Source organism: Oryx dammah, unplaced genomic scaffold (genome assembly GCF_014754425.2).
Source record: "Oryx dammah isolate SB20612 unplaced genomic scaffold, SCBI_Odam_1.1 HiC_scaffold_28, whole genome shotgun sequence".
Lineage (NCBI taxonomy): Eukaryota > Metazoa > Chordata > Mammalia > Artiodactyla > Bovidae > Oryx > Oryx dammah.
The window spans coordinates 58,368,440-58,440,528 of record NW_024070212.1 but is presented as its reverse complement, the minus strand read 5'-3'; positions in this window follow the sequence as shown (position 1 = coordinate 58,440,528).

Genomic DNA, 72,089 nt, shown 5'->3' with positions numbered 1-72,089 from the left:
GGCTGGATTTAGGTCCTCAGATATTTCCCCAGTGCTCCTTCTCTCTTTCCCTCTTATCCGTCCATCCATCCCTAGTTGCTACTTTCTTTTCACACCACTAGTTTTTTCATACCTAATGATGAAAATAGTCCCCAGCAAATCAACCCAAAGCTTCTGTTGACCTACAGTTAATTACAAAGAGAAGTTAGGGATTCTTTCCTAACAAATTCAGCAGAATTCCTGAGGATGACTCTGATTGGCTAAATCTGGGTCATCTGGCCATCTAGGAAATATCACAGGAGAAGAAGGAGGTTACTTGAGTGGCCAGTTGAGTCACACGGTCACCAACATGGCAGGGGAGGCAACTACAGCAACCAACATTTCACCAAGCTATAAGGAATGACTGCTGAAATGAAAAAGAGTTGGGCAGGGATTTTCCCGGTGGTCCAGCAGTTAAAACTCCTTGCTGCTTAATGCAGGTGACCAAGGTTCAATCCCTGGCCTGGTAACTGGATCTCTAATGCCACAATATGTGTTCGCATGCCACAACTAAAGATCCTGCAAGCCACAACTATTAATAAGACCCAGCACAGCCAAATAAATAAATAAAAATAAATACATAAAAAAAGAGTTTGGGCAGACAACATAATAATTCATCAAAACGTGAAGCGTTTGTGCACTAGACCAGGAGACTGAGTATGTGAGGCCTTACTGGTGGTCCAGCTTGAAAAAGGGTTGCCTCTACTCTGAGTAAAAACCACCCTTAGAACCTGCAGGCACTTCGACTCTTATTCCAAGTCAAAAGAAATGAATGTTTCAAAGGTAAAGCTAAACCATGGACTCAAGCTAAAGTCAAGGATTTTATCTATAGAAAAATGACTGGAAATCCAAAGAAATCTCCCCTGGGAAGAAATCTCTATTAAACATATCTGGGCATCCAGTGGCACTGAGAAGCAAATGGAGGGAAATTCTTTAGCTGGTCACTTAAACATCCAGTAGTAAAACTCCAAGCTTTGATGGGAATTCTTCATTTTGAGGAGATCAGAGGAAATTAAGACAGCTCCAAGTTGGACAATAGAGATTTACATAATCTAAATGAAAGGTCTTACTTCACAGAATATAAGTGAAAAGTTAGAAAAATATGGATTACTTAGTGGATTGAGAAGAAGAAATTGATTTTTTTGATTCCCCAAGTCCAAAATTTAAAAAAAAAATCACTTTTTTTTTTTTTTTTTTTTATTTTGGAAAATCCCATGGGCAGAGGAGCCTGGCGGGCTACAGTCCACAGGGTCACAAAGAGTTGGACATGACTTAGCGACTAAACAGACACAGGTAGCTCAGTGGTAAAGAACCCACATGTCAATGCAGGAGACATAACATACATGGGTTCCAACCCTGGGTCAGGAAGATCCCCTGGAGGAGGGCATGGCAGCCCACTCCAGTATTCTTGCCTGGAGAATTCCATGGACAGAGGAGCCTGTGGGCTACAGTCCAGGGGGTCACAAAGAATTAGACATGACTGAAGTGACTTAGCGTGCATTCACATAAGTCCTATAAAACAGATGGACTGCACAAAAATGCTTCAAGCAACCACCGAAAAGCATTAAGCTGCTCTGTGTTATAAACTGTGCTAAGGGCTAAGGACAAAACAATAAATGAGGCTTGGTCTTCTGGTAAAGTCAGTTTCATGGTTAAGAAAGGCTCTTCAGCAGAGTATTAAAGTATAATATTCTACAGCAGAGGTTTGTAAAAGGTGTGGATTTAAAGAGGTCACACTTGCAACTCTGAGGCAATAATTATGTTCCTCTATATTGCCTGAAATTTCACCTTTAGAGCTCAATTCATCTGGGTTAGAAGATATCTCTTTTAAATTTTAAATAGCCCTGGAAAGCATATCACCTTAATCAGGATTGTCAGTTGTTCAAACTTGGTGTGAATTAATTAATCAAATCATTTCCCACTAACAAGCTTCTTAAATCAGTAAACTTAGTAAGTGTGTTTTTCTGGATGAGGGAGGGGCTTGAGGAGCAAGGGTAACGCAAGAAGGGAATATTGGTTTTGCAGGATTAGAGAGCCTCCAAAGTCAGGCTACCTCTAAGAGACCAATTAAGACTCAGCCTGGCCCAGGACAGTTGTATTTATTCCTTCGATGCACTGTATAAAGACATTTAAGAATACTCAGTAGTATAGAATGGACAATTAAGTAATTGACTGCATCTTATTTGGTGGACTCTAGGCTCATCATGAAGAACTGAAATCAACTCCCCACTGCACATCTGCAATCTCCCCAGCCAGAGTCAGTTGATATTTGGGTCCTCAAGGCTCTGGGAGAACTTGTCAGATGGAGATGAATCCAGGCAGACAACCACTATCAGGCATGTTCATTGAGATAATTAAACTGAATTTGTCTGACAAAGGTAACCCGTTATACCAGAAGGGGCTTGGTTCTCTAGGACCTGAGCGTAGGATGAGACTTGCAGGTTCTGAGAGGGTGTGTGGACATAAAACAATATCCGAGAAGACCTTACAGGCCTGGCAAGAAGCGCAACAGTGAAGACTGGGGACCAGAGCCTCCTTGTGTCTTCTGAATCTGTGTAAATAGCATGAATTCCATCCATCAGCAAGAGGGAAGGAAAGCACTCTATGAACAGTGCCTGATGGAAGACATCTCATTTGTCCTCAAGGATAGGGATCAGAATTAACATGACATTTTGATAAAGAAGTAAAGCAGTATTTATGCCCAGGATGGCATGCAATAACTCAATACCCATTACAGAATTATTTATCATTAAGTAATTCTTATCATACAAATTATCATTTCAATGAGGGAGATGCAAAATTCAAACGGAAGATATTTAAAGGAAAGTGAGACAGGCATAAAAGTTGACTTTCCAAAGTCCATTTTGAGTTTTTATCAGTAAGTGGTTCAGGAATGAGAATTCAACCTAACATAGACAATAAAACATGAGGGAGATCTGCTAGGAATTTCTGGGAAAGGTGTCCTCATTCCTAAGGAAGAGACATTAGGAAAAAAAGATGGTCCTTCTTCCTCTGGACACAGTGTGTCTAGATGAAAAAAAGTGAAAGTATTAGTCGCTCAGTCCTGTCTGACTCTTTGTGATCCCATAGACTGTAGCCCACCAGGCTCCTCTGCCCGTGGAATTCTCCAGGCCAGAATACTGGAGTGGGTAGCCATTCCCTTCTCCAGGGGATCTTCCCAAGCCAGGGATTGAACCCAGGTCTCCTGCATTGCAGGTAGATTTTTTACCATCTGAGCCATTGCAGTCATGTTGCCTCCAGCTCAAGAACAAAGACAACATATGGGAGAAGCATCACTAAGAGAACAGCTTGAGAAATGGAGCTTGACCCTGACAGACCACACACAGAGCCATGGCTTTATGAACTTCTTGTTAGATGAGATGATACCTTTCAGTTTTCTGCCACTTGCTACCAGGAGCATTTGACAGACAAGGCATGATAATTCCGATGCAATCCCTTCTGCATGGAGCATGGGTGGTTTATTATGCTTCAACCAGGACCACAGATGACTATATGGTGCAATGGCCTCTCTCGTCCCCACTCCTACCTATTCTCTACCCTATACCCAAATGCCACCACCCCAAGATCGTATCAGACTGTGTCTCTGCTTAAACACCTCTACAGGCTTTATATTTCCTATAGGGACAACTCTCTAGCATGGCAGACAAGGTCCTTGGGAATCTGGGCTTCACTTGCCAGCCTGTCCAACTCCCACCGTTCATTCCATGCACAGGCTCACCATTCTGCTCTTGCCTCTGTTCCACAGCACCTCTCTCTATGTCTTTTGAGCCATTCATGTCAAAGTCTGCAGCCTAAATGCCCGTATCCATCTGTTCTGTCTGGAAATCTACTTTTCCATCCGTGCTCACCTCTGTGAAGCCTTTTTCTGACTTTCATTTGCTCCATATTTCATAGCACCTGTGTCATGTCAACCAGGACATTTTCAGATATCTGGCTATATACGTCAATGTTCTCTAAAAGCCCATGGGCTCCTTGAGGCCATCTCTGTATCCACAGCACCAAGTTATGTTCTAGACCATAATAGGCATTCAATTACTGGAATAAATAAGTGAGTGAATGAACAAAGTTCAACCCCCCAGGATTTAGAAAAGTTAGAAACAAATTCAATATTATCAAGAGTCCTTCTTCTGAGTAAGAAACTACTTCTCACATCTCTTGAGGGTATCACAGCTAACCAGCTCTCTTATGCTCCCACCCCATGTGATGACTTATTCTATCACCTTAAGCTATATTTCTCATTACTGCTTATCCTTAGGACTGGGTCACTCTGGTGGACATGACATTTTTATACTGTATTTTAAGTGTGAATGGGAAAAACTGACTTTCAGCAACAACTAGGCTTTTCTGGATGGTTAACAGAAAGTCATTGTGTTAACTTTAAATAGAAGAATGTTAGGTAGTGACAAAAAGATCAAAACTAATATCTTGTATATTTGAAGAAACTAGTCCCTAAGTGTCGGGGAAGGCAATGGCACCCCACTCCAGTACTCTTGCCTGGAAAATCCCACGGACAGAGGAGCCTGGTAGGCTGCAGTCAGTGGGGTCTCTACTAGTCGGACACGACTGAGCGACTTCACTTTCACTTTTCACTTTCCACTTTCATGCATTGGAGAAGGAAATGGCAACCCACTCCAGTGTTCTTGCCTGGAGAATCCCAGGGACAGGGGAGCCTGGTGGGCTGCCGTCTATGGAGTCGCACAGAGTCGGACACGACTGAAGTGACTTAGCAGCAGCAGCAGCAGTCCCTAAGTGTATTTGTTTATTGATCAGACACAATGTGCATATATGTATTTTGACCCGAAAAGTATTTTCAAAAAATAGAAATGTTGGTAATAATTAAAATTTGGTCATATTTTAATATCAAACGATGTAATTAGTAACATCTATGCAACCATTAGTAAGTGTGGATATTTGTTGAGAGAATAAATGTTTTGGAGAAGGGAATGGCTACCTACTCCAGTATTCTTGTGAAATTTGTTGAGAGAATAAATATATATGGAGAGATTAAAACAGGCAAGAATGCAGCATAACATATCTAGGCATTCTACTGATGGAATTTTTCACCAGGGCTCTGCTTCAGCTACTTGCCACTAGGACACAGACCATGGCATTTGGGGAGCTGACAAAGCCTCACTTGTCTCTGGCAGTTTGCAAAGTTGGCTGCAAATGGAGGTTTTCTAAGTGGCTGCTCACAAAACCATGCTAGTGGCGTTAGTGCCTGGGAAATACCAAGAGCTAAATGCTTCCTCTCCTTCATTTTCTGAATTTCATAGCCTGATGGCAGTCAGGCTGCAGGCATTGTATTCTGAAAGGATTATTGCACTTTCTGAGAAGTTGAAGTCGCTCAGCTTTTGCCCCCATGGCTTGGGACACCAACCGAGACATACTGCAGTCACACAGCAGCAATAGATGGTCTCTCGTGGCTTACTGCTTAATGATGTTGCCAACAGCAGACCTCCCTTCTATTGTGTCGACTCTCTGCCACCAACTCCCTTTTGCGTCTTTGAAGACTTTTTCTGTCTTTGTATTTACCTTATATATCTTACCTTCATACTTCCCTGACCTGATTACCCTTAGACATAATCAACTCCTGTTTTCCTTTATGTATCAGTGGCTGCTGCTTGATGTTATGGTGTTATTTTAATACCATAATAGAAAATGATAAAGGCCAATCAATTACTTTGTATTATCCATTGTGCTCCATTGGGATTGATTTTCCTGTATGTAATCATGTTTACAGCCATAAAAACAAAGATTAAAAAGGGGTTTCTTTCTATTTTTCATATTCAAAGGAGTCATATTAGTAACCCTGCCTCATAACGTAGCTGCTAAAAGCTAAATCTCATCTAGAGAAATGGTGTCCCTAGGAGGTGGTGAAAGCCATGAACAGGACTCAATGCCTCTCCTTGGACTTTGGTCTATGTCTTGAGTATTTATTCTCTGTATTACTGTTTGGCAAAATCTGGCATCACATTTATTATCTAATGAATGGCAGTCTTGTATGGGCTGCGTTTTTTTTGTATATCCTAAGAGGTTTCCATATTGTCATTCTGCCTTCTCCTCACCGCATCAATTGCTAATCAACACCAAATCTCCCATGTCAAACAGCCTAGAAAAGTACTGATAATGAATCTTCCCCAGGACTGAAGAGCCCTTCACTTACTGAAACTTCAGTTGCCTGCTGAGGCTCCCAATCTTTGAGAATAAATATACATTAGATGCAAGCAGAGCACAGAACAAACTCCAGGAGATAGTACAAAGCGAGCAGACAGCTTGCAGGAGAGACTCACAGACCACAGAAGACTCCTAGCCCCTCCAGCAGGGAGATTCTCTAAGCCAGGCGCTGGTTCAAAGAGATGAGCTACAGAGACAGAGTCTTCTAATCACTAGCTTTACATGCTCTGAGATTGACGCCCTGGTGGACAGCCTCAAATAGCAGACCCAGATGTGATTGAGAACATAACTCCTCCAGAGGCCAGCTTGGCCTCAGAGCTGTCCTCTGCCAATTCCTGTGGCCACAGGTCGACTAGCCTTTTGCCTTTTGTTTGGTATAAAAAACCAATCTGGAAAACCCTGCCTGTAGGCAAGCCTTGCAGTGCTACTGTGTTGTCTGACCTCATTTTCATTACCAGAATGCTCCAGACTCTCTTTGCCCTCCTCTAGCTCTTCAGCTGACCCTTTTCTCTGAAGTAAGCAGACAGCATACATAAAAAATATTTTGATTAGGAGGAGAATGTGGAGATGAGGATCAGTGTTTCTGATGCCAGTGTTCCCCTACAGCATCCAGACATCTGGATGCTGGTGGAATCTCAGAGAAGATGCAGCCGTTGCGGGAGCTCCTGGGGTCTGACCGGGCTGGGTCCCTCTAGTCCTGCTCACCCCCTTCTCTCCTCGACAGATCGCTGAGATTCCGCTCCCCTGGGTCCTGGGCTCTGAAAATCACTGCTTCACTCAGTTGCCATAGTTCAGACTTCGTCCTGTAGGCTGTGGTGTAGGCTCAATTGCTCCCATTTTTGTGAAAATGTGCATAATACAAAAAAGACAAGGAAGTATTCTGGACTGTGCTTTGAAAGGTGGGCTCCAAGCTGTGCTCTGTACTTTCTGAGGCCTCCCGGTTCCCAACCCTTGAGAATCCTCCCAGAACCGCCTCTGTACCTGCCTCATCCACCTCGGCCCTGGGGGCAGCCCTGTCGCCTCGAAAGCAAATGAAGCCTGAGGAAGTGAGGAAGGCCCGCCTCTCAACAAAGCCCCAGGCTCTTGTTTGTTCATTTGGTTAAAACAAAGTCTCCAACTGCCGCCCGCAGCACCCTCCCTTTGAGAGTTCAAGCTCAGAGCCACTGAGTAATTTTTATTGTAGAGCTAACAGTTGCTTAAATAGGTTGTCTCCGACTGGTCATTATCTCCTCCTCCACCTCCACCTGCCACAAATTCCCTGGGTGTTGCCTCCCAGCTGCTGTCAGACCCGCCCACCGCTGCCAGCCCCTGTGTAGAAGCAGAAGCACTAACACAGCAGTGGGAGTGGTCGAATGATCTGGAACTTTTAAGAAAGCATTCCAAATGCATCGTGACACTCAGCACTTTTAGAGTAGGGAGGGATGGGGTCAGCTTTCTTCCTCGGGGAAATTACCCAAATAGGTTTTAAATTTATAGTTTGTGTTGTGATCTTACATAAAAATAAAAGATACCCTCCAAACTGAGAGTTTCTTTGGCTGAAGAGGTCCTCTGGGGTTGGCTGTCTCTACTGCTAAGCTGTTTTCACAGAGAACCGGAGAGCGATTTTCCAGGAAGCTGCTCCGGGACCCGGCCTCTGAGCTCCCCTCCCAAGCCTACCTGCCTGCCATCCACCGACTTCCTCCTTGTCTGCCGATCATCTTGATCAAGCTTCCTTCTCTGCAGATCATTGCGGACCCTCCCTACCCCCTCCCACCCCACATCTGACTCCGTTGTAGCTCCTTCCTCTTTACTTCTCTTCAGCTCAAGCAGAGAAGCCCTTCCGAATCAAAAGCAGCTTCGGCAAGCCGTTAACAGCAGATTGATTCCTAATAAAAAGCTTTGCTCGGTGCCCTTTATCCTATTGCCCAGGTTGGGCCCAGCCCTAAGCCCACTGCACTCCACTCCAGCTCACACCCCAGCTTTCTGGGTTGTGGCATATCCCAGAAAGGTGATTCCATATAATTAGGTTTAAACACTTGAAATCTAGGGTTCCAAAAGTTGTCTGGGGCCAGATTTTGGCAATGTGCTGCTGCTGCTGCTGCTGCTAAGTCCCTTCACTGTCTGACTCTGTGCGACCAGTGGGTGTTATTTCCCTATTTTCTGAAAATGATTTTGATGCATTGAAGAAGAGACATTGTTACTTCCTAACACATCTAGTGAATTATGTCCGAATATAAGGAAAGCAGGCTAGTTGTGAAATCTCAACATCTGCCCTAATTTACTGGCTTCTACATTAATGATGTTAATTGCACTCAATATAACCTATTGTTGTTGAATTCCCTCTGGATCTTGGAAAAACTAGCAAAAACAATGGATGGATTTAGTGTGTGAAATCCAATAGACATTTTTCTTTTTTTTTTCTTTGCCTTTTTATTAAGTTAGAATTTATAATTCTCAATAGCCCATATGGAAAACATTTCAAGTGATATAAATGAAATTATCTCCTGAAATTAATTTCTCACATAAAACTGAACTGAGTGAACACTTCTCATGAGCAGCTAACAGGTAAAAATATCCAGTGTGTTAACTTCAGTTTTGGAATATTCTTTATATTAAATAGATTACTGGAGCAAATAGCCCAACTAACTCATTTTTAAAAGGCATTTTAAAGGTGTATATCTCTGAAATCTTTTGCACCTATCTTAAATTTCAAAAGTATTCTTGGGTACCTGCTACCATTTAGTGTTGTAGTAAGAGCAAAACAGTAAAAACTTCTCTGTAGATTTCAAAACCAAAAGCTGGTTACTTGCTCAAAATATATTTATCACTGGGGAAAAGGGACTTAACAATTATTTCCCCTAATAAGAGTTAAGAAAAGTTATGACCAACCTAGATAGCATGTTGAAAAGCAGAGACATTACTTTGCCAACAAAGGTCCATCTAGTCAAGGCTATGGTTTTTCCAGTGGTCATCTATAGATGTGAGAGTTGGACTGTGAAGAAAGCTGAGGGCCGAAGAATTGATGCTTTTGAACTGTGGTGTTGGAGAAGACTCTTGAGAGTCCTTGGACTGCAAGGAGATCCAACCAGTCCATTCTGAAGATCAGTCCTGGGATTTCTTTGGAAGGAATGATGCTAAAGCTGAAACTCCAGTACTTTGGCCACCTCATGCAAAGAGTTGACTCATTGGAAAAGACTCTGATGCTGGGAGGGATTGGGGGCAGGAGGAGAAGGGGACGACAGAGGATGAGATGGCTGGATGGCATCACTGACTCGATGGACGTGAGTTTGAGTGAACTCCGGGAGATGGTGTTGGACAGGGAGGCCTGGCGTGCTGCGGTACATGGGGTCCCAAAGAGTCAGACACGACTGAGTGACTGAACTGAACTGAACTAAACTGAATAAGAGTTATCAGTATTTTAATGCTTAAAATGTCCTGGGTACTGCATTGAGCACTTTATAGGCATTGACTGACCCTCACAGCAACTTTTTAAGGGAGTCTTATCATTTTCTTTTTACAAATAAGGAAACAGAAGAGGTGAAGGCTCACGCTCAAGGGTATGTGGTAGAATCCAAATGGAACCCCATCTTTTTTCACATCACAGAAGTGTTATGAAAGCAAAAACAAAAACCACCAAAACGATGTTTCCGGGGGGGGGGTTATTTTAGCTATTTTTTATTTTTATTTTTTATTGAAGTATAGTTGATTTACAAGGTCTTATTAGTTTCAAGTATACAGCAAAGTCAGTTACACACACACACATATACATATATTCTTTTTTGAATTCTTTTCCCTCATTCAGTTCAGTCATTCAGTCGTGTCCGACTCTTTGTGATCCCATGGACTGCAGAACACCAGGCCTCCCTGTCCATCACCAACTCCCAGAGTTTACTCAAACTCATGTCCATTGAATCAGTGATGCCATCCAACCATCTCATCCTCTGTTGTCCCCTTCTCCTCCCACCTTCAGTCTTTCCCAGCATCAGGGTCTTTTCAAATGAGTCACTTCTTCGCATCAGGTGGCTAAAGTATTGGAGTTTCAGCTTCAGCATCAGTCCTTCCAATGAATATTCAGGACTGATTTCCTTTAGGATGAACTGGTTGGGTCTTCTTACAGTCCAAGGGACTCTCAAGAGTCTTCTCCAACACCACAGTTCAAAAGCATCAATTCTTTGGTGCTCAGCTTTCTTTATAATCCAACTCTCACATCTATACCTGACTACTGGAAAAACCATAGCTTTGACTAGACAGACCTATGTTAGCAAAGTAATGTCTCTGCTTTTTAATAGATTACTATAAAATATTGCGTAAATTTCCCTGTGCTATACAGTTAGTCCTTGTTGGTTATCTATTTAAATATAGTAGTGTGTATACGTTAATCCCAATCTCCCAGTTTATCCTCCCCACCCCCTACGTCTTTTCCCTTTATGAACCATAAGCTTGCATTCTAATTCTGTGAGTCTCTTTCTGTTTTGTACATGAGTTCATTTGTATCAAGGGTTTTGTTGTTGATGACTATTTTTAATGTGGGCAGAATTTAGTGACTGTAGAAGAGCTAATGTTTGAATATTGTTAGAGAAGATCCCAGAGGAAAGAGCTGGGCCTGCAAGGAAAGTAAACTTTTATTACTGTGTTGTTTCAGAAGGCTTGGCAGCACGAGTTACTCTCACAACTTGCCTGTGTTGCTCTGTTACTTAATCAGTATTACACAGAGCCACTTAATCCTTTTTATGGCTTAGCTTGTCTTGTAATGTGGTTGTACTGCTAATAAACCCATTCATAGAAGTAATGTACCTTTAAAAAATTGACACCACACTCTGTTTTTAAGTCAAGACACTTTGTGCAAGTTTCTGTGATATCACAGCATTCGTTACAACACAGACACTAACAACAGGGTGACCTGATAAAATGAAGAAAAATGAAACCATTTTAGAACAAGTATTCATTGCACTGTCTTCTGAGATTCTGATTCTAGGCTATGAGTCCTTTTGAATCATGGGTTAAAAGCTTCTAGACTGACTTTTTCTCATGATAGACATCAAGTACTTCTATAAATTAAAACTATAATTTTAATAATGAAAATTAAAAAAAACTCAATCTTTAAAATGTGCATAGATTTCCTTTTTTTTTCTTTTGCTAGTAAAGGCAATATTGATTATAACCTCTTCTGTAAAAGCTTTTCATAGCTGATATCCAGAAAATCCAGCAGTTTTAATTCCTCTAAAATAAGCACGCTTATCTCGAAGAATTTTAAATATGACATAATAGTGACAGTATCTGTCGGCTTCCTTTGAGAATCAATTAGCAGCTAAACAACTATACAGACTCTGTAATGATATGTGTCTGTGGTATTTCTCCAAATTACCTGGAGCAAGGTAAATGGCATGAGAGCTGCGGTCACCAGGGAAAGCATGAAAGAATATACCACACCAGCACAAAGTTATTCAGGAAAAATCTGTAAAGGAAAAATAAGTGTCTGAGACTGCAAGGCAGCTGTTTCAAATAATAAAATATCATTTGCATCTCTGCTGAGGGTTTTGGTTCTGTCGACTGTTTGTGTCCCATGCATTTTTCCTGAACTTGCTGCTCATTTTTTTGAGCTTAGCCAGTTACGATTTAACCATCAAGTAGGTACACTTGTTTGTTTCAGATATATGAGAGACAGTAAAGCTTCATTTCAAATAGAGATGCCCAAGAGGAAAAGGTTAGAAAGTGTTGTGCAAAGCTGTGAAATACTGACTAGCAATTTAAATGGGAATCAGACAATTCAGCGTGAATAGGGGAAAAAAAAAAACCTCACATCCACAGCGTGTGCAATAGAGGGGGTGAGGGACGGCAAAGAGGTTTTATTTTTAGAATTCTTTTCTAAGTCCTTTATAAGCATCTCAATCTTTGTTAAAAAGAAACAGCAGATATGCACATTTTCCTTAGGGGAGCATTTTTTTTTCATATAAAATTTTAGTAGTTGGCTGCCTAGAGTGTGGTTTTTTTGTAACAGAATATACAAATTGTATTTTTTATGGTTCCTTATTTATAGTGAAACTACCATTTAAATAAAATGATTCACTTAGATTATTTTATGGCTTTTCATTACAGATCTTCATATTTTTTCACTTGTTCTTTTCTTTCTCCCAGTTAAAATTAAAATGTTCGACTCTGCAATTAATCCCCAAAGGATGTGATTTTGAAATGCTTTGCTCTTTCAAAAACTTGCTAAAATATCTTTCTACAAATAATAAAGATCAAAATCTATACAAATCATTTGGCTGCTCATATAAGTTATCCTTGGGCTGAATTAAACATCAGTCAAAGCAAATAGTTATCATTTATTTAGGGACGAGGAATTAAGTAAACTTAGTACACAAAAAAGAACAAACTGCTTTTACCCTTTCCAAATTAGAGGAATGATACACTGGTACCTATTATCATTTTATAATATGCAGTATCACATATATAGTATAACACATTGTTTCACAATTGTAAGCTGCTTTGTTTTGTTGGAGGGATAGAGGTGCTTTTGTTTTGAATATGAAATATTATAACCTAAAGACTATTCTAGGAAAGACTTTTTCATATGATATGTGCCATCATTTGTCTTAAATCATGAAGGAGATACACTGGATTCAATGTGACGAATGTTAATGAAAATTCTTAGCATTTTGCATCTGGCCTCTAGTAAATCCAGTTTAAAGCAACAGGGTTTACATTTGTGGAGATGAGGATGCTGAAATGTATCACATTATATGAATATCTTTTGCATGCCTGCTAGCAACCTAAGAGCAAGGTGACAGTCAACAAAATTTTTATGGTTCTAAAAAAAGTACCAGTATTAATTATTTCTTACTTTATTTCAAAGGTATGGTCAAAATGTTCAACAGAACTGATGTTATTCATGTAAAATTAATCTGCTAAAATAAGTTTTAAATTAGAGATCTTAGTTAACACTGGAAAATTCAAAATCACATTCTCTTTCTTTTGAATGTGTGTTATTGCTGAACCATTCCATATATTGCTTTGACAATATTCCGTGCACCTAAAATATGTAAATCAAATGAGATTTCAGTTAGAAAATGTGTGTAAAGAAAAAAAATGCTGCTTTTATTATTAATATGTATTTTCACAAACTGTGTTGTGGTTTAAAATGTAAAAATATACACATGCAAACACACACACACACATAGTCTCTACCTAATTTGTTGAGTTAATGTTCCTTCTCAAAAAATATATACTTTGAATAAGATGAATTAAATATGGTTGGTTGGATTTTAGAATGCAATGAAATGATTACATTAAAAATGACCATATTTAAGGGGAAAATAGCTAAGTTGGGCTAATTTTTCATTACTACTCATTGCATTTAAAGAAACTTGGACCAGAGATCAAAGTGCATTTTGATTTGTTTGAAAATTGTAAATGACCCAGTCCCAGATTTCCAACCCCATAAAGTTAGAAAGCAGTGTGTGAGTACTCTCTGCTCTAATCAAGAAGGAAGGGGCTTCAGCTTCAAATGTCAATGTTGTAAACATGTTAAATCTGGAAAATATTTTCTAAGCAAGCAACCATGTGTAAAATTTACTGAACTTGTCATGAAAGGGCTGCAGCTGCAAACCTACAAACTTCTCACTTCCATGAAGACTCCAGATGCCGGGACAGGGAAGCAAGATTTTCATTGTGGCTCCCCAGCTGTTGTACCTTAGAGCGTTGCCTGCCGCCATCTTTTAAACAATTTTTTACCAGGTAAAGAAGCTATGATCATTTAATACCAGGAAAGAAAATCCTGGCTTCCTTCAGAAGGTGCTCCATATAATTTACTATAGCATTGCCAACCCAAACATTCAACCATAGATTGAGATTTGCAATCCTTCCAGCTGCCCAGCTAAACCAACTTAGTTTAGCAAAAGCTTCCAAAATGCAGAAGGAAAATAATCAGCTAATTATAGAATTAAGCAATTGTCATGTGCTGTTGCCAAAAAAGATTCCCATTAAATTATACTTATGCATTATTTTATGAAACTTTCTGAAAAATATGTTTGCTGCTTATAACTAAAAACATCTTGGGATAAATTTAAAACTTTGCTTTACTACAGAAACATAAAATCTGCCAGATATCATCATAAACCAAGACAATTTGACGAATTTTAAAAAATTGCTAACACTCCTTTTAACACTACTAGCATTATATGTGATATTTACAATATGCAATCTTCTTTTATAATGTAAAGTGTTTTTAAAATGAAATCTGCACTTAAATGCCAATATCCTCTCCTTCTGGCTTCTCACTTTATGACACTAACATAGGATCTCATTCACCAAGCCAATTGAAATTTTAATAAAAGAAAGCAGGAGTTTCTAATAAACTCCTGCAGTGAGCTGATAATACTAAACATCTTTAGCAGCATGGTGTTTTTTATTATTATTTTAGCTGTATATTAATATGCTAGTATTTGTAAACTCCCCAGTGCCACTAGATTTATTTCAGAAACCTTCACTACATTCCTCCATTGTGAAAAGTTTATCTGACAAAGAAAAATTCTTTTTCGATGATTTTCCACCCAATGACTACTCGACAGGAAAAGATATGGCTGACAAATGTGTTGCATCTATGCGTTCAGTCCTGGAAGAAAGAGTAACTGATTTTACTTATTCTGGTGCCAGTTCTGGGCTAATCAAGAAAGCTGGTATAATCCATAACAGCTAGAGAGGCATTATTTGGGCTTTTGTTAGAAATGTAGCAAGATATACTGAGCTACATCTTTAACCACCATGCCTCCTTGCTAGGTTTATCTTATAGTCCATCCCTCTATACCTTCAGCCCCAAATCCCCACCCCACCCCCCAACTAGACCACCATTACTCTTCTATTGGAGCAATAGGAGCTGCGGCTGCATAGCTTCCACTTAAAACATAATATATAAGGATCCCTGTTTACAATGTAGTTTGGATATGGAGTTCAAATAAAACCACGGGGCACAGTTTTTATAACACTGGATACAACGTGGAACTGTTACCATCAATAGGCGGTAAACTGTTACATATACTTCATGCAATGAGAGTCAACAGTTAGCGTTTACTGTGTGTCAGATACTGTTCTAGCCACTTGACATGTATGAACCTATTCAATCCTTTCCACAGCTCTGTGTGGCAGATATTATTACTGCCCTCACTTCATAGATAATAAAACCAAGAAAGGAACTTGCCAATGTCATGCAGCTTGAGAGTCTGCTCAAGATTCAAGCAAGAAGTCTACAGAGTCCAACTCTTCATCCCTCTGCCTCTGTAAACAATGTTGTATGACAACTGAAACAATCTTAGTTGGTTTTCACTGGTACCACTTCTCTGAAAAACACCTATTCCAATACTTCTTTGCCGCTTATGCCCTAAGTAAGCCAGATATCTCTGGTCTTCTTAATTTTAAATTCAGGAAGGAAAGTGAGTCTTCTCACCCTCAATCACTATCACCCCTTCCAAACTGATTATGTAAAAAGTGTCAAAAAATGTTCATTGTTGGTATTCTTAACATCATGTTGAAATAAAACAGGAACAAACCAAGACATACTGGTTTTATGGCCTTTGTGAGGCTTAGGACAAAGCTCATAAGATGCATAAGCTGACAAGAAAGGGATCCTGACACAAAATTTTAAAAAGCAAACTTTCTTTCAAGACATCAGAGCCAGGGTATAAGGCTTGATGGAAAGACCACCGTTTGAAATGAGCATTCTGTATAGATATCCATGGTGGCCCTGGGACCAGCTTTAACTGGGATGGCCCAATGAGCAAGAAAACATGTAGGGCCTCATGGTCTGGCATGGAGAACCCTGATGACAAGAGCACACATTTTATTAATAGGGAAGGAGAACTTTGTTTCTTCCAAAACCAGGATACTGAATCAACTCAGTAAGAGAATAGCAGCCCTGGGGGCTAAGGTTGGGGGACAGTTCAAACAGATATACAAAATGCATCAAAGTTGACCCCCCCAAAAAAAATCGCGTATACTTTTTTCCCAAAATTTCTTGTCATCATCTTAAGGCCTGGTATTGGTTTTGAGCAGACTGCCATAGAGGGGAGCACCTTGACATTTCTCAGATTGCAACTCTAATGTGCTCACATTACATTACTGCCCAGTATGGCTCACAATATTCCATCATATTGTCCATTAGATGTTCTGGAACTAGTTTCCACAAGCAGGCTACTAGAAGTTATAGGCACATTTGAAAAAAATAAGGTAACATTTGGTGATAGAAATACCATATATCTTTGTTTAGAAGTAGTGGCTTGTATTAAATTTAATTACTTCCCCTGTGGCTTTAAATCAAGGGCAGCTTCTGTTAAATTTAATTGCTTTCCCCTGCGGTTTACATGGCAAAGGTGTCATTGCTACTTGCCGAGTGCTTCTGGCCAAAGTGAAAGCTTGGGTTTGATTTGCTCCATAATACCAATGCTTTCTCTCATAATTTTACTTTCTGCCTCTATCCAAGAGCACATTTTTGTGGACATTTTATTCATGAAATCTGTCTTTAGTATCTTGGAAATTATTCAATTAGTAGCATGTGACTGACAGCTGAAGTCTGAAGAAAAAAAATTTTTTTGATAAATTTCAACACAAGAGAGGCTGGATTTATTTTTGCCACTTTATTGTACAAATGACTTTATTTGTGACTTTATTTACATCACATACTCACTTAAAGGCATGTTTTCTTAAATTTTCTGAATGGGGCAGTTATTATTCCTTTGATTTCATTAGCTGTACACTCAAGCTAACAATTTTTACTACTAACTAAGTCAATACCCATTTCAATGGCTTAGGCCCCCCCAACTGTAGCTACCTAACAATATTGCCCTTCACTGAATTGCCATTGCAATGGTTTCACAGAAGTGAATTCCTAAAAGTTTGCTTCTCTCATGATGAAGTGGATCTTCATTAACATTCTGAAAATGAAATGCAGCTTCATAAAAAAATAAGGCAGCTTTCAGACCATTTTAGAATTTCAGAGAAATTTTGCATTATCTTTCCCATGATTCTATGCTGATGTCAGGCTGTATTTCAAATGAAATGACAATGAAATCATTTCAATTCCATGCAATGTGCAAAAAAACAGTCAATTTTTCACTTGGCAAGCTGAAGTCTAAAGTAATTAAGCACTGCTGTGTGGGAGGCAGCTTCCTGCTCTGAAGTCAGCCTGAGATAATTACCATATTAAAGTCAAAACATCATGTGCCGCACTGATAGATAGATGGATGGAGAGATTGGGCATCTATTAAATGATCCATTTTGTTATGCTTCCTGGGAAATGTGCCATTGATGCCAATTAAGAAATATATATTCCAAGTGAGTATTTCTAAGTGACAAAACTTCTATCCGGTAAATTGAATTTATTATTTACTGATCATGAAGTACTTAAAGTCATAAAATCTCGATAGAGAGCAACCTATGAGGAGAATTACATGCTCTGACTCGGTTTACAAACCCCTCATTACCCAATTGCCACGTTAGCATAAAGTTCTTCACGATAAGATTTGTACCCAAGGTACTAAATTATTTCTGTTGTGAAAACTCTAACTGGAATAATATGATATTGCACATAAAATATAAGCATTCAGAAATTTCAAAGACCCAAACATGTTAAATTTAAATTTTATTTTTCATATGTCTAAAAGAAAGGTAAATGAAATATACTTCAAAGGATAATCTTTCTTAAGTATCTTTAAATCTCTGCCCACGATACTGAAAAATGAAATAACCCCCAAATAGCAAAGATGGATAGTAATTTTAAAGCATATTTCAACTGAATGCACTGTAGCAAGATTAAATTACCTTAAAATTCTTAGCAACCCTGTTCCTTAAAAGTTCATAATTCATTAATATTCCTTCTCCAGTGACCAAGTATATTGTATTATTTGTGCTTTTAATGTGATAACTGGTTACGAATCTACTAAGCAAGCATTTGATTTGTAATTGAAACCTGCCTCCTATATATCAAAGCTCACAATCAATTGCAGCAAACAATAAAAGTTGATTTTCATGTAAATATTAGTGGAAGAATAAAAGAACGTGTCAGGCTCCCTAACAGATGAGGGCATCTCCAAGTCAGAATCTTTTTTTCAAGTAAAGAAGAATAGACACCTCTACTTCTGCAGTGAAGGTTATGTTTGATCTTCTTTAACTACTTTCTATGGGATTTATTTGCCACCTTTTCCGGTAGCTTATTGATACCATAAAGGATGGAGCACTAAAGTGATATCCCTTTAAAATCAGAGGCAAGAACTTTGAGGATCAAAACTAATATTTCTCTTGTTGACAAAAAAGAGTAGATTTTCAAATACAAAAATCCACCCATATAAAGATTAAACAATAATTAGTTTCCCAAGGAGGTAATCTAAAGAATCAATAGGCTGCCTTCATATCAGATTCTATCCATGCCCTCTGGCAGATCACTTGATCTGGGGTCCCAGGGAGTCAGGCAGTCATTTTTGAGTGAGGCTGGCATTGCTAAATGCCAGGCCGTTCTGATAGACAGTTTCAGACCTTCGGTTCTATGTGTTTCAGTAGAAATCCTAAAATGAATGCAATTTTAAATAATGTTGTGTAGGGGAGAAGGAAAAATATAGCTTTTGTTAAGACTTGTTTTTGTGTTCTGGGATTCAACAGCAAAGTTCACTAACTGATTTACCATCATCTCTCCCATGTTGCTAACAACAAACGTCATTCTCTTAACAAGGAATGGATAGAAAAATAGAGCAGAAGGAATAATAATAGAAAGGAGAAAAGAGTAACATTTCCTTTGATTCGGTGTATATATCCGTATGTTTAGATACAGACGTAAACACACATACCCAGGGACATGCAAACATACATTAAAAGTTTTCTACTTTAAACCAATGAGGACAACCATCTGAATTAGTTCAAAATGAAGATAATATTTATTTCATTCGTCACAGGAGTTAACATTTCCTAGTAAACTATGAAATTTTGTCCTAAAAGATCCACAGAGTTAAAAAATTAGATGTCACTTTTTAAAGTTTTTGTGTTTTTCTTTTTTTAATTTAGAGAGAAATATTTAGTCAATTTATAATTCATTCTAAAACAAAATGAGGCAGACAGGCTTCAGAGCAGGGCAAAACTGCTTTGCAGTGAATGGCCCTGATTAGAAAACAGAAAGAAGCATAAGTCCCTGGTGTGCTTCGGGTGGGGGAAGCCAGCCCAGACCACTTGAAGAGCACTAATAACCCCAATGCTGGGGCTTATCTGAGGATGAAAATAAACAAACCGGTTTAGAATGGACCGGAGAGTGGGAATTTGGTTTCGCGAATAGAGCTCTGGTCTAAGAGTAAGGAGATCTAGTTTTCTATTTCTGACCCTGCCACTGAATCACTTTATAAATTGGGACAGTTTAGCACCCCATTCTTTCCTTTTTCCCATTTGTAAAATGGAAGTGATAATATGCCCAGCTTACTCTTAGCAAAGCAGAATTAGCAAACAGTCGGAGACAGTGAGTGTGTAGATTCAGAGCAAGATTAGCTCTGGGAGAATTTTCAGTTCTTCATTGTGGATTCTAGCATCATTTTCGGCTGCCAAAATCCAGGTGCTATTTAGAGAATTCAACCTCAAACAGTGCATTTATTTTCTGCCCTTTAAATGTCCATGGTTTTGAGGGTTTTTTCACCATATTAACGGCAACAGTGAAATTAGATTGTTCAGCTTCAGTTTATAGTCCATTTCATTCTTTAATTTCTGTGTTCAGAGATGATGAGTTTGGTTTGCATTCACAGTGTTCCAGGAAAATAGCAGATAAAATGGGTTTTCATCTGAAGCATTTAGGCTTCATGAAAAAGATCTGGCTTTACCTATTGCAGTGGAATATGGTAAATATAAATTGAATAATACATTTGAGAGCAGCCTAAGCTTTCCTAAGGGGAGTGTCCCCAAGTGTCGTCTCCACCAGCCCCCAATGCACAGTTTTCTACAACTTAAGCTAACTTCCAAAGTCTATTTTGATATATTTTGATTATGTATTGGAAGGTACATTTTAAAAACAATTTTCCTAACATGCTAAAAAAAATGAAATAGATTGATTCTATCTCAAACCCCTAAATCAAATAAACAAGACATCAATGCATGTAACCTTTCATTCACACTTCATCCACCACCTCATTCTTTACTCTCTTACACTTCACCCATGGTAATCTTCCTTCTCTCAACAAATGTCATATCCAGTAACTCAATCATACATCTTAATCAAAAGCAATAAGTGTAGCACCCGACATGAAAGAGTACCTATATAAACATAGTCTTTGGTGCCTTCAAGTCTCTCTCATACTGACACTGTTAACACAAGACAGCACTTCTCATCACTAAAAACACACCCTTGAATTCATTAAGTGTTCAACACTTTCTCTAACATCATGGAACGACAGCCAGCAGCACTGTCATCAGATTTTAAAGCCGACTGGCACTAACGAAGTTTAGATTTCAGAATTAAGAAGAGATAAGAGAGTGTTTCTTTTATTACCAAGATAATTCCCTCAAGTCACTAGAATAATTACCTGACCCTTAAATATTATTTTTACATGTAATTTGTCCAGTCGCTCCTGGCAACTACAGCGATAAAATGGGTGCTCTTCTGTCTTCACATTTCAAACCAACGCAAAGAAACAGGATTTTTTGGTGGGAGGTGTTAACAGATTTTTCTCAGATAGAGAACCCTGCAGTTTCATCAATGGCGTCACCTTGGAAAGTATGACCCTTTCACAGTGTGGCTGGATTGGTTAAAAAATTTAGGCATTTTCTTCCCTCATATTTTTACAGCTTGATTTGCTTCCTAATCGTAGTAATAGGATCCTGATTGGATTTTAATATTCAAGTGGATACAGATAGAAGGAAGGAGACTAACATTTCTGGAGCCCCTCATACAAAGTAGAGGTCTTGCTAGATGCCCTCACATGTCTTGTCAATTCTCACAACATCTTTTGTTAGGCCAGTATCATTTCTCCCCATTTGTACAATAAGGACAGTGTGACTCAGCGTTAAGCAAGTAGGTCACAAGCTAGAAAATGGGAGTGCCAGGCTGGATTACATATGGTGGGCTTTCAGTAAATATTTGTTAGTAAACTTATGAATTCACATCTAAATATGCTTTACCACATGCTAGGCAAAGATTCTCTAAATATAAAGTTTTAAAATTCAGATATTTAACTTTAAACTGCTCAGGATTTTGCCGTTTAGTTTCAGAGTAGAGTGTCCTATTGGATTACCTTCTGTAAACTACAAATTAGATATTATCTACCCACATTCTAAGGATGAGGCAGCAAAGAATCTGCCTGCTAATGCAGGAGACACAAGAGATATGGGTTCAATCCCTGAGTTGGGAGGATTCCCTGGAGTAGGAAATAGCAACCCACTCCAGTATTCTTGCCTGAAAAATTCCATGGACAGAGGAGCCTGGTAGGCTGCAGTCCACAGGATCGCAAAGGGTCAGACATGACTGAGCACAAACCACCATAGCGCAAGGATGAGGAAAGTGAGATTCAGAGAAGCAGTGTTCATACAGCTAATAAATATCAGTACCAGGGTCACACTTAGATTATCTCATATTTGAAAATTTATGGGGATCAATAGACAGGGTATCACAAACCAATAAATTTACCATTGGAGAGAAAGATGATGTTTATAGTAAACTATATATTTTTTTCCAATCTGTGTCTCCTATGGTAATGACTACTGAGTTGAGTATTCTGAAAGCAAAGTCAGAATATTGGGTTCCAGGCCTAGCTAAGCCTCTTATTACAGAGACTCTGTTTTCTTATGGAAGAAATGGGAAGAAAATTATCCATTTCTAGTTTGGCTTTTCACTGAATCCCTGGCTTCAGTGCCTAGAACAAAGCAATCTCTCAACAAATTTTGTTGAGTAAATAAATGAAATGATTATGTCATATATAAACAGTACTTGTTCTAAGTAGATTTAAGAAATGCTAATCCTAATCCTCTAGACTTTGGATTTTTGTTCTTTTTTTTTCCTCCATTGAAAATACAAGTTCCTAAATATTTAGTCATGGGAAGAAGCTGCCTTTTTAGTTGCTCAATACTGTACTTTTATAATTTATCTGTTAATAGTTCATTTGGGTTTGTTTTTACACTAGTCTTAATCTAATAGTTGTCTTCTTCCTAAAGTCATTGCAAAGATTTGGGTCAAGGATCGGCAAACTTTTTCTGTAAAGGGCCAAATAATAAATATTTTAGTCTTGTGAGCCATGTGGTCTCTGTCAAAACAACTCAACTCAGTCATCATAGCCCCAAATCAGCCAGGTTACATATTAGTAAATGAGCTTAGCTGCATACAGGTAAAACTTTATTTAAAACAAAAAAATAGACGGTGGACCAGATTGGCATATGGGCAGTATGCCTTTGCCAATCCCTGATCTAGAGTCGAAGTGGCCATCAGAGAGTGGCATGTTGTCATTTTCATGTTACCTCTGAATGCATGCTTAGTCACTCAGTCATATCAGACTCTTTGCGACCCTTTGGATTGTACCCTGTCAGGCTCCTCAGTCCATGGGATTCTCCAGGCAAGACTATTGGAGTGGGTTGCCATGCCCTCCTCCAGGGAACCTTCCTGGATCCAGGTCCAGGGATGGAACCCATGTCTCCTATGGCATTACAGGTAGATTCTTTACCAGCTGAGCCATTGGGGAGGCCCTATGTTAGCTCTAGTGCTTTGCATATGGTTAATACTCAGTTCTACTTTACTGAGCTATAAGAACTTTTTGAGCTGCACTAGAAGACAATGGTAGCCCACTCCAGTACTCTTGCCTGGAAAAATCCCATGGGTGGAGGAGCCTGGTAGGCGGCAGTCCATGGGGTCGTGAAGAGTTGGACACTACTGAACGACTTCACTTTCACGTTTCACTTTCATGCACTGGAGAAGGAAATGGCAACCCACTCCAGTGTTCTTGCCTGCAGAATCCCAGGGACGGCGGAGCCTTGTGGGCTGCCGTCTATGGGTCGCACAGAGTCGGACACGACTGAAGTGGCTTAGCAGCGGCAGCAGACATAGTATTAGGCATCCTACAGACCATAAAGGAAGAGAAGATAGTAGCCTTAATTGCTTATGTTCAATAACCCACCCACATGAGCAAAGAGTTTATCAAGAAATACTCCCAGGAGGGCTAACTTGGCCACTGGAGTCCCTTCATAGCACTAAGGCCAAGCAAAAGGTATCATAACAGGATGTTTCTCCAAGGTTTGGGGGCACAGTCATTAATTTACAAGATATTCAAGTTTCTGCAATAGTGAACTATGAACTATAACATCACACAGATGCACACAAAGTGAAAGCTGAACACATCAGGAAAAGCCTTTAGCAGGAGCTGACTTCAGAGCTGTTTCTGAGAGCAGGCTAAGTATAGGAGGAGAAAGCATCCCAGGTGGGAGGGGAAACATATGTAAAGCCTTACAACAAAGCAAAGTAAAAGACAGGCTGATTAGGTTACATGAAATACTTGGCTAATAACAAGAAACAATGGTAAAGATTTGCACAAGATCTTGCTTACTCAAAGTTACTCCATTTTGTACACATTATTTAACTTGAGTGCTGGATCTACAGTCTAACAAAAAGTTCTAAAAAGCTAGCCCTGTGGAATGAGATGATTTGTAGAAATAGATCTTTTTAAGCACCTCTGCCAAAGGTGAATTTTATCATGTGATGGGTAATAAATTGATAGCAACAAGGGAGTTAAACTTGTATAGAAATTTTGTGTACTTACAATACTTTTAACCAGCTGAAGCTCTATTATGTAAAATTCTGCATAGGCAGAGGAATGTCCCAAGTAAAAGACCCAAGCACAACCAGAACTTCCTAGCCTCGCCAGCCATGCTGAATTCCTATCCTTCTACACATCAGCTGGTCACGTGGTTGCCCCTGTACTGTCTTAACCTGACAATATTTGCAACAGGCAACATCTATCAAAATGCAGCTAGCTTCAGTGGGCAGGTAAAGTTCAATAGCCAAAGCGCTTTTCTTATTTTCACTTTTATAGAAAGAGGAGTTAGTTTTAAGGCATGTGGGAAAAAAAACTAACTCACACACTCCCTACTTGGAAAAGCCTCCTGTTTGCCCTGGGGTTAGAGTTTTGGCCTTTCCTCATGAAAAGCTCTTCTCACTGCTGGGAATACTCAAACGTCTCTCAGGTCATGGCAATACATATAGCTCAGAGATGGGGATTCTCCTTATCATTCATCCTGGACAAACAAGGATTAGGGTAAAATGTGAGAAGAAGCCTTGGTTCACAGAATCATTCAAGAATTTAACTAATAGTTAAAAGAAAACTATGGTCCCTGGAGCTTGTCTTGTGAAATACACATTAAATCTTCCTAGCAACCCCAGGGCACCAGTTTTCTAGTTTTGTGCAGTCTCCAACTTTGCATGACTCAAACAATAAAATGAAGAAAGCTTTTATCAGTGGAAATTAACATTTAGAAAACAGAGCAAAAGAACGGAAACAAATGGACAATAGTAAGACACATAATTTTGTATGGCAATGAATTTTCTCTAAGATTCTCTGTGGTTCCTTAATCTACCACACACTGCAGCTTTAAAATCCAAAATAACCCATTACCTGGGATGCTTGAACGGGTAGATGGAAAACACTTCTCAAACTGACATGAAGTACAATTAGTAAATTGCTTCATTTCTTTTAAAACACAAGCCTTTTACTGGCCTTTTACTGGAAGACTGTGATGGAATTTCTCTTTGATGGGAAACAGAGAAGCAAGTGCTTCAACTGGGCAAAGGCGCCAGGAGGAAGTTCCAGTCTCTCATCTTTCACGGGAGATCTACAGGATGCATTTCTGAAGACAGAGTGACATCTAAAGGGATTATGCAATAGCCAGGGCTGCTCTATGGCAGCCAAACTGACAAAGTCAAGGGCATGTCATATTTTGGAAAACTGATGAGTTTTCAGGTTTCCTGTGCTAGATTGTCCCAAGTAACCATGAAAAGAGGATCAAATTCCAATTTTAATGACATGCCTCAGGGTGCCCTCAGGACAACTGCCATTTTTATCTTAGATTCTGCAGGTCCTCAGTGAACAAAAGGGGGGAAAATCAGCTTTGAATAGATTCCTTACGCTCTTGTCAAAAGTAATCCAACTCTGAATATCTATATCCCCAAATATCATCACGCGGGCAGTTTTTATTAACCTGAAGAATTAATAGAGCAGAATATTTAAAATGGGGTTTCAGTTATTGATTCTCCAATTAGATCTTGTGTTCCCTAGGTGCTGTGTAGAATAATGGTTTTGCTCAGTCTCCCGCACTCACTAGCTTGCTCTGGCGCACTCTCTCTCTCTCCTCTCTCTTCCTCTCTCGCTCTCTCCTCTGCCTCTGTGCCTCTCATAAGCATGCATGCTTTGAATACACATGTGGTGCATAATGACCAGATCTGGGAGGCGAGGCTGCATTTGTAGATTCTGATTATGCTTTTGAAAAATATCCTCGATCCCCAAATTTCGTCTTTTCCAAGCTTATAATCCCCGCTCTTCTTCCTGCTGCACAAAGTAATTTTTATTTTGGAGTCGGCTATCATAATACGCAGCAGCTTAGCCAGAGAGCAGGGCCCGTGTGCTTGTTAACAGCACCCTGATGTTAACAATGAACTAATTACTTTTACTACTGATGTGCTCTGGGGCATGATTTTCTTCCTGTGTGGTTTCCTACTGAACTATTGTCATTACTCAATCAGAGGACTGAGTAAAGCAAAAGCAAAACAAAAAGGAAAAAAGTGAACACATTTTCCTCCACAGGACTGAAGCCAGAGTCCCACATTCTCGATCTCGTTTTTCTCTGCCTTCCTTAATTGTGCATTCCTTGGGAAGTAGGAATGCCGTCTGATGCATTTTTACTTATTTATGAAAAATAGTATAAAATCATGCAAGGCTCCCTGGATACTCTATCACATTTATAACCATGATGCCCCAGTGAACTGCTTAAGCATGGATCAGCTGCAGACCGAGAACTTAACTCTTTCTTCTTTACCGAAGCTGCGTCAAAGTGGTAAAACAGTGTGGGGTGTATTCCCTTTTCGATAAAAGTGCCTCTGGAAAGAAGTATGTGTGTTTCTCCATTCACACAATAGTATTTTTGGTTTTATTGGAGTTGGGGGGCATGAAAGGGAGGGGAGCAAAGAGAAAGGACCACATTAGCCCAGAGAAAGTGATGATCAGAGAACATTTACAGAGAGAGATCATTTGCAGCAAAAGTGTTATTTTGCCTGAAGATAGAATTTGCTCACATAACTGATTTTCTGTGATTGTTTTTATATAAAACACCCACCCTAGACCCATTCGCACATCTACCCAAACAACAATATTTCACTTTCACGTCAAAAGAAGTTGGCATAGAAAATTCAACAAAACATGGATCCTGAGGCATTGAAATGATACACAATGACAGGACTTTTCAGCTAGTCTTAATAAAGGAGATTAAAGCAACGTGTAACATAAGATGTGTGTTAATAAAACAAGTGGTGAAAAATAACCAATTGAAGAACCTAATAATAAGCACATATCTTTACATTTCAATTAGCCTTTTGCTGATGCTGTCTTTTTTTTCAACACTTACAAATATATCACAACCATAGAAAAATGGTTATTAAGCCAGAGCGTTCTTGAAAATATGACTATTTTGATTGCCATTTTAAAATAAATAATCTTTCTCATACGGTAACTTCTCATTCAAAGCTATTGCAATTAGAGCAAGAATCAATCACTGTGTGTTCAGACACTGCTCAGTTTTCTAGAGCTATTAGCGCCCACAGTCTGCCTCAGAGGGTTGGAATTCTGAGCAGAAATCAGAAATGTAAAGGCTGGAGATGGAAACTGGTATATATAGGGTACCTAAACAATAAGGTCTTACTGTATAATGCTGGGAATTATATTCAATATCCTGTGATAAACCATAATGGAAATGAATATGAAAAGGAAGGTATGTGTGTGTATATATATATGTGTGTGTGTGTGTGTGTATGTGTGTGTGTGTATAACTGAGTCACCTTGCTGAACAGAAAACATTAATTCAACTCTACTTCAATAAAAACATAAAATGAAATGTAAAAGCTGGGATGAGACATCTTGGTGGGGGGGGGTGGCAATAGTAGTTAGAGTAGCCTTTATTTGTCCACAGACACGTGTTTATGATCAGCAAGAATTCAGCTTCCTATTAATAATACAGCTTGAACTTTGTTGCTAAAATATTTCTTCAAGTGTGAGTCAGATTCTTGGTTTGAGTCTTTTGTTCTACCAATAGTTATTTTCACACTAAGATGTCGAACATTTAGCTGTTTCCCTGCAGAAGAAACGCAGAGCTCACAGAATAGGACTTTGTTCCTGCTTCTTTACCGAGTTGAACAATGGCAACGTGAAAAGAAACAGTAGACGTCGGAAAGCAGAATGATGGCATCGTTTGGCTATTACTCTATATTCTCCTCACCACACCAAGTGTACGTCTGGTTTAGGTCTCGTCCTTGTTTCTGTTGCAATATCAGAATGTTAGGAAGTCATCTTTTTTTAATAAAGGAAACATCTTGAAGGTAGGACTTATAAAAAGAGTACAACAGAAAGCCATGAAAGCTGTATCAGTATAAATATATCTGAAAAGGATTATACTAAGTTATAATACTTAGGCATCATTCAAAGCTTAAGATAGGATCATAAAATCAAAATTTGGGACAGTGCATTGATCTGATGAAAAAACAAAAACCCTAAAATATCTCAAAATTTAAAATCAGAACATTACCAGAAGTATGCTGGCTTTTTTTTTTTTAATGTTAAAAGCCCATGATTAGAAAACAGATAATTTAAGGATTCATAGTTTATTTCAGTGAGAGAAGAAAAAGAGCATGAGAGCAAGAACATTTCAGAGTGAGGCGGCTGAATCTTTCCAAACTGATTTTATTATTTAACCTCTGTGGATTTTTTTCTTCTATAGTCTAGATGATCAGCTTGATTTAGACATATCTTTTCTATCTTGGTAAATTAAATAAGGCTTGAGCAATACAAAAATTTAAATAATGTTTTTATTCTTTAAAAAAGGTTATCTCAGGAGATTCTTTACAAGTTTATGTCTGAATATTTCAACCTTAATTTTGGACTTTCTATTATGAAACAGATGCTTTTGTTACTGTTAAAACAATAATCCAAAATATTTCCACATGTCACATGCAATAATTTTTTAAATTATATATGATTCAGGCAAAATTGGTATAGAAACTAAAATGAAGAGAAGAGTTAAGCAATTATCTCGATGGGTTTAATTCCATGAGTCTTCCAAGGCTGAAAGCAGGGTCTCACGCACTATTTTCTCCTTAACAGGATAACAGCTGTTAACAACTCAGGGAGAGTAGCTAAGAAGGGTGTTTTGAACAGACTGAGATCAGCTAAAGTCCTCACAAAGTGAATGACACGGACGTTGATCAATTCCCTACCAGCTATTCCCACATACTCACCCCCTTTATGATTAGAAAATATAAGAGATAATTACAACATTAGCCAAGTGAAGCTGAACCTATTTTATCCTGTTACCAACAACTTCCACTCCTTGCCGTACAACCCCCAACACACCCAAAGAAGGTATATTTTCCTAGCTCTAATTTTAACTTGAAAAATCACACCTCAAGAAACTCAATATCCTTTTTAAAGAGTAAGAACAATCAAAAAGATGCATAATATATTCAGTTCATAGCAGAGTGAATCATTGAGGTAACTTCCGAGATATGAAAATGTATCTGTTAAAGCTCAGATTTGGTTTTGTCAGAAGTACAGTGTTAAAAATAGAAAGTTGATTATATAACTGTGGGAGGGAAAAGTAAGGCATTAGCAAACAATGAAAGAAGGAAGAAAATAAATCCAAATGTCATCTTTATGAAAGTATAAAGAAAAGAGGCACACCAGAACAAGAGTGTAAGTTTCCAATCAATAGCTAATCCACAAAAGTGATAGATGCATTTTCTTTGGAATTAATTAAGTATAAGTTACTGATAAACACCTGGAATTACCTAGCACCTTCTCACAAAGCATCACCCTAGGCAACTTTATTTCTTATCATGACTGTGGATTTAGAAGAACAGATATCTTTAGCACCATTTTGCAGAATGACAAAGCTGAGGCCTATATTTAATTTCCTAATGTTAACATCAAATTAACCCTCTTCTTTTCTTTTTTTTAAATACCCAAAACTCTCACCTAAAATATAATATACAGTGTGTGTTTCTTAAGTCGTTTCTGAAAGTTGAAACAATTTAATAACTAACTGTGTAGGTAAGTACATGTTTTAAAAAATAATTCTCCAAGTACATTCCAAACTTCCTTGTCAATTATTTTAATTATGGATACTACTAGCAATCAAAAGACTATCTCAGATTGGTCAAGGTATTCATTCAACAAATATTAATTGACCTCCATTGTGTAACAGGCATGCAAATATAAAGATGAATATAACACAGTTTCTGCCCTCCAGAAAATCACAGACCAGTGGATGAAAGACAAAGTCCCTATAATTATAAAATTCCAGCATGGTGGAACATTGACATGCAGGCCAGCCATATTTTCCTAAAAATGGGTAAAACTTCATAACTGTTTCCTCTAGAAAAGTTCCCATGGGGTGGGTGGGCATTTTCCCCTGACTCTGATACACAAGTCTTGTTCTCTGATCTTCACGATGTTCCATAAGCTATCAGCAGCTGCTGCTGCTTAGTCACTCTGTTGTGTCTGACTCTATAGCCCCTTGGACTGTAGCCTTCCAGGATCCTCTGTCCATAGAATTTCCCAGTATTCCCACTTCATGAACACTGGAGTAGGTTGACATTTCCTACTCCAGAGGGGTCTGCTCAACCCAGGAATAAAATCCAGGTCTCTTGTGTCTCCTGCATTGGCAGGCAGACTCTATACCAGTAGCGCCATCTGGGAAGCCCCAGTAAAATGATATGATAAGTGTAATAATAGAGAGCCCCAGGATTTATAGTAGACCTAAGGAAGTATACCAAATGCAACAAAATGGTCTAGGAGAGGTTCAGAGTTGGCTTCCTGGAAGAGATTCTCAACAGAGGGGTATACTGGGGACCCCCAAGAGTGCCTTCAGACTTCATGATTCTCTAGGAGAACTTATAATAAACTTAGCGAACATTCATAGCTATGTATTAAAGTGAAATGATATGAAGTGAAACTGGCAAAGAAAAGGCATGCATGTTGAGAAATCCAGGGGAAACTGCAGATGAACTTCCAGGAGTCCTCTCCTAACAAACTTAATTCTCCCAGCAATGAGTGTGGCCACACACACAAATTACTGCCAATCAGAGAAGCTGGTTAGAGACTTGGAGCCCATGAAGTTTCCTGGGGGATACTCATTTAGGCATCCTTTGCCTAGAATGTGCAAATATTCCAGAATCCCAAAAGGAAAACAAGTGTTCAGCATAAACCGTATCATTTCCATAAACAGCTTAGACACTCATCGGTTCTAGAAATGACTGGAACCCCTTCCCAAGTCCAAGTTTCCAGATACCATTCAAGGGACAGCCTTGCAATCAGGCCTTTCAAAAGATAGCCATTAGGCCTACTATGTCAACTAGTTTTTATACAAGGGATTAACATGAATAACTTCAGACAAGGAAAAAATAGTTAGAATTTTCTAGGAGTGAAAGGAAGATCAATTGGGACTTCTCTGGTGATCCAGCAGTTGAGACTTTGCCTTCCAAAGCTTTGGGTGAGGGTTTGATCCCTGGTCAGGAGGTAGGATTCCACATGCCTCCTCACAGCCAGAAAAGAGAACCCATAAAACAGAGGTAATATTGCAACTAATTCAATAAAGCCTTTTTTTTTAATGGTACACATCAAAAGAAAAAATAGATCTTAAAAAAATAAGAAAGATGAATTAAATAGGAGACTAGAACCAGAAATGACCAGGATATGGACATATATAGGGACACTAATTCCATGTTGCTGAAGAGCAGGAGTTAGGCAAGAGCTGGCTGAGGTTAGATCATGGAACCACTTTCAAGTTTAATAAGTTTAAGCTTTATCCATAATGGTGGTAAAGTAGGAGAGAGACAAGGCCAAGAGTTGTCTGGAAAATCTAACATTTTTAGTTGATGAGGATCTTGAACAAGAAACTTCTCCTCTCTTCCTGAGATGCCAAAGCAATAGTGTGTTAGTAGCTTAGCCATGTCGGACTCTTTGCAACCCTATGAACTGTAAACTGCCAGACTCCTCTGTCCATTGAATTCTCCAGGCAAGAATACTGGAGTGAGTTGCCATTTCCTCCTTCAGGGGATCTTCCCAACCCAGGGATCAAACCCAGGTCTCCTACATTGCAGGCAGATCTTTACCATCTGAGCCATCAGTGAAGCCTAAAGCAGAAACTCAAGCCTCAGAAGCCTATGTTCTAATCCCAGATCTGCCACTTACCAGCTGTGTTACCTTGGAGAATTTAATTCCCTGGACCTCAATCTTCTCATCACTGGAAATGAATAATAGCAACTTCAAGGGCATGTATGTGAGAACTAAATAGGTTACCTATATTTCATTAAATAGAGACATTGTCAACAGAATATACATCAGGAAAAATAATTCTTACAATTACAGTATGACTCAATGCTTTCTCACCACTTAAATTTTTTATTTTAGCTATGATTTAGACACAGTTTTTTTTCAATATTACTATAATATTGAAGTAAATACACATGTAAATATAATATTACATGTGTACTAATTACAAAATGTAATTATAATACACATGTAAAAAGGAAACTACAATGAAATAAATTTGTTTTTCTTTACAAGGAGATCCAACCAGTCCATTCTAAAGGACATCAGTCTTGGGTGTTCATTGGAAGGACTGATGCTGAAGCTGAAACTCCAATACTTTGGCCACCTCATGCGAAGAGCTGACTCATTGGAAAAGACCCTGATGCCTGGAGGGATTGGGGGCAGGAGGAGAAGGGGACGACAGAGGATGAGATGGCTGGATGGCATCACCGACTCGATGGACATGGATTTGAGTGAACTCCGGGAGTTGGTGATGGATAGGGAGGCCTGGTATGCTGTGATTCATGGGGTTGCAAAGAGTTGGACACGACTGAGCGACCGAACTGAACTGAAACATTAAATTACAAGCAGTCTTCCTATAAGGTTTGCTTTGTTGATGTTACATTTTCCCTTCTTTTCTTGTTTTTCTGAACATACACTATTTTTTGGTTTCAGTACTGATGACAATGTAATCATTGTATAGTATTTTAACACTGAAAATCAATGTAGGTACCAGACATGCAAAATGACTCAACTGAAAGGCTGGTAATACATCGTTGCCAAGTCTATGCTTACATAGACAATGATGACTGTGCCATGACTTCTGCCTAGCTAATAACAATTATGAGGTGCCACACCTATAGTTTATAAGATTTATTCCATTTTCAGAGATGCTAAAATTTGGAGGGTGGGAGATGTGCATCTTAAATCCAATAGTAGAAGAGGTGGATTATTTTAACCAAATGAAATTTTAGCTTCAGGGACTTTGAATTGCATAGACTCTTCTGATGTTCTGTAAAAGGTGTTCATTAAGTGTTCACAGAAATAATTCTAAAATTTTGACTTATATTTGAAAAACAAAAATAGCTTAAAATTAATGATCTCAGCTTCTACTTTAAAAAACTATTTTAAAAAGTGGAAAAGAAGATAGAAAAAGTAAAAAGAAAAAGGAATAGTACAATAAATAAGAGAGGAAATCAGTGAACTAGAAAATGGGAAATCATAGAGAAAATAAAGTCTATGTTCATTTCCTTGAAAATATTTATAAAATTGACACATCCATAGTAAGACTGGTAAAGAAAAAAAGAAAGGAAATGCAAATCATTAATATCAAGAATGAAAAATAGAATATCATTCAACAAATATTTAAAAAGATAATGAGGATAGCATGAATAACTTTATGCCAATAAATCTGACAACTTAGATGAAATGGAAAAATTCCTTAAAAAACACACTTGCCAAAAGTTATATAGGAATAAATAGTAAATCTAAAATGGCCCTATATGTCGTGGACAGACTCCAACAATTACCTAACAATTCTCCCTACTTTCTAGTATTCATTTTATGTAATTCGTTCCCTTTGGGATTGGGTGGGACTTGTGACTTGCTTATAATAATAATATAAGGCAAAGCTGATGGGCTGAAGATTGTAACTCCTGTTTTGCCAGCACATTCTCTCTGTAGACACTCTCTCTTGCTGGCTTTAGTGACGTCACCAAGTAAAGAGGATTACACAACAAGAAACTGAGTAGAACTTCCAGACAACAGCCAGCAAAGAAATGAAGCTTCTGTGTGTGTGTGCTAAGTTGCATTTGTCATATCCAACTCTTCAACGCTATGGACTGCAACCCACCAGGGTCCTCTGTCCATGGGCTTTTTGGGGCAAGAATACTAGAATGGGTTGCCATTTCCTCCTCCAGGGAATCTTCCTGAACCAGAATCGAACCTGCATCTCCTGCACTGGCAGGCAGGTTCTTTACCACTAGTGCCACCTGGAAACAACTAAATTGCATTAGTAAATAAATTAAAATAGCAGAAAGGGAAGAGGAACTGAAGAGCCTCTTGATGAAAATGAAAGAGGAGAGTGAAAAAGCTGGCTTAAAACTCAACATTCAAAAAACTAACTTCATCACTTCATGGCAAATAGACTGGGGAAACAATGGAAACAGTGACAGATTTTATTTTCTTGGGCTCCAAAATCACTGCAGATGGTGACTGCAGCCATGAAGTTAAAAGACGCTTACTCCTTGGAAAAAAAGCTATGACCAACCTAGGTAACGTATTGAAAAGCAGAGACATTACTTTGCCGACAAAGGTCCATCTAGTCAAAGCTATTGTTCTTCCAGTAGTCATGTATAGATGTGAAAGTTAGACCATAAAGAAAGCTGAGAGCCAAAGAATTGATGCTTTTTAACTGTGGTGTTGGAGAAGACACTTGAGAATCCCTTGGGCAGCAAGGAGATCAAACTAGTCAATCTTAAAGGAAATCAGTTATAAATGTTCATTGGAAGGACTATTGCTAAAAATGAAGCTCCAATATTTTGGCCACCTGATGCAAAGAACTGACTCATTGGAAAAGGCCCTGGTGCTAAGGAAGATTGAAGGCAAAAGGAGAAGGGGACGACAGAAGATGAGATGGTTGGATGGCGTCACCCACTGGATGGATATGAGCAACCTCTGGGAGTTGGTGATGGACAGGGAAGCCTGGTGTGCTGCAGTCCATAGGGTCACAAAGAGTGGGACATGACTGAGTGACCGAACAGAACTGAACTGAACAGAATGAACTTGTAAGTGGGCTTCCCAGGTGGCCCCAGTGGTAAAGAACCCACCTGTCAATACAGGAGACATAAGATACATGGGTTGGGTCCCTGGGTTGGGAAGATCCCCTCACTGAGGGTATGGCAACCCACTCCAGTATTCTTGCCTGGAGAATCCCATGGACAGAGGAACCTGGAAGGTAACAATCCATAGTGTCACAAGTGACCCTATGGTCACTATGGACACAACTGAAGTGACTTAGCAGCAAACTTGGAAGCAGATCTTTCTCCAGTTGAGCCACAGATGAGCCCTCAGTCCTGACCAAAACCTCAGTTTCTCCCATGATATTCTGAAGCAGAAAACACAGCTATGCCATGTCTGGATTCCTGCTTACAGAAAATGTGAGATAACAAATATATAATGTTTTAAGCTGCTAACTTTATGGAAGTTAGGTACACTGTGATAAATAGTTAAAATCTTTTTTTTTAATTGTATATGCAATAAATAATGTTTTTACAAATAAAACTTCAGTGGTGAATTCTATCAGACAACCAAGAAAGAAATAATCCTAATCTTACTGAAACTTATTTCAGCTTACAGAGGAGGAAGTAATACTCTCCAACTGGTTTTATGGGGCCAGCAAAACCTTGAAATCAAGATCTAACAAAGATTTGACAGGAGAAGAAAATTATAGACCAATATTGTTCCTTAAGATGGATATAAAAATCCTTAACAAAATTTAGCAAATCGGATCCAGAAATATACATATATATGTATACATATATATATATACATCGTGACTAAGTGGGTTTTTTGCAGGAATGAAAGGTAGATTCAACATTTGAAAAATCAATCAATGTAAAACACCACATTAACAGAATAAGTGGAAGAGGGAAGAAAGATCATTACAATAGAAGCAGAAAAAAATTTAACAATGCTCTCTATGATTAAAAAATCTCAGTCAGCTAAGAATAAAAGGGAATTTCCTCATCCTGCTAAGTGGGTCTAATAAAAACCTATAGCTAACTTCATAATTAATGATTATAGGTTAAGACTGGAAGCAAGGCAAATGTGACTGCCCTTGTCACTTCTTTTCAATATAATATTGGCTGTTCTAACTAGTGCAATAAAGGAAGATAAATGCCAAGAAGTGATAAATATTGAAAAATAGTAAAATTGGAAAAATTCACAAGTAATATAATTGTGTACTTAGAGAACCCTATGGAAGCTACAAAAAAATGACAAATGACAATAGTTGATAAGTGAATTTTATATAGAATACACAGTGGTCAATATTTAAAAATCAATTTCATCTCTATATTCAGGTAGTGAATAAATGGAGCATGCAATTTTCAAAATATGATTTCTAAAACATATAAAATAGCTAGGAAAAAATTAGTAAAAATGTACAAAAGCTCTATACCAACTACTACAAAACACAGCTGAGAAAATACAGATATAAATAGATAAGAGAGAGATGTCACATCATGGATTGTAGGACTCAATAATGTTTCTGTGCCCATTCTTCCAAAATTTATCTAGATTCTCAATGCAATCCCTTTCAAACTTTCAGTAGAGTTTTTTGAAGCAATTGACAAGTTAATTCTAAATTTTTATATGGAATTCAATAGATCTAGAATAATATATCTTGAAAAGAAGAAGTTGGAAGGCTTAAATTACCTGATTTCAGGATTTATTACAAATCATCATAACCTAGATAGTGTGGTACATAGATTATCAAATCAGTGAAAAAAATGAGTTAAGAAGTAGACCCTTACAATTAAGGTCAACAGATTTTTTACCTCAATATAAAATTAATGGAGACAAAACATCTTTTTAACAAATGTTTCTGGAACAACTAGATAACTATGAAAAATTATTATGAAAAATAATAAACATGAATCCCTGTTCTCTATTTCACTTTATACACAAAAATTAATTCTAAATGGATGATAGACCTAACCATAAAACCCAGAACCATAAAGCTTCTAAAAAGAAAATATACACACAAGAGAATGTCTTTGCAATCTTGAGTTAGGCAAAGATTTGTTGGACAGACACTAAAAGCAACAACATTTACAGGAAAAACTGTTAAGTTAGACTCATCAAAATGAAAATGCTCTGCTTATCAAAAGACACCATTAAGAAAATGAAGAGGCAGACCACAAACTGGGAAAAAATATTTGGAATATGTATTTTAAAAAGACATGTAGACACAAAAAAATTATATAAAGAACTCCTATGAATCAAGGATAAAAAGACAAATTTAAAAAGGGTATATACGTGGAACCTGAAAAAAATTGGTATGGACGATCTTATTTACAAACAGAGATACAGGTGTGGTGCAAGAGGAACAGGAAACGTAGGATAAACTGGGAGATTGGGAGTGACATACATAAGCTATTGGGACTATGTATAAAGTACATAGTTTAAACTATGTGTAAAGTACATGGTTTATATAATGAGAACCTACTGTTATAGCACAGGAAATTCTACTCAATATTCTGTGATGACCTAAACGGGAAGGAAATCCAGAAAAAGGGGATATATGTATACATATAGCTGATTCACTTTGCTGTACAATAGAAACTAACACAACATTGTGAAGCAGCTATACTCTAACTTTTCTTTTTCAAAGGCAAAAGGCAGGGATGCTTTATCAAAAAAAGATAAGCAAATGGTCAATAAGCACCCACCAGTGCTCAATATCAGGAAAATACTAATTAAATCCACAGTATGATTCTACTTCATACCCACTCTAATGGATAAAATCTGAAAGACTGAAAATGCCAAATGCTGGTGAGGATGAGAAGCAACTAAAACTTTCATACTGGTTGGTATGCAAAACGGCACAATCATTTTGAAGAACTTTTGGCAGCTTTTCATAAAGTTAGATACACATTCATCCTATAACCTGGAATTCCATCCTGGGTATTTACCAAGAGGAAATAAAAGCTATCCACAAAAATGCTTGTTCTAGACAATTGATAGGCTGAAACTTGGAAACAATTAAATGTCTATCAAGGAAACAATGAATAAACAAATTGTATTACGTTCATAAAGTGAAACACTCAGTTCAGTTCAGTCGCTCAGTCGTGTCCGACCCTTTGCGACCCCATGAATCACAGCACGCCAGGCCTCCCTGTCCATCACCAACTCCCGGAGTTCACTCAGACTCACATCCATTGAGTCAGTGAAACACTGCTGCTGCTGCTGCTGCTAAGTCGCTTCAGTCATGTCCGACTCTGTGCGACCCCATAGACGGCAGCCCACCAGGCTCCCCAGTCCCTGGGATTCTCCAGCCAAGAACACTAGAGTGGGTTGCCATTTCCTTCTCAGTAATAAAATAATGATGTACAAATTCAAGTGACAACTTTAATTTCAAAAATTAATTTCAAAAACATTAAGATGAGAAAAAGAATCTTGATGTAAAAATACACTGCATGTTTTCATTCATACGAATTCTAATTACTGGCAAACTAATCTATGGAGATAGAAGTAGGAAGTGGTTGAACTTATGTATAGGCTAGGGATTGACTAAGAGGCATGAAAACTTTCGGAATGATGAAAATGATTCTTGTGGGGTTGTTTTTTTTCTTTTTTTGGTGGGGATAGCACTTACAGAGTTGGAAAGAATTGTCGAAATTCACCAGATGAATAACTAAGATGCATGCATTTCATTTCATGTTAACTGTGTTAATTAAAATTTTAAATTCCAATTCAACAAGCATAAATTGAAAACCTACTATCTGAAGGTACTATGTTACACTGTAAAAATACCACATTTAAAATTGAGAGGAAGATAGATACACACCCTTAACCAGGGAGCCGTATTTCTGCCATTTTCAGTTAGTTACAGAAGTTTCAACAAACTTGTATATTCACAGCTAATGCACAATTAGGAAATACTTTTGGTCTTAAAACTCAAAAGAACGACTAGCTTTATCTCTACAAAATAAATGTAAATATTTGCCATGATACTAGTTTCCTTGAAATGAAAAGTTCAGTGCATTCAAGCAGATAGAAAATATCAGAAGTAAATAAAAGTTCAACAGAAGAGAAAGGATACAGTTGATCACACAAAGGCTCTTCACTTAGGACAGCCTGTGACATCTGCTAGCCTTAAAGTAACTGGCTTTATAATTGTTGTTACTCCTTACTCCCAGCAAGATTTCCCATCCCAAAGACCTTGGCTTTATCCAATTAGCATTCACTTTGCAAGTAAAATAGTGGGAGAAGCTATTCAACATACTTTCAAAACACTGCAGTAGGTAATCTCATTTGATTTTCACAGACTTAGTTATTGAAATGGGGGGGGGGTCTCTTTGTGGGAAGATTTGTGATTAAATCATCCTGTTCAGTTTTTATATGCATTTCTGGGATTTTTTTTTTTTTTTTTGCTGCTACTTGTGAACTTAAATATTTCATTTTAAAATGGAAACAGTTGATTTAAATATTTTCTGAGATCAAGCCTAGAATGATCATTGTCAAACTACCACTGCATTTTGTTTGAACATCTTTGCCACCATTTATCCATTCTTTCAGAGGCTTTCTGTGGTTAAGAAAATGTGATGTTCTATTTTACAACCCACCTGGGGAAACATAAGGAGGTATCTCCTGGTACAGAATGCATGTGTAAGTGCAAGCTCAGTGTGCTTGGTTGTGTCCGACTCTTTTTGATCTCATGGACTGGGGCTCCTCTCTCCAGGGACTTTTCCAGGCAAGAATACTGAAATGGGTTGCCATTTCCTACTTCAGGGGATCTTCCCAACCCAGGGATAGAACCCATGTCCCCTGCATGCCTCATTGCCAGACAGATTCTTTACTACTGGGCCACCTGGGAAGCTCCACACAGTACAGAGGTGCTTAATAAATATTTGTTGAATGAAAGAGTGAACAAGTGTTATGGTCATAAACACTAATTCAGTGTTGTAGTTTGGCTTTGGGGCTAGTCCCCAAAGTCTTGAATCTTGGGTTCCAACAGTATAGATTAATGAGATAATAGGAAAATTTCTTAATTTTTCTCAGTCTCAATTTTATCCTTTATAAAATGTGATTAAAAACTATTCACACCTAGTATGAAAATAATAAAGACAATGTGCAAAAAGCATTTTGTAGCTAGCTTGTAAAAATCTCTCAAGTACTTGTATTTATTATTTTTAAGTTTTCCATTACTGATTTAAAAATATTATTGGAATAGTACAATAGCCTAGAGGACAAACTCTAGAGTTCATCTTCTGTTCTTTAGTTTTCATATCTATAAGATTACAGGTAATGATGACAGCACCTACTACATAGGGTTGTAATGAAGATAAAGTAAGTTAATGCGTGACATGTCTAGAATAGTAAAAATACAAACAGGAGTAGTTTTACATATTGTTGGTGGTAGCATTAAGTGATAGAGCCAGCTGGGGAAGTGCACTTTCAGTGTCATACGGGTTTGCATTCTAGCTCTGCTCATGATTTACTGCATGTTCTTGAGTAAGGTGATTAACACTTTTGTGCCTCATTTTCCTCATCTACGAAGAGCGGGCCTTAGGAAGCATCACTATGAACAAAGCTAGTGGAGGTGATGAAATTCCAGTTGATCTATTTAAAACCCTAAAAGATGATGCTGTGAAAGTGCTGCACCCAATATGCCAGCAAATTTGGAAAACCCAGCAGTGGCCACAGGACTGGAAAAGGTCAGTTTTCATTCCAATCCCAAAGAAAGGCAATGCCAAAGAATGATCAAACTACTGCACAATTGCACTCATCTCACGTGCTAGTAAAAAATGCTCAAAATTCTCCAAGCCAAGCTTCAACAATATGTGAAACATAAAACTCCAGATGTTCAAGCTGGATTTAGAAAAGGCAGAGGAACCAGAGATCAAATTGCCAGCGTCTGCTGGATCATCAAAAAAGCAAGCGGGTTCCAGAAAAACATCTATTTCTGCTTTATTGACTATGCCAAAGCCTTTGACTGTGTGGATCACCACAAACTGTGGAAAATTCTGAGAGATGGGAATACCAGACCACCTGACCTGCCTCTTGAGAAACCTGTATGCAGGTCAGGAAGCAACAGTTGGAACTGGACATGGAACAACAGACTGGTTCCAAATAGGAAAAGGAGTATGTCAAGGCCATGTATTGTTACCCTGCTTCTTTAACTTATATTCAGAGTACATCATGAGAAATGCTGGGCTGGATGAAACACAGGCTGGAATCAAGATTGCCGGGAGAAATATCAATCACCTCAGATATGCAGATGACACCACCCTTATGGCAGAAAACAAAGAGGAACTAAAAAGCCTCTTGATGAAAGTGAAAGAGAAGAGTGAAAAAGTTGGCTTAAAGCTCAACATTCAGAAAACGAAGACCATGGTATCTGGTCCCATCACTTCATGGGAAATAGATAAGGAAACAGTGGAAACAGTGTCAGACTTTATTTTGGGGGGCTCCAAAATCACTGCAGATGGTGACTGCAGCCATGAAAGTAAAAGATGCTTACTCCTTGGAAGGAACGTTATGACCAACGTAGACAGCATATTAAAAAGAAGAGACATTACTTTTTAAACAAAGTTCCGTCTAGTCAAGGCTATGGTTTTTCCAGTAGTCATGTATGGAAGTGAGAATTGGACTATAAAGAAAGCTGAGCACCGAAGAATTGATGCTTTTGAGCTGTGGTGTTGGAGAAGACTCTTGAGAATCCCTTGGCCTGCTAGGAGATCCAACCAGTCCATCCTAAAGGAAATCATTCCTGATTACTCATTGGAAGGACTGATGTTGAAGCTGAAACTCCAATATTTTGGGCCCCTGATGCAAAGAGCTGACTCATTTGAAAACACCCTGATGCCGGGAAAGATTGAAGGCAGCAGGAGAAGGGGATGACAGAGGATGAGATGGTTGGATGGCATCTCCAACTCAATGGACATGAATTTGGGTAAACTCTGGGAGTTGGTGATGGACAGGGAGGCCTGGTGTGCTGTGGTTCATGGGGTCGCAAAGAGTCGGACACGACTGATCGACTGAACTAAACTGAATGAAGAGAAAGGAATCGTACCCATGCGCTTCCCGGTGGCTCAGATGGTAAAGAACACGAAATTGTATTCAGGATTAAATGAGAGAATACATGTAAAGGACATAGACTAGGACCTTTCAAAGAATAAGCAAGTGATGAATGTTAGTAATTATTGTCATTATGCAGTAGTCGTCGTCATCATCATCATCATCCCTGCCAAAGAAATTTGTTTTTATGGCCTGGAAATATGAATCAATGAAAGCTCTGTCTAGAATGAAATCATAGGAAGATTCTCATATAGCACTCCTTTATTAGTTCATAAACGTAATAATTCACTGTTTCCAGGTCCTAATTCTCTGAGCTGTTCTTTCTTTTTCCTATCTATCTAAATAGTTCAAAACCTATCAAAGGCAACCTTCTCTCATTAGTTTCGAAGGTCATTTTCTCACTAATTCAGTTATTCCTTTAAAACTAAGAATATAATAACTGCAAATCCTGCTCCATGGAGATCAAGATATGTGAATTCTATTCCTGAAATTGCCTCTAAATTGAATGTCTTAGGCTAATTCATCTGTTCTCTGAATTGTGTATATTCTCTCTCAAAAATTATGCCCAGAAACTAACTTGCAAATTTGTATCTACCCAGTGCTGCATGTAAAAACTAAAACAACTCAGGGCATCAAAGAAAACTCTAAATTAATTGCAATTACTATCATTAAAATTCCAAAGAAATGTATCAGAAATTTAGTGTAGTTGACCCTCAGTATCACTGTCCACAGCTGGCCACTGTAAATCCATGCCTCCCTACTTCTCTGTCCAATGAGGAAGCAACATTCAATAGTTAACAGAAAAAATATAATTAGAAGACCCCAAAGCTGAGCTGAAAGACATATTAGAGCTCATATGATTTAAACCCTCATAGTCTAAGAACAGAAAATAAGAGTGAAAAATGTTAAATAACTTAGTCAAGGCTGCAAATTCACTTTGAATAAATTTAATAGTCAAATAATAGTATTAGTAATAAGAATACATTCAGAAAGTCCTTTACAGTTTAGACAGTTTTATAGCTTAGACATATCATCTTATACTTTTAGACATAGTACCTCCCTATTTGATCTTCATGGCAGAGGTAACTGGAGGGTAAACATTTTATCTACATATTATAGATAAGGAAGCAGGTTCAAAGGTCTGAAATGATTTAACCAAAATAACCCAGCTTGTCTGTGGCAGAGGAGATACCAAAACCCAGTTCCCTCTGGATTCCCATTCCCTGCTAAGATAATAGGCTTCCCAGGTGGCACAGTGGTAAAGAATCTGCCTGCCAATGCAGGAGATGCAAGAGACGGGTTCAGTCTCCGGGTTGGGAAGATCCCTTGGAGTAGGAAATGGCAACCTACTTAAGTATTCTTGCCTAGAAAATTCCAGGTACAGAGGAGCCCTGCAGGCTGTAGTTCATGGGGTCACAACGAGTGGGACACAACTGAGCAGCTGAGCATGCATGCGTTAATAGATTATAGTATCAGATCTTCTACTAGGAGAAAAACTATGTGCTGTGGTCTGCATGTGTCCCCTCAAAATACATATGTTGAAATCCTAACCCTCAAAGTTGATGGTATTAGGAAGCGAAGCCTTCAGGAAGTGCTTAGGTCATGAGGGTGGCACCGCCATGAATGGGATTGGTGCCCTTATAAAAGAGGCTCTAGAGAGCTCCCTCACCCCTTCCACCATGTGAAGGCACAGTGAGAAGGCACTGGCTGTGAACAAGGAAGAGGACTCTCTTCAGAACTTTCCAGAACTGGGATAGATAAAATTTCTGTCATTTGTAAACGATCTGGTCTATAGTATTTTGTTATAACAGCTTGCATGGACTAAGACATTATGTTACAACTGTGTGGCTTTACCATTTATTTTGTGGTAGGAAGAATGAAGAATATTTCTTATTTTTTTTCCTAGTATTGTAGAGACAAAAGGATCTTTTAACCTTTATCTATTCCATCCTCTTGTTTCAAAGCAGGTTTTCACATAGGTCACATCTTGATGACCAGGCATCTATTTGAAAATAAGTGTTTTTCAAAATCTTCAAGGTGGTTTCAGCCATCAGTGTATTTTATACAAAATAATTTAAACAAGTTGGCAAGTCTTTTATGCTTTACCTAGTGCTTCATGGAAGTAATAGGTAACTAAGATTTCTTTTGTATTTTAATTCAGCTATATTAAAAATTATGAGTATGTTTAAGTATCAATATATATTTTATTTCAAATTAGCAAAAGTAATTAGTGGTTTAAATATCTATAAAGGGCTCTGATTAACTTAATCCCATTAGTGAAACTCATCTTCCTTAGTGAAACTACAGTGATTAGTTCAAAGATAAGCACGTAACCCAGTTTGGCCAATGAGACAAGAGGAAATAGCTTCCAGTCCCTATCTACCAGAAGTGGAAGGGTGATGCTCAGACTGACCAGCTGCCTGGGCCTGCATCGCAGATGAGTAGCCAGTCTCAGGGCTAATGGCAGGTAAGTCAATTCAATTGCTCAGTCATGTCTGACTCTTTGTGACCCCATGGACTGCAGCACACCAGGCTTTCCTGTCCATCACCAACTCCCAGAGCTTGTTCAAGTTCATGTCCATTGAGTCCGTGATGACATCTAATCATCTCATCCTCTGTCATCCCCTTCTCCTGCCTTCAATCTTTCCCAGCATCAGGGTTTTTTCCAGTGAGTCAGTTCTTTGCATCGGGTGGCCAAAACATGAGCTTTAGCTTCAGCATCAGTCCTTCCAATGGATATTCAGTACTGATTTCCTTTAGGATTGACTGGTTTGATTTCCTTGCAGTTCAAGGGACTCTCAAGAGTCTTCTCCAATACGACAGTTCAAAAGCATCAAATGGCACATATAAAGACCAAATTCTAGGCCATTTTACCAGTTTCCTACCCTGTCCTAAGCCCCTTGCTCTTTTCCTGAGATATCAGTAATCCAAGAAACCATTGCCCTCCAGCTGAGATAGCAAGAAACTAGGGCTTCCCATAATTTGCTGCTCACATGTCCCTTTGTTCTGGGCTTTTATTAGTCAGGGTATCCTGACCCAGGTTCTGGAAAACCCAGGCTTTCTTTTATTCTCAGCTGTCTGATGCCAGTACTATTTGCTTCTGTTGAGAACTGAATTTCCTCTGCTCTAATGGCAAGTCTCAGAAGCATCTTGAGTAGGTTTGTTTAGCAAAAACTCCTGAGTATTTAGCCCAATATGGCAATATAATTATACAAATAATACAAAATTTGTGTTGCACTGGAGTCTCTCCAAAGCTTTGTGTCTCTCCAAAGCCAAGAACAAGATGCTCAATAAGTGTATGGACACCAGCTCAGAGAAGGAGTCCATCAAGCTATTCATTCACACTACATGGATCCCAGATCTTTTAAAACAAAATTGGAGTTCTACTTCTTCCAAGAAACTCATAGTTACCAATGTGAACATTACCAGCTCCCAATGATCTGGTAGCTTCAAAGGGATATAGTCTTTACAAAATAAGACAGTCAGGACACCTGCTGCCTCACCTATATCTGATGATGAGTAAATGGTGACCATTCAAGTTACAACCATCCAGTTCTCACTGAACATCTCAAATGATCACTCAAACCAAGAAGGCATGGCCTATTGGATGATATGTGAATGTGCCATGTCTAGCTGATACCCCATGAGACACAGCCTTTACCAACTACTTGATGCCATCACCTTTAGATCGACTCCAAGACATGTGTATTTGAAAACACTGGCATATAGTTTTTTCACTGAAAGTTCTGGGGAGGGAGTTTGGCCTAAATTGTCTTAAGGTCTGGAGTAAGGAACTTTGGGGCTTACTGGTAGCTCAGTGGTAAAGAACCTTCCTGCCAATGCAAGAGACATGGGTTCAATCCCTGGATGGGGAAGATCCCCTGGAGGAGAAAATGGTAACCCACTCTGGTTTTCTTGCCTGTAGAATTCCATGGACAGAAGAGCCTCACTATAGTGCACGGAGTCTCAAAGAATCAGCCACAACATATTGATTAAACAACAATAATAAGTGACTTTGAGGCAACCCAAACCACCCATTCACTTCACAGTTTATTGGTCTCTGTCCTCTATCCCCTTACTCTCTGCTGTTTTGCACATTTTTCTCCAATAATTTTATGTTAGCTGGTTGGACTCATAGGCCACTCCTGCATCTTATTTTTTTCACTCCAAATGTCATGCCCTCTCCAGTATGCTGAAGTAGGCATGGGGAAGCTCAATTCTGACAATCTCTATTTCCAATTGAGTTGGTGTTCTTCTGGGTTTCTGATTCTTGAAAATATCATATTGCCTTTCAGCTCATCCCATTGAAGGTTATTAGACTGTAGCAGGCAAGATCGTCCTGGAATCCTGGGCGGGAAGCAGGGAGGATTATCAGTCTCTGAGCACTTTTCCTGTTTAATTTCGTAAGTTCAGAAACCCTCAAAATACTGGATAAGAGCCACATTTTGGAAATCAGAATATGAGGGAGAATTTACCTCCAGCAATCTGCCACTGCCGTCTTGATTAATGAAGAGTTTTCTGCTTCCATGGAGTTGTGCTATAGAATATAAAACCGCAGCTCCTAGAAGGCTTTTAAGCTCATAAAGGAACTGTTTAAAATTTTCCAAGATTTTATTTCCCATGTACTGCTCACCATCCTCAGATTAACAATTTTTATAAATTGTATTCTTGAAGAATAACTTCACTGTCCAACTCCTGCAGCCAGCAAACCTGGCCACATCCTTGGCTCATATAACTCACTGCACTTCTCAAAATACAATACTCCCTTTAAAAGCAACTGTAGCTTATAGCCCTATCATCTCCTCCCTTTCCTCCTGTATCACATTCAGTAGGAAATGACACGTCCCCAGAATGACCTTTAGGAAATCCTTGGATAAACTGAGGAATGAGAGCATCATTTAAAAGAAGTTCCCACACTGGACGTTTCATGAGAGATGATCTGACTTTCTTCTAAAACCACACATACCACTCAGTTCCAGAAAGAAGGTGGGAGGAGATATATGTGGTTTGATGCATGCTTTTGATTTTCCAAATAGTTTCTTTTTTTTCCCTTATATTCTGTCAAATAAGAAGCAGTAGAGTCTTAGTCTATTTAGGCTGCTCTAATAAAGTACTATAGACTGAGGGGCTTATAAACCATAGAAATTTATTTCTAACAGTCCTGGAGCCTAGATATCTGAAAGCAGGATGCCAGCCTAGACAAGTTCTGATTACATCCTTCCTCTAGGCTGTAGACCATCAACCTCTCATTGCATCCTCATACATCAGGGAGCAGAGTGGGGAAGCAAGCTGTCTCATGACTGTTATAAGAACAGTAATCACAATCATGAGGGCTCCACCATCATGACTTAGTCTAATCTTAATATTGATACTTCCCAAAGGCCCCAGCCCCTAATACTATCACATTGGAGGACAGGGTTTCAATATACAAATTCTAGGAGATAAACATTCAATCCATAACAGATTCAGGGATGTTGTGACCAGCTTGGTCCTTTGGAAAGAGAGCTAGACCTAAGAGTATGACTCTTACTTTCATATCATTTTTTATCAGGTCTTACTCTGAGTAAGTCAGTGATACCACAGCCAATTTATACCTCTGCACTAGCTCAGCAGCCTTGACAACTACACTATTTTGTGTATTAGATGCCCTAAATATGTCCACTCTCATTTATATAATATATGGAAGATAGTCACAACTGTTATTCAGTGTGTTTCCTAACATTGCAGATGTAGTCCCAACAGAGATTAAAAAAAAAAAAAAGTGTGAGTACAAAAGGGCAAGAGGGGAAGAAAGGTATGGAATTAACAGATATAAACTACTATATAAAAAGTAGATAAGTAGCAAAGATTAACTCTACCATGGGGAATTACACCCAATATCTTATAACAATACATAATGAAATATAATCTGTTTTTTAAAAAAGCAATCAAATCACTATGCTGTACACCTGAAACTAACACAGTATTATAAATCATACCTAAATAAAAAAAGAAAGAAAATGTAGTCCCAATCTCATTTTGAAGTGTATTCACTAGAGTAATGTATTTTATAACTCATGGTGTCCAGTTTAAAAGGTAGCTTTCCTTCTATAAGTAAATAATATTTTCTTGATTTGGGGCTTCAATGAGACTGACTTTTACTAGTTCTTAAGATTCATGGCTATATTCCAGTAGATGGTAGGTGAATGCTCAGGAGAGCAGAACGGATACCAGACGTAGATACATTCACAATTTAAAACCTTAGCAATGAAAGCATATAAATAATTGTATTAGTATATGACCAACAACTTAGAGTGATTCATAAATTCTCTCTATCACTTAAGCCCAGAGCAACCTAGCACTAAAAAAAAAAAAAAAAAATGAGATCAGAGATTCTTTCCTTATTGTAATTTTCTTGCAAATAGCATACTCACTGGCATTTTTGGAAGGTTCAGTTGTTAGGTTGAAATCTTAGGAAAAGTAGGCTATACCACTAAAATGTTAATTAGTAGTTGCCATAATATTTCCAGCAAGAAATAATCCCATTCTCATGTTCAAAAATAAAATTAGAATGTCTTGTTATTTCAGTTAACCAAACTCACAGAGTTACTGGACAGTTATTATGGCATTTTGTGGGTCAAGAGAGAGCAACATACTGTTTCTACTCTTAGAGAAACTTCAGTCCTGATCAGGAAAACAGTAAGGGTATATAAACACTAGAATATGATGAATTTTTATAAAAAGAAGATCACATCAGTTTGAGATGAAGAGAAAAGGCTTTAGGCTTTATGAAATCAGGACATGAGAAATTAGGTAGGATTTCCAAAAGGAGCACTCGGAGAAAAGTTGAAACAAATCAGTGAGGGAATAAGTAAATTCATTCATTAGTAAAGTTATTTATGTATGAACGACTGAAGCAGGAAATTCCTGAATGATAGAATAATAAATTGCTGCTGAATATGTGAAATTTTTCAGCTGTATTTGGAAGGATGTTGCCCTCAACAAGAACACTTGATGTTACCTCTGGCAAGATACAGCTGCAGCTCTGAAGCTGAGTACCAGTGATTTAAATTAAGAAACAGCTTGTTATATTAAAATTACGATATTTTGGAGTAAAGCAACAAGACATATCGCAACTTCACAGAAATATAGAGCTTTTCACATGGTTCAGCAAATACACGAATAAGATTCTATATATTTATTAAGCTGGTATGCAATCACCAACTGTCTACCCTATATTGCACTAATTATTATGAGGAAATAAAAGAAGGTGAGGAAAGAATCCTTGCCTGCCAGGTTGCATAATACCTAAGAGAGAAAATAAGATATGTAGAAATAAAGGGGGAGAAAATTTCTGGACAAAATTGAGAAATGCAAATGCTACCTAGAGTTTTTCTGTCTCCCAGGGGGCTCAAAGCACATCATAATTATCTAGTAGAGAGTATCATTCTCATAAGCATTTTACAATGTGATTGGCATGGGTGCAGGGAGTGTAAGTGATCTGCATAAAAACCATGTGAGTTGAGGAGAAGAACCAGAAATTAGTTTTCTGTAATATATATTGCAAGGAATATTGGTAGATCCAGAGTCAGAAGGCCTCAAGGTTATTTTTCCCTCCAGTTTTTAAGCATCAGGTAATGCTAGGAAAGTTATTTAACATCTCTAAAATAAGGTTTCTTCATCTGGGAATAATTGCCTGAGACATCTAGCTTACCTACCTGTGTAAATTGAATGGGTTGAGGGAGGAGGAGAATTTTAAAGAGCTGTGTAATGCACAAAGCATTTTATACATATATGTTAGAATCTTATTATTATTCATTTATTTCTTGGGAACCTAGACACTATTTAGGTGAAAGGTGAAGAGTGTGTTCTGAAAAGACCCTGAAAATACCGAGATAAGTGTCATTTCAGATGATAATGGTTCCAGTAGGCACAGTGCAAAATTTTGAGTGGCAAAAGTGAGAAGGGCTCAAAAGTAGATTTAGAAACCTCAGGTGTGCAGGCACTGATGCTAGTGAAAAAGAGAGATAGCTGTGGGGAGTCTGGGTTCCAGAGGATACAGGCAGCTACACTACAGCTCTCTCAGCTACAAAACACAGAGAAGTCTTTCTGTCCCCCAAGACAAGTTCATAAACTAACTGAAAAAGAGAGAAAGCCAGCTGGTCCAAAGAGGATTCCCTGGTTTTCACAAAGTGCCACAAGAGAAAGCAGAAGAGACTATAAAAGCAGGTAGAGGATGGAACCATGGGAGTATGGCTGCTTAGCAGACACCAGCATGGAGCAATGGCCATGCTCCAGGGAAAAGCACGACAAATGGTTAATTTAATTCCAGATGATAACACAAAACTATAAGTCCTTTGGAATTGTGATGCCATGGTGAGATGAAATGTAAAAAGTGGCAAATCATGACTGAGTTTAAATGTGAAGTGACAGAGAAAATCATCAAGTGACTGGGTTCTCCTAGAATTGACTAGAAACATTTTTCACCATCAGACCATATGAAAAAATCCTGACATAGAAACCATGTTCTGTACACAAAACTATAGTTATATCTTGGGGCTACCTTATATCAGGGACTACAGTATCATTTCTGCTCCTAGATGTCATTCTGTGTTTAATGGAGAAGTATGGAACCTTTCAAGCAGAATATGACACAATCAGATCTATGGGCTATAAAAAAGGTGTGAGGAAGGTGTAACAGAGAGGAAATAGATGGTGAAAGGATACTAGATGGCTGACTCAGGTAAACCTCAAATTTAACCTGCAGGTAGCTCAGATAGTAAAAAATCTGTTTGCAATGCAGCAGACCTAGGTTTCATCCCTGGGTCAGGAAGATCCCCTGGTTAAAAGAATGGCAACCCACTCCAGTATTCTTGCCTAGAGAATTCCATGGAGAGAGGAACCTGGCAGGCTATAGTCCGTGGAGTCACAAAGAGTATGACACGACCGAGTAACTAACAATTTTACTTTTCAGGTCACCTGGGCGACTTGTTAAAATGCACTTTCTGATTTGTCCTGGGAGTGAAAGTCACTGAATCCTGAATTTCTAACAAACTCCCCAATGAAGCTGATGCTCCAGTCCATAGGACATATTTTGAGTAGCTAAGATCTAAGTGACAGGTGACTTAACACTGACCTAGGCAGTGATCATTCTTTGGCATTGCCTTTCTTTGGGATTGGAATGAAAACTGACCTTTTCCAGTCCTGTGGCCACTGCTGAGTCTTCCAAATTTGCTGGCATATTGAGTGCAGCACTTTCACAGCATCATCTTTCAGGATTTGAAATAGCTCAACTGGAATTCCATCACCTCCACTAGCTTTGTTCGTAGTGATGCTTTCTAAGGCCCACTTGACTTCACATTCCAGGATGTATGGCTCTAGGTGAGTGATCACACAATCGTGATTATCTTGGTCGTGAAGATCTTTTTTGTACAGTTCTTCTGTATATTCTTGCCACCTTTTCTTAATATCTTTTGCTTCTGTTAGGTCCATACCACTTCTGTCCTTTATTGAGCCCATCTTTGCATGAAATGTTCCCTTGGTGTCTCTAATTTTCTTGAGGAGATCTCTAATCTTTCCCATTCTGTTGTTTTCTTCTCATTGATCGCTGAGGAAGGCTTTCTTATCTCTTCTTGCTATTCTTTGGAACTCTGCATTCAGATGCTATATCTTTCCTTTTCTCCTTTGCTTTTTGCTTCTCTTCTTTTCGCAGCTATTTGTAAGGCCTCCTCAGACAGCCATTTTGCTTTTTTGCATTTCCTTTCCATGGGGATGGTCTTGATCCCTGTCTCTTGTACAATGTCATGAACCTCCATTCATAGTTCATCAGGCACTCTATCTATCAGAACTAGTCCCTTAAATCTATTTCTCACTTCCACTGTATAATCATAAGGGATTTGATTTAGGGCATACCTGAATGGTCTAGTGGTTTTCCCTACTTTCTTCAGTTTAAGTCTGAATTTGGCAATAAGGAGTTCATGATCTGAGCTACAGTCAGCTCCTAGTCTTGTTTTTGTTGACTGTATAGAGCGTCTCCATCTTTGGCTGCAAAGAACATAATCAATCTGATTTCAGTGTTGACCATCTGGTCATGTCCATGTGTAGAGTCTTCTCTTGTGTTACTCAAGCTGGTTTTAGAAAAGGCAGAGGAACCAGAGATCAAATTGCCAACATCCATTGGATCATCAAAAAAGCAAGAGAGTTCCAGAAAAATATCCATTTCTGCTTTATTGACTATGCCAAAGCCTTTGACTGTGTGGGTCACAAGAAACTGTGGAAAATTCTGAAAGAGATGGGAATTTCAGACCACCTGACCTGCCTCTTGAGAAATCTATATGCAGGTCAAAAAGCAACAGTTAGAACTGGACATGGAACAACAGACTGGTCCCAAATAGGAAAAGGAGTATGTCAAGGCTGTATATTGTCACCCTGCTTATTTAACTTATATGCAGAGTACATCATGAGAAATGCTGGGCTGGAAGAAGCACAAGCTGGAATCAAGATTGCCAAGAGAAATATCAATAACCTCAGATATGCAGATGACACTACCCTTATGGCAGAAAGTGAAGAGGAACTGAAAAGCCTCTTGATGAAAGTGAAAGAGGAGAGTGAAAAAGTTGGCTTAAAGCTCAACATTCAGAAAACTAAGATCATGGCATCTGGTCCCATCAATTCATGGGAAATAGATGTGGAAGCAGTGGAAACAGTGTCAGACTTTATTCTGGGGGGCTCCAAAATCACTGCAGATGGTGACTGCAGCCATGAAATTAAAAGATGCTTACTCCTTGGGAGAAAAGTTATGACCAACCTAGATAGCATATTGAAAAGCAGAGACATTACTTTGCCAACAAAGGTCTGTCTAGTCAGGCTATGGTTTTTCCAGCAGTCATGTGTGGATGTGAGATTTGGATTGTGAAGAAAGCTGAGCGCCGAAGAATCGATGCTTTTGAACTGTGGTGTTGGAGAAGACTCTTGAGAGTCCCTTGGACTGCAAGGAGATCCAACCAGTCCATTCTGAAGGAGATCAGCCCTGGGATTTCTTTGGAGGGAATGATGCTGAAGCTGAAACTCCAGCACTTTGGCCACCTCATGTGAAGAGTTGACTCATTGGAACAGACTCTGATGCTGGGAGGGACTGGGGACAGGAGGAGAAGGGGACGACAGAGGATGAGATGGCTGGATGGCATCACTGACTCGATGGACGTGAGTCTGAGTGAACTCCGGGAGTTGGTGATGGACAGGGAGGCCTGGCGTGCCGCGATTCATGGGGTCACAAAGAGTCGGACACGACTGAGCGACTGAACTGAACTGAGGCAGTGATCAAAGAAAAAAAAAAGGAGAGACTATAAGGGCCGAGAAGCAGCCAGGAAGTAAAACTGACATGACTCAGTGACTGACTAGGGTAAGAAAAAACATTTAGGATGACTCTGAGATTGTCAGGCTTGGATGATAGAGTGGATTATGGTGCTATTAACTGAATCCTTAGAAAATAGTCTTCTGCAGAAACACCACATGACCCTTTACACCTATGTATTTCTACCAAGTTATCAAGAAATATTTCGACCGAGTGAGTCTGATTTTTAAGCCTTTGCCCAGTCAAGAATTCTCGGTAGAGCACTGGCTGCCTGCACACCCGCCTCTCAGTATTACTGCTCCATGCAATGGGCCTCCACACCAAGGGAAAGCAGTTTGAAATGCCCATCCAACTCTCCTTGCTTAGTGAGTTTTGGCTGTTTTGTTTTCATTGCGTGTTGCTAATGGTCTGCCCTTGAACAAAGAAAATATGCCATTAGAAAGATAAGCAGATATGGAATGCTTAAGTATCTAAAAGTACTTTCAGGAAACATATTGTAAAATGAGTTCTTCCCTAAGTAAGGTGGAAACCATGGCAAACAGGCGTTTTAAGATTCCCCAAGTAACAGTCCAGAGAGGGTTCTGGAACCCAGCAACCATCTTCACTCATTGTGTGAGTTTGGCTCTTGGTCTGAAAGAGGGAGTGATGAAGAGATCAGGAGAGGCCTTTACGTCCCATGATGCCCAAGAGTCATTATCACAGGTGAAGCAGCAAGTCAAGAGTGGTCCTCAAGGTTGCCAAAAATCATCCATGGAAATGGAAGTGGCTGTGCAAATTTCATTCCTCATTCAGGTTCTCACTGAAGTGAGACCAGGTCAGACACAAGCCCTGGTCTGCGTTCTGTGCTTACGTTTGGAGTCAAGGGAGGGGTGAAGGAAAGAAGAGGAGGAGGGCAGCAGGAGAGGGCCCGATGCTCTGCTTCTGTGAACTGATTTTCTTAATACATGGAGGTAGTGCTTAGAGCAGTTCACGGCTTCCCCGGGATACCATTCTAAGTGGGCCACGTGCCCAATGGTTTCTATCCCAGTTAAGTAAATAAATGAAATATGCTAATTAGCACCCTATTAGCTCACAGCAGGGAGTAATCCATGGCATTTTGATTGGAAAGAATTCTGTCATCCAAAAGGCTGGTCTGTAACAGAATGCATACTGGCCCAATTTCCTCCCTCCCTTCCTCGTGGCAGTAATCCAAATGTCTGAGAAGCAGACCTCACAACTGTGTGCAGTTCCAAGGGTGTCACTTCTCTCCGTGAAAGCAACTCCCAGCCTCCATGGAATCTGGCAGCGTGCCATCGTTGAGCACAGATTTATGCAATCCAGAAATCTGGTACAGAGCTCCAAAACACGGAGCAGGTTTGAAAGGATCTTTGGGGGCCAACACTTATTTCTTTCATTATGAGAATGTCCCCACTTTTTTCTCTGGCCCTCCCAGACTCCTATGCAGGATGCATTTCTTTAACTAAGTTATACAAGCATGCTGCCACTGAGTAGCTGGGCTGAAGGAGATCTCCTTAATAAAATTGTAGGCCTTCGGGGGTTTGCTGGGGGAAAGGCAAGCTCATTTAGGTTCATGTCTTTGTATCTTTATGGTTTTAGCTGCAAAGACACACCATCTAGCTCCCGTTTCCCTGTTGCTGCTGCTGCTGCTAAGTCGCTTCCGTCGTGTCCGACTCTGTGCGACCCCATAGACAGCAGCCCACCAGGCTCTTCCATCCCTGGGATTCTCCAGGCAGAAACTCTGGAATGGGTTGCTATCACTGTGTAAATGCCTGGGTTTGTCCATCCCCAAGTACTTTGCGGAAAAATGGATTCAGGGGCAGTGTGGACAGTAGAGAAGAAAGCTCAATACAAAAGCAGCTTGCTTTCCAATTTGCTCTTTTAAAACATCCACTTTCCGAGATCTCTGGGTGTTTAAAGGGATTAGACATTATGACACATCTGTCAGGTTGCCTCAGAATTTATCAGAAATCCTCAACAGAGTAGGACTTAGGCAATGAAGCTTAGTTATACCATGAATTGGCTGTTCTTTATATGCAAAGTTACAGAGATCACTTGTGTATTGGCTGATGGCCATTTAATAAAAGAGATGTGGCGGGGGGGCAGGGGGCGGGGAGGGGGGCAAGGCTTTTAATCATCTGCACATTATGGAGGTAAGTTTCCAGTGGGTTTACTTTCTCAAGTTTCAGTCTCCATTTCTATGATCATACACTAAAGACAAATAAATGTTGAATGCCTATGACAAGTCCATGTGAAAACACATTTCTCTCCTTACTGTTATGTTTCTCCCCCAATAAAAATTGATTATGCTTTCTTAAAACATATTAATGGAATGTATTGATTCTAAGATTATAAGCAAGTTACTCTTTTTTCCAGTACCATTTGTTCTTTTACCTATAGAGAGAATCTGTTGCAATATTTATCTTGATTAGATATAAATTTTTAAAAAATGTTAAATATGAGCTGTTGTATCAGCAGCCTTTTAGAATTCATCCTTAAGGGAACTCTTCAAGAAAGCAAATCGAAGAAAAACTTCATAGTAAAATCAGTATCCAAACCACATTGATTACAGTACCTGAAGACATTGTAAGGTACCATATGACACTGATGCCTATTTAGAATGTTTTCTTTTTATTCTGTATTGAAAAATAAAACACATTACCTAAATGAATCAAATGGCAAGAAAGAAATTATCCCAAAAACCATCTGTGAATTATCATATGGGCTTCTGGAACCCAACATCTTGGTTCTATATGTGAGTCAGAAAAAAAAAAAAAAAAGGAAAAGAAGGGAGAAAAGGGTACACTGTCTTTAAATATAAAGCAAGGAGTGATTTTTTCCAATCAAGGGGACTTTGATGCGGGACGGTATTTCTGAGAATGAAGCAGTCAGCTGGACCTCACAGCACCTTGACCCAGGACTGATCCCAAGAGCCGTCACAAAACTTTGCAGCCAAGACCCGGGCTCTGCTAATGGAAAAATGTGTTCCTGAACCAGTGCTCTGTAAATCTAGGCACGTTGTCTATTCAATATACACTTTGTCGTTTTGGCACATCTATCTATCTTGAGCTAAAAAACAGTTCAGTGAAGAATTAAGAAAAACATGTCCATGGGTTGCCAAAAAGAAAGAAGTCTAATGGTGGTTGCAGCCACCAATATTAGTAGTCAAGTATTAGCATCAGAAGACCTTTATGTGAACCACTGCCTATCCTCAACCCAGCTGGCAAAGTCGAACTTTGCTTGGTAAAAGGCTTACTGTCCATCCTACATTCATCAGATACTATCTATCTGCCTTGAATATATGAGTTGATCTAACCCTATCAAGTCTTTGAGGAATGATGCCTAAATGCTTTTTTATATTTGAGGTTGCTGGGGAAACTTTTCTCTTGAAATTTTCGTGTTCAAATATCTGTCTTACTTTGAGTCTGGATTTTAAAAGGAAAACTCACAACCTGGTAGTGGAAAAAAAGACAGTAATAAACTTTCTCCTGACACTTTTTTTTTTTTTTTAACTTTTTGGCCTCTCTGAATAGCATATGGGATCTTAGTTCCCTGACCTTGGATCAAACCTGTGGAGTCTTCACTGGACTGCCAGGGAAGTCCCAACACTTTAACCTGAACATGGTTACAAGACCATTCCAGATGACAATTACCCCTAAAGCAGCCCTGATTGATAGATCACAAGCAAACACTGCCTGCTATCTGGTAATTCTACCTACTAATTACTTGAAAAGATTCAGATGCTCAACAGCTGACCTGAATGTTTTTTGTGAGTTTGAAGACCAACTAGGGAGGGGTACAGGGTCACATGGTGAAGTTGACAGTCATTCAGGAGCTGTTGAAATTCTATCAAAAATATTCTTGGAGCGTAATGAAGCCTTTCAGGCAGTCAATCTCCCCAGACATTTGCCCTTGCCAACAGTTACAACAATAAGGAAAACTTTATTAGTAGTGTGGCAATTTTTTTTAGTGCTGACTATAAAAACACCCACTGAGCTGTTTGTAGGCTCTGCCAAGTGGCAAATGCACAGTGAATTTCAGATAAGAGAAGACTTTGGATTTCAGCCCAAAAGTGATACTCGGGAGGTGCATGTGTGTGTTTCTGAGTGAAAGAGAGCAGACGCGCAAGTGTGTGTATGTGTGTGTGTGTGTGTGTGTGAGTGAGTGAAACAGAGAGAAAGAGAGAGTTAAATAGGCAAGAAAGATGACAAGAAGCAGATGAAGAAACACAGACAAGTGAATGCTACTCCTCTTCCTGATTTTTCTCCTGCATCTTCTCAGTCACCTCAGTAAGACAGCATCTCCCAAGATAACAGCAAACATTTGTGCTGGTACTGGCTCTGTCTGTGAAAGAACTGACCCAGAGGAGTTCCTGCTGATGAAGGAACCGCACACTAGTGGGAAGCATAGCAGAGGGATACGATGGTGAACTCTTATCAAAGGTCACACATGTCATCACTCAAGGTAAGAGTAATTGGTTCTTTCATGAAATTGACATTTGCTAAGGGACCATCATTTGCTAGATGCTGGAGATACATGGCTTCTATATAGAATTCAAGCCCAGTCAAAGCTGCTACAGAATTCATTCACTGAAAGGAGAAAAAGGCACAGTTCCCTGCCTCCACCGTGTTCATGCTCTAAGAAGAGATACTATCTTTATATTTTTACTTTGTACTTTTACTAAAGCTATTTAATTATATCCTCACTACCCTCCTTATAAGGTAAGAATTATTAGCCCATAAATTTATAACTGACAAAAATGAGCCTTGACCCTACTCATGGTCATGCAGCTCGTAAGCTCACGTCTTGCTTCCCAGTGTTTTGGACCATGGTCTCTGCTGTCTGAATTTTGGTGCACTTGTAAGTAACGATGTAGCAGAACTCAACTGAAATTAGCATGAGGTCTTCAAGACCCCACTTGGAGCAGTCTGTACTCACAATACAGGCCAACCAGCTACTTCAAAGATTCAAGAGACACAGAAACAGATCAGAAAGATCTGAAATCAATAGCTTAACTTTACAACTTAAGGAACTAGAAAAAGAAAAATAAGCTAACCCCAAAAGTAGCACAAGTAAGGAAATAATAAAGATTAGAGAAGAGACAAATGAAGTAGAGAATTGAAAAAATAAAGAGTATTAATGGTGATTATAGAAATTCCTGTTGCTTTATAACTAAATTACTTCTCAAACTTAGCAGCTTAGAACAACAAGCAATTATGATCTCAGATTTTTCTGCAGGTTAGGAATTTGGGAATGACTTCACTGGGTAGTTCTGGCTCAGGGTCTATCATTTAAGTCACTGTCAAGCTGCCGTCTAGGGCTAGTGCTGGAGGCATCTGAAAGTTTGAGGCTGAGTTCTGCTTCCAAGAGGGCTCACTCACATGGCTGGCAGCAGGAGGCCTCAGTTTCTGGCTGTCTATTGGTAGGAAGCATCAATACCTCACCACGTGGGCCTCTCTAAGATTTCCTGGGTATCCTTAAATAATGGCATGTGTCTTCCTCCAGAGCAAGTGATCCAAGAGCAAGGAGGAAGCCACAGGTTTCCGCGACATAGGCTTGGAAGTCTCATGTGTTTTCACTGTCACTACATTTTACTTGTTAGAATTAAGTTGCTAAATCCAGCCCTCACTTAAAGAGAGGGGAATCAGCTTCCCCCTTTTGAAAAGAGGATTATCAAAGAACTTATGGATATATTTTAAAGTCACCACATAATCATATTATGAGGCTTCCCATGTTGTCCTAGTGGTAGAGAACCCACCTGCCAATGAAGGAGACACAAGAGATGCAGGTTTGATCTCCAGGTTGGGAAGATCCCCTGGAGGAGGGCATGGTAACCCACTCCAGTATTCTTGCCTGGACAATCCCATGGACAGAGAAGCCTGGAGGGCTGTAGTCCATAGGGTCGCAAGGAATCAGACACTACTGAAGTGATTTAGCGTGCAAATATATAATTGCAGGAGCGTAAGTCATTTGTTTCTTTATTAACCAATTTTATTTGTATATTATATGCATTTTATTTTTACAATAAGAAAAGCTTTAAAAGGGAAAGTTGTATTTAAGTGTATTTAAATCACTCAGCAAACTTTATTTATTTTTTTAAAGATACCTCCACCTTTTATTTTAAAGATAAAGTTGAGGTGTTTTAAAGATACCTCAACTCTCTCAACAACTCTTCTGGTCTTTACCACATCCTCTGAAAGTAGCTACTAGACAGTTCATTGTCATATGTTTGCATACAATGGAGGAGGAAGAATATTTGGGGTAGCTGGCCTAACACACAAGCCTTACACCAGCGCCCTCGCTTTCTCACATCTACTCATCTGTCCAGGCAGACCTCCACTTCAGCTTAGCTGCCTTTAGAATTGCCTTAAGTTGCACTAAAACCCTGTGCCTTTAGCTTTTCTTAGTTTTCATAAGAAATACACATATGAAACCTGTTAGTAAAGATTTTGTAAATCAGTTTTCAAGGACACTGTATTAGTATGTCTCTCAGTGCTTTCTATAGTAGACCATTGGGGAAATATCCTTTAGAGTGTACTGCTGTGAAAAAAATTGCTCACTTGAACAATGAGAATACTTAGTTATAAAGCTTGGCATGTTTCCTTTCTTTGTTCTGGCTACAAGGAAACTCACAGGAATGTACTGTCTTTTGCAATTAACATTGGACCTTTACTTTTACATGATCATGAGTTTTACAATACTGCAACTTTATTTTACATCAGCCCTTTATTGAAAGCTATGAAAAGTAATTTTTGTGGTTGGAAAGATGCAGGTAGGAACAATAGCTACTGTTTTAGTGCTTATCATATGTTAATCACTGGCGAGAACTAAATATATTGTAGTGAGGTCTCCAGTGAAAGAGACCTTTCTTTGCTTTAAACAACAGAAGTTCAATTTGGAAGTGGTTGACAGTTTTCAGTTTCTCCAGACAGAAACCTCAGGGACCTTTAGGGAGTGGGAGGTTGGGATTATGATTAAAAAACAAAAACAAAGAAACAAAAAAACTTGCTATTACTGATACAAAGCAAGTTCCATCCAAAGATTTTTAGGAAAAGAAAAACTGTGATGTCACCCTGTGATGCTTTCAGACTAAGATATGAAGTATTTATTTATTGCTATAATTACAAATTAGATCGAGCTCTATGTAGAGAAATGTGTTTCCAAAATATGGACTTAGACTAAATTTTAGAACTCATGCATGGTATTACTCAAGTTGGAAAAAAAAATTACTTTTCAAGTGATGTACTTTCTACCTTTGTGATCATCTTGTCAGGACAATGGAATTCAGGCTATACCTCTGGGTAGGATTAGGAGCATCCCCAAAGGAATTGAAAGTTTCTACTCTCAGGAAGGAAACAGCATGACCTTAAACACAGAGAGAGGGAAGTAGGGATTAGTGAGTCTTTTGACAATAAGAAGGACTTCATAAACATCACTGAAGAATGGAAGGATAGCCCAACATTCTTATAAATGGTATCTTCAAGAAACCATTGTCAGAGGTTTATCATATTCTGTCTGTTCTCACACCCTTGAGAGTGCAAATTTGTGAGAATACATCTATTCTGCACTAAATGGGCTACATATATATTGTCTCATTCAATCTTCCTAACAACCCTATTATTTTGAATATTGGGAACTAAATATCCTGAAAGGTTAGGACAAAAGCTGCCCAGGTCTCACAGCCAAGAAATTATCATACTGCCAATGTTTGGACCCAGCTAATCTGACTCTAGAACTCACATGCTTAACTGCCTTCAGCTTTCGGCAGTATGGTTTTCTTATTCTTCTCTGCATTCAATTTAAATCTATCAAATCAGACTGTTAATGTTTTTGAGCAAAATAGAACTGGGAGCAAGAAAAGCCTTTTGAAAACTTTCCAGTTGCCTACCTGCAACATTCCATTGTCTTCTTGTACTCAATAATAGAATCACCATATATGGCCCTGGATAAGTTACCTAAAATCTCTCATATGATCAATTTTTGATCAATAAGATTTATGCCAAAGTATCCTTGTGATGTTCATCTTCATCCCCTCCTCCATTCTTCTATTTCAAACTTGGATAAGATAGTTCGAGCTCTGTGCTTATTGTAGATTATTAGATGACCTTGACAGTGGAAGCTATTTATTTAGGATAGTGGAACAGAAAAACAGGAACTATGCAATCTAATGACACTATGAAGTGGTGAGATCCACCCTAGAAGCTCTTCTTTCTTTTATATGAGCAGGAAATAAACCTTTAATTTGCTTAAGCCAGTATTGCTTTGGGATTTTCTGTTGCATGCAGCCAGGGACTACCCAGAGTTACTTATGCCTCTATTGATTTTTTTATTGCACAAAAACATCTGACTGGTAAAAGGAATAGGGGCTGAAGTCACCCTGTACTCCCCTCAACAAACCATGAATCTGATGTAGAGCTGAGTCCATTTGGATAAATAGGACTCTATTTTCTAATTCATCCAAAAGTCTAGTCTGTCTGATCCTGAAACCCTCACCCTATCTGGAAAGGGCAATTTTTGCTGATTCACACAAAGGCACTATGTGGCCAAGGTGACTTCATTTTAACTGATCCAACCCCAGAGAGGTGAGTTCTGCAATGGTATGAGGTTACAGGAGAAGTCTGGAACAGAGCTCTTTCATAGGAAGAATAATCTCCAAGGGTATTTTGTAGAACTAGAAGTGTTTTCTTTAGTATTCCCAGAAATAACTTGAGGAAAGGGGATACAATGGAAAATTGGACTTTTTATAATAAGTAGAGTGAAAAATTATGAAAGGGACTATGGCTTTACTTTTAAATCACAGATGATTTTGCATTCATTATCTCATTTAATTCTCAAAATGACTTTATAATTACTATTGTCCCAGATCTGCATGAGAGAAAACAGAAATGAGAGAGAGTGGGAAAAAAAAAATATTCAAGGTCACAGCTAATTAAAGGCAAAGCCAGGATTCTAACCTGTGTGACTGTGTGACTCCTAAATCTATGCCCTTAACCATTATTGAATATTCCAGCCTACTTATTACATGTCCAAATTAGTGAAGTCCTGAATTCAGTTGAGATTGTGAAAACTTAAAAATTCTTCATAAGTGGTCCAGCTGATGGGTTAGAATCCCTTTGTTTAGAATCAAGGGTTTGCCTCACTTCTTCAGTTATTTCTGTTTCTGAGAAGTCGAGTGTTCCCCACATGTGTGAAGCAGCCAGAGTTCCCACTCAGCATGATACAGCCCTCCCAGCCTCAAGAAGTCAGACCCGGAGCTCTCCGTGGGAAAGGCCAAGTCCTCTTTAATGAAATTTCTCCTCTGGAGGTGCAGCTTCCTTCCCTCTGGTGCTCAACTCGAGTTCATCTTGGGATCACCCTCCCCTAAGTTATTTTAAGGCAGTATTAATGTTTTATGACTCATTTCCTAGTTTCCTGCTGGGGGGAAAAAAATCACAGCCCAGGCACTCGGTCTCAGACATTGCAAACAGCTGATGTGTAATCTGGAAAAGTATATTTTATTATGAGTGGGAGGATATGCAAGAAAGAGAAAATTATTTCTGTTGGACTAGTGTCTGTTTCTAGCCTTCTTTATCGTGGTGGCCCTGCCCCCACTTCCAACCACGCATATATATACATGGCAGACCTCTGCACTAACACCTCCTCTAGGACTATAAAATTTACCTTAGAGAGACGAAGTTTTGTTATTGAGTTGACTCAAGATCATTTCAAGTATATGTCCTTGGATTATTTTACTTTATTTTGGTCTCTGTGGATCTTCCTCAGCCTCAGATATACAGGTATCTGGTGTGTATGTGTGTGTGTGTGTGTGTGTGTGTGTGTAACCATTTGAAATAATATATATTCTTCCCCCAAATAAAAGCTGATGCTAAATAAAAGGAATACTAAAGAAATAGCCCTAATACCCACATGAGGTCAGTAATGCCTGCTTTTGCATGCAGTTTAAAAGAAGTGGCTGTGTTTTAAGAGAAGGCCATGAACTCTTAATGTCTCCCTCTGAGGAACACAAAGGGTCCTGGTCTGCCCTCGCCCGTGGTGCAGCTCTCTCACATCTGACCCATGTACAGGCAAACCCATCATGCCTTAGTCATTCTGGAACTACTCCTCCCACACCATTCCGGGGGGAGCAAAAAGGTTTTCTGTAAAGCAATTGATGAAAATTGTGCTGGAAAAAAAAGGAAGAAAAAATCAAAGAAAATGGCTTGAAACAAACTCTGAAGACTCACTCACTGGGGCTGAGACCTGAAAGAACCCCAGACATGTAGCTGACCCAGTGAGAGCTCTGAGGACTATTCCATTTGAGGTTCATAAGGCATTTTGCAGAGCAGAAATCTGCCACCATTTTAAATTAGCATATTGTCAACTTCATATGAATTTCTGGTGTAATTGTGATTATATATTCTAAAGAAAAGCATTTCTTTATCTCATGTTAGAAAAGAACTGCCTTTCTTAAACCCCCAATCCTTCCACCCCCTCTTTTCTAATGTTAACAATTTGTGAGTGTTAGCTTTATGTTAATCACATTATGTATTGTTTTATTTGCATATATCAAATAAGACGTACCCGTGATTATATACCATAATTCTCCCCATTTAAAAAATGAGGAAACTGAGGCATGGAGACTTTAGATAACTTGTCCAAGGGCATATCCATTTGAATCAGATCTGTCTCATTCTAGTGCTCAGGTTTCAGAATCCCAGTCTTGTGATCCCATATGCTTTGTCTGGATTTGTTTGCCAAGAGATGGGGAAGTGGTAGGGTGTTGGGGGTGTGTCAGGGAAAGGACTAAAGTTGTAGGAGGACCTGACATAACATTTTGTGCACATCAAGAGATAGGAGTGTAATTTTCATGATATGCTTAGTCTAGTAGCATAAAAACTGCACATTTTCTTTGTAATAACCTTCTAATAAACTATTGCACATTTTTACATAGACCAAAGTGATAAAATTATAAGCTCATGAATGATCACAAACAACTTGAAGATTCCCACTGAGCAAGGCATCATAATATTCAATAAATTGAAGCTATTACATTGCTGTTGTTCTTGTCCTTATTATGGAGATATGGCATCTAGATGTCTTTTTAGAACAAAAGAGGTTTCACAGCCCTTTTCTTACCAAATCACTGAACAGACTCAATGCTGTTCTAAACTAAACTATCTCTTCATTTAATCACCAAACATCTACCAAGTGCCTTCTCCAGGCCAGGCATTCTTCTAGGCTCTGGAGATAATACAGCAAAAGGGATACCACAGTGAAGAGAACCATGTCCCTGCATTTTAGAGATCCCATGTTCTAGAAGGAGAGACAGACTGTAAACAAATAACCAATGTGTGCTTGTGTGTTCTGAAAAATAAAGCGGATTGAGGAACAGAGAGTCATGGTCCCCAGTGCTAATTTAGACATAGTCAGGCTTCCCTGCTGTGATCACACTTGAGTAGAAGGTAGAATGACATAGCTCCATGAAGGGAGGAGCATCCAGGCATAGGTACCACAGGTGTGAACACCCTGGGGTGGGACCTTGACTTCTGCATGGTGAGCAGACAGCAAGGAGGCCCGTGGGGTTGGAGCACAGTGAACAAGGGCAAGAATAAAGTGAGGTTGCGAAGAGTCAAGGCCAGGTCCCTTGGGCTTACCTGGGCCCTAGAGAGCAAGACCCTGATCTTATTCTAGGTAAGATGTGAAGACACTGGACAGCCCTGAGAGAGGTGTGTTCTTTACTTTTTTTTTAATTTTCAAGAATATCTATAACAGTGATTTAGATGCAGACAAGTGGATGGCCATAAGCATTCACTGAAATATTGTTTTTATATTCACATGAAAGTAGTACTCTGAAACACTTTTAATATATACATATATTTAAATAGAAATTTACATATGGACTGAGATGATGAACACATTTATTCTTTAAAATAATACAGCCCTCACTGTGTTCTTTATCTGACATGTTTTAAACAATCACTCTAGCCCCTATTTTGAAAATAGGCCATAACACCTAATAGTACTAATGTTAGGTGACAGCCACTCAAGGGTTTGGAGGTAGCCATGATGCTGAGCATTAGCTGTGGAATTGGCTGGTGTCTCACTTCCCACAGAAAGAGGCCAGGCAATTGGAGTCTACCCTGAGGGAAAAGTTTTCACGTGAAGCTGTATAAATTGAGCAAGAGTATAAATTTAAAGCATGAATGTGAACTTAAAAAATCATACATGTTTCTACTGAAACCATCAGGGTTTCAAATAACAGACTTCTGACTTCTGTTCTGGCTGAAGACATCCTGGGGCACCTCCAAGAATCACAAACTCCCACCTTCCCTATGAGATCAACAAGGAGATGCTGACCAAGTTACAACATCACAGGAATGGTCCAACTGTAGGGTAAGCTTTGTTTAGTTGTTAAGTCAAGTCCAACTCTATGACACCATGAACTATAGCCTGCCAGGATTCTTTGTCCATGGGATTTCCCAGGCAAGAATACTGGAATGGGTTGCCATTTTCTTCCCCAGGGATCTTCCCAATGCAGGAATGGAACGCAAGTCTCCTGCATTGGCAGGCAGATTCTTTACCACGGAACCACCAGGGAAGTCCAAGGTAGCGTGAACTAGTGATTTATGTATTTGCTTCAGGTTGGAGACAGAAGAGAAGGGAGAACAGAGAAAGGCAGGCATGAAACAAGAACGCCTAGGCGGTCCCCTAGAAATTAACTAGGAGGAAATTAACACTGCAGGCCTACTAGGTACCAGGCTCTGTACAGATGTGTTCTTGTTTAACTGGAACAATTAAGAGGAAAATGCGGCTCAAATATGTTCAGTAACAAGCCCAAGGTCATGCATGCAATTGATGAGTGACAGAGCAGACATTTATGCTCAAACTTTTTTCTTTTTCTCCAAAGCTATGCCTTTTTTTTTTTTCAATGCAACATCCAGTTGTACTGATGGTGTTGGCACAGTGACAGTGAGAAGATTGTCCTGAATAAATGTGAAAATAAATCTTGAGCTACTCATTACCCAAGCTTTATAAGCAAGCCATCATCTCTGCAGCAAGGCTGAGCTGCACTAGAGACATTTCCATGCAAGCATAGGGAAAAATCAGTCTATATTATGGTGACCCTACCTGCCAGGTTGGAGGGCTGGGGTGTAGAAGAGGCAATATCTCCAAAACTGTCCTGTTTTTGTTGTTTAATCGCTCAGTCATGTCTGACTCTTTTGTGACCCCCTGGACTGTAGCCCTCCAGGCTCCTCTGTTCATGGGATTTCCCAGGCGAGAATACTAGAGTGGGTTGCCACTTCCTTCTCCAGGTGATCTTCCTGACCCAAGGATCAAACCCAGGTCTCTTGCATTGCCAGGCAATTCTTTACCACTGAGCCACCAGGGAAGCTCCCAAAACTGTCTTACCTGGAGCTCAAAAGACAAAAAGAGAAACTGAATTCAAGAAAACAGAAAAAGATCTCTTAGACTGAGCTCTCTATTTCATTCAGGAAATATTTATCATTAGTTTTAATCAGTTTTTATTAACTCTTTGTCTGGTTTGGAATTCTACCTAATTTGTGAGAACCTAAATTGTAAAATGTTTTAAATATATTGTTAGCTATTTGAGTCCACCTCCATGAATGTTACCACTACAGGTAAATATATTCTTTTATATCTTTATTCACTGAGTGTTTATTGAGCACCAATTATGTGCCAGGCACTTGGTTAATTTGGTAAAGAAATTCCTAAATCTTGCTGGTGTTCTTTCTCAAGCATCTAAGTCCTCCTGATACATCACTGATTCTTAATAACAAACACCTGATGGAAAGATCCTCAGTTAAATTACATATAAAGTCTGCAGCCTTTGGAACTTGGAAATTTACACTTTATGAAAAATATGACATACAGATTATTGCCCTTAATTTTTCAGTAGTCTTGCATATTGTTCTCATTTTCTTAAGTCTGGTTATTATTAAGTAGAGAGCATTCCCAGCACACTATGACATATTCATTTCCATTGGCAAAATGTCAACTGGAATGACTGATTTTTATGTGTGGTTGGCATGTATACATGTGGAGGTTGCTAACATTTCCTCGTGTGTGCTCCAACTCTGACAGGCCAGAGTGTGGGGAGATGGGCTCTCATCATGGACCAGCACTGCCCATCTGGCTTGTCACCTTCTGGCTCTGCCATCATGTCCAGAATTCACGTTTGGAGACCCTCCAAGGAAACATTCTCTGTGGCCAGTGTGTAATTGAGTCTCAAGTCACGCTGCTGGAATTATACAGGCCAGAGGAGAGACTGGATTTATCTTGAAGCCATCACTGTACTATGAGACCAGGTTTCACTCCCTTCCTGGAGCTCTGCATGTCAGAGACACTAATTCTCCTGCCTGAGGAGAATTAAATCAAGCCAAGGTGACCAAACTGTCAACTGAAGCAGCACCACATCAGTCAGAGACTTCTCGGGGCAGCAAGACACAGAGGACTGAGAACTTGGCCACAAAGGCTGCTGCTGGTGAGCTGCTGTATAGCGGAAGGTGAAATCACAGCATTGGATTTTAGAGCTGGAAGGGAGCTACATCAGCCTCTCATTTTACAGATGAGGAATGAGCCAGCCAGAGAAAGTAGGTACTCACTCTAAAAATATCCCACTGTGAAAAAAAAAAAAAAATAGCCCACTGTGAAACTGCAAAATCAGGCCTGAGCTCCCCGTTCCTAGAATCCCAGCCTTGGCTGTGTATTGGCACCATCATAGGCAAATTCCCTTGTCACATTTCTAGAGCTGCATTTCCCATAACTATTAAAGAAGCCCCCACTAATGTGTTTGCTGCTCACATGTCCAGACTTCTCCATAGAAACTTCTTTTCCCTTTTCCCAACTTTTAAAAAATAATCTCAGACTTGGAGAAAATTGTGCACACAGTACAAAGAACTATTTTCCCTAAACGATTTGAGAGTAAGTTGCTAACATGATATCCCGAATCCTAAATACTTTATATCACTTCAGTTCAGTTGCGCAGTTGGGTCTGACTCTTTGCAATCCCATGGACTGCATCATGCCAGGCTTCTTTGTCCTTTACCATCTCCCAGAGTTTGCTCAAACTCATGTCCATCAAGTCGGTGATGCCATCCAACCATCTCATCATCTGCTATCCCCTTCTCCTCCTGCTTTCAGTCTTTCCCAGCATCAGGGTCTTTCCCAGTGAGTCGGTTCTTCCTATCAAGTGGCCAAAGTATTGGAGTTTCAGCTTCAGCATCAGTCCTTCCAATAAATACTCAGGACTGGTTTCCTTTGGGATTGACTGGCTTGATCTCCTTGCAGTCCAAGTGATTCTCAACAGTCTCTCCAACACCATAGTTCAAAATCATCAATTCTTTGGCTCTCAGCTTTATTAATAGTCCAACTCTCATATCCATACATGACTACTGGAAAAACCATAGCTTTGACTAGATGGAATTTTGTTGGCAAAGTAATTGTCCCTGCTTTTTAATATGCTGTCTAGGTTGGATCACAATAAACTGTGGAAAATTCTGAAAGAGATGGGAATACCAGACCCCCTGACCTGCCTCTTGAGAAACCTATATGTAGGTCAGGAAGCAGGAGTTAGAACTGGACATGGAACAACAGACTGGTCCCAAATAGGAAAAGGAGTATGCCAAGGCTGTATATTGTCACCCTGCTTATTTAACTTATATGCAGAGTACATCATGAGAAACACTGGGCTGGACGAAGCACAAGCTGGAATCAAGATTGCTAGGAAATATCAATAACCTCAGATATGCAGATGACACCAACCTATGGCAGAAAGTGAAGAAGAACTAAAGAGCCTCTTGATGAAAGTGAAAGAGGAGAATGAAAAAGTTGGCTTAAAGCTCAACATTCAGAAAACTAGGATCATGGCATCTGGTCCCATCAATTCATGGGAAATAGATGGGGAAACAGTGGAAACAGGGGCTGACTTTATTTTGGGGGCTCCAAAATCACTGCAGATGGTGACTGCAGCCATGAAGTTCAGTTCAGTTCAGTTCAGTTCAGTCACTCAGTCATGTCCGACTCTTTGTGAACCCATGAATCACAGCACACCAGGCCTCCCTGTCCATCACCAACTCCCGGAGTTCACTCAGACTCACCTCCATCGAGTCCATGAAGCCATCCAGCCATCTCATCCTCGGTTGTCCCCTTCCTCTCCTGCCCCCAATCCCTCCCAGCATCAAAGTCTTTTCCAATGAGTCAGCTCTTTGCATGAAATGGCCAAAGTACTGGAGTTTCAGCTTTAGCATCATTCAGATGCTTACTCCTTGGAAGGAAAGTTATGACCAAAGTAGACAACATATTAAACAGCAGAGACATTACTTTGTTCAACAAAGGTCCATCTAGTCAAGGCTATGGTTTTTCCAGTGGTCATGTATGGATGTTAGAGTTGGACTATAAAGAGAGCTGAGTACCAAAGAATTGATGCTTTTGTTCTATATATCTGTGTCTCTTTTGCTGTCTCGCATACAGGGTTATCATTATCATCTTTCTAAATTCCATATATATGTGTTAGTATACTGTATTGGTGTTTTTCTTTCTGGCTTACTTCACTGTGTATAATAGGCTCCAGTTTCATCCACCTCATTAGAACTGATTCAAGTGTATTCTTTTTAATGGCTGGGTAATACTCCATTGTGTATCTGTGGGAGAGGGAGAGGGTGGGATGATTTGGGAGAATGGCATTGAAACATGTATAATATCATATAAGAAACAAATTGCCAGTCTAGGTTCGATGCAGGATACAGGATGCTTGGGGCTGGTGCACTGGGATGACCCAGAGAGATGATATGGGGAGGGATGTGAGAGGGGGTTCAGGATTGGGAACACGTGTCCACCTGTGGCAGATTCATGTTGATGTATGGCAAAACCAATATAGTATTATAAAGTAAAATAAAGTAAAAAAAAAATAATAAAGAATTGATGCTTTTGAACAGTGGTGTTGGAGAAGACTCTTGAGAATCCCTTGGACTGCAAGGAGATCCAACCAGCCCATCCTAAAGGAGATCAGTCCTGGGTGTTCATTGGAAGGACTGATGTGGAAGCTGAAACTCCAATACTTTGGCCACCTGATGCAAAGAGCTGACTCATTTGAAAAGACCCTGATGCTGGGAAAGATTGAAGGCAGGAGGATAAGGGAATGACAGAGGATAAGATGGTTGGATGGCATCACCGACTCAATGGGCATGGGTTTAGGTGGACTCTGGGAGTTGGTGATGGACAGGGAGGCCTGGCGTGCGGCAGTTCATGGGGTCGCAAAGAGTCAGACACGACTGAGCAGCTGAACTGAACTGAACTAGGTTGGTCATAGTTTTTCTTTCAAGGAGCAATTGTCTTTTAATTTCATGGCTGCATTCACCATCTGCAGTGATTTTGGAACCCAAGAAAATGAAGTCTGTCACTGTTTCCATTATTCCCCATCTATTTGCCATGAAGTGATGGGACTGGATGCCATGATCTTAGTTTTTTGAATACCACTTCAGTATTCTTGCCTGAGAACCCCATGAACAGTATGAAAAGGCAAATACTTTATTTATATGTCCTATAAGCAGAAGTAACTCTCCTATATTGTTTTAAATACCCATAATTTGTCTACAATTATTTCTCAAAATTAGGAAATTAACACGTATGCTTTGCTACCATCTAACCAACAGATCACATTCAAGTTGCCTCAGTTTCTCTAAAAGTCTTTCAGATTAGAAGAATCCCATCAGAATGACACAAAAGATTTGGAGTTGTTCAGGAGGGAAACTATTCTCTATGATACTATGATGGTGGATACACATCTTTACATTTCTCCAAATCCATAGAATGTATACACCAAGAGTGAACCTAATATAAACTATGGACTTTGGGTGATAAGTTATATGCCAATGTAGGTTCATCTATTACTTGTGACAAGTTACTCACTGCGTGGAGGATGTAGAGAGTGAGGCAGTGGGTCCCTGTGTGGGGTATATGAGAGTTCTCTGTACTTTCCAGTAAATTTTTCTATCAACCAAAACCTACTCTAAAAAAAAAATATTAATTAAGCCAAAGAGACTATATGAAAGTCATTTAGAAACAGAAAGCTGAAGAAGTGCTTTCAGAAATCCAGAAAGAAAAACTAGTGACTATTATGAAGCCATGATGCAATGAAAAGAACTAAAAAAGATGGGTGATGGAATTTCATCACCATTAAAAGGCAATTTAGAAAACAAAGTTAGATTCATAGAATATTACTGAAGGCAAGTTACATGCCACCCAAGAAGCATTCAACTAATGAGACATTGTCTCATGTAATTTCACTTAACCCCTATCTATTTCACATGAACATGTCTCATTGGCCCATTTTAAGATGAGGAAACTGGAACTTAAATTTTATAGGTGGCTTGTCCATTTTGACTGATTCAAGTAAGCAGGGCTGTCTACCGTGGGTCAAAAAGTGTGCTAAGCTCTAAAAAGTTTCATAATAAGTGAGAACAATTATCCGTAGAGAAAAAATTGACAGCTTCAAGAGACAGTGACTATCTAATCCACTAACAATATAGTGTTCAGGGCCAAGGAAATAGAGAAAGGCCGGAGCAATTACCTTCACTTGGAAGCACAGAATGGCTCCACAAAGCAGATGTGATTAGAGCTGGGACTTGAGAGATGAGTACAACTTCCAATAAGCATAAAATGTGGGAAAGAGTATTTCTGATAGGAATGATGGCAAATGCAAAGCATAAAAAGTCCAGAGTGGTTGAATTATTGCCCTTATGAGGGAGATGGCCTAAGAGGAGTTGGAGCAACGTTCCAGGAACATTGAGTCCTGTCAAGGGGCATCAACTTGATTCTGAAAGCACTAGAGAACCATTGGATCCCTTGAAGAGGAGAGTCACACAATTGAATCTATAGTTTTGGAATATCATTTTACAGCAATGTGGGATTGTCAGTGACGGAGAACCAGGGTTGGGAATAGGAGAACATAATGAGAACAGGGAAATACCATGACATCCAAGTAAGACAAAGGCAAGGCAGGATGTAGTAATCAAGTCAGAAACATTGGGGTCTTATTAAGTTAGAAAAAAGGTAGTATATCTTTTTAGTTGTTTCTGAGTAACTTTCTAAAAATATTTGACTAAATGTCGCCTTCACAATGAGGTTGCTTCTAACCACCCTATGGAAAATTGGGACTCCACCCCAGCCTCCTGATCCCCTTAATCTTCCTTAGTATTTCC